This window comes from Vidua chalybeata, chromosome 4 (genome assembly GCF_026979565.1).
Source record: "Vidua chalybeata isolate OUT-0048 chromosome 4, bVidCha1 merged haplotype, whole genome shotgun sequence".
Taxonomy (NCBI): domain Eukaryota; kingdom Metazoa; phylum Chordata; class Aves; order Passeriformes; family Viduidae; genus Vidua; species Vidua chalybeata.
This window is the reverse complement of record NC_071533.1, coordinates 67961360-68033448: the sequence shown is the minus strand read 5'-3', so window position 1 is coordinate 68033448 and position 72089 is coordinate 67961360. Positions and strand designations below refer to the sequence as shown.

Below are 72089 nucleotides of genomic sequence, written 5' to 3'. Positions count from 1 at the left end.
TTTTATATAATATGGTCATTTACATTTGACAGTTGATAAATTTGAAGTGAATTTTTTGAGAATTTGACCCCTTATGACTTCCTGATTGGGCCATGTGTATTAAAACTGTGACAATTTGGGAAATTTTCAAATTTGAATTATTAAAAAAAAAACCCTACAAATCAAATTCAATGTTGAAAATGGCCTTTTCCCCCTGAAATCTTAGGGTCTACCTTCAGAACCTGCTCTAGAAACAGCTACTCACTATTTTTTCCTTAATGTTTCATTGATGTGAGCTAGCATACAAAAGAATCAGAGTATGATTAATGACTAATTTGAATTTGAAGGTGTTTTTTTTTTCTTAATCCAGTTAGTGGATCTGTGTTTAGCAGCTAAAAATATCTGCAGATGGAAACTCGTTAGAAAATTGACGAAAAGTCTAATGGAAGCTATTTTAATCTCTTCAACAACACCTTCCTCACAATGAACATCTGGAGAGCACTGTAACATATGCTGTGCTTAATAGTGAATTATCCCACACATTTCAAAAGAAGGGAGGAATTGTTAAAATTTTCTATTTGTTTCGCCAGGCTTTGCATACTTCAATAAAAGCAATTTTTTTATATATATCCTCTTAAGTAAAGTGGCATTTCCATCCTCCTTCCATCATGAACATATGATGTTTGCATGTGCCATGGTGAGGCATTCCACACCTTGGATTTATCCCATTGTTATTTTGTTGGTAAAAACAGCCTTTTAGTTCCATATGAGGCCAGAGCTGGGCTCCCAGGCATCTTTGCTTTCACTTTAATTTCATCTAACTTTAATTTAAGGACAGTCATTGCCATGCCTACTCATTGAGAGTATTGTGTGTTGTAGGGTGGGTTTTCCTATGCACAAAATACAAATCTGGATTTGTTCTGTAACCTTTGGCACAACTCTTACAAATACATGTGTGCATAACTGTTATAAAATTCTTGCTATTTGTCATTTTATGGATTTCTACTGACCTGGGTTTGATCTTCCTGAAGGAAAACACCCCATGGAGCACAGCAGTGGGTATTGGTATTGCTGGTGTTTTCTCCGAGTAGTTCAATCCCCAGCTGACACTCAGCTACAGCAAGACTCCTATTCAAAGGACATTTGGGGTGATTGGAGACTTGCCTCTTTTCCAGGAGCAGAAAAATCCTGCAGTTTGGATTTCAGCCTCCATTAAACCCATTCCTATTCAGAGTAATTTCATTTCCACTGGTGAAATCAAGAGCAGAATTATGCCCGGATTGTCTAGCAAAGAGCAGGATGTAATGAAGGCTGAATTTACTTTCAGAAATCCTCTTAGGGTATTGCCTTGGGAAAGATAAGGAAAATAATTTAATTTCATGAACAGTTCAGCAGTTGTAAAATCCCATGCTGTGAAACAGAAAGGAGACTTTTGGAGAAAGGCTTCCTTGGGGCAGCCAACTGCTGAGGAGCACCGGAGCAGCTCAAGTCTCACGTCCAGGCACATCTCAGAGCAGTGCTGCATCTCAGACTGTGCTCTTTTGAAATGAAACATGCTCTTCCTCTGACAAAAACATCACCTATACTTGAGAAATTAGTCCTTTCTTTCCCCATAGAAATGAAATATTTTTGTTACAAAGAGAGGAAAGATTTTTTTTTTCTATGTTTATTCAGCATCTGAACTTATAAATTGCAGGTAAACAATATAATTCTGCTTTTTTTCCCCTCCCATATCTCTTGAAGTATATATTTAAATTGCTAGAACACAATTTACTTCTATTTTAAGCCTGCTTTTGTATTCTCTACCTACTCAATTAATTTTCTGCTTTAAGGTGTTTTAAATGTATTTTAAAATTAGACAAAGGACTATGAAAAGCGACTATGAACCCTCAAACCAATTTGAGCTTGTATAATGAGCATAAATCATTCTAATAGAGCAATTTTAAATTAATTATGACACCATTATTTTTGAACTCATTACTGATTTTATAAATAAACCAGTAACCTTTCATCATTAGACCATGCAGATGGCTAGACTGCATTGTGTAGTGGGTGTCATCTTGCATCCTCAAGCCTGTACAGTTATTTCCTAGGTTATTACAGTATTTGACAACCCTGTGAAGTGCAATGCAGAATAAAAAAGTGTGTATCATTTCCTTCAAATCACAGGGAACAAGGAAGTTTTTCCACCATCCTCTGTTAAGTTGTCTTCCTCCTAATTAATGAGACACTCATTTCTTTATATTAAATTTTTCTGCCTTTCCAGTTAGAATTTTTTTACATCATCTCAAGCTTGAGTCTGTATAGGACATCCCAGCTGAAGACTCAGTTGTCTCATTTGAACTGTTTAGTTTTTAGGCATTAAATTTGTGCTTCGTTTAAGTCAGCACCTTGCACTGAGGAATGAACATGCACCTAGTGAGTGTCAGAGCTTTCCTGAAGGTGTAGATGGGGTGGATAAAGTGGTGAAGGTCCAGTTCAGTGTCTCAATATAAATCAGAGGCAGAGATTAAAACTGAAGACCCCACTCCCAGGCCAGTATGCCACTAATCTGCATCCTCTCACAGCTGTGCTTGCAAGGAAAAAAATCATTTACCAGGTAAATTTTTGTATAATTACAGTCATATTCTTCAAATGGCTTTTATATCTTGGTCTGAAAAAAATCAACTTTTCTACCTCTTTGGACCACCCCTATTCATGTAAAAGTGTTGACCCTGAAAACAGCTACTCAGATAACCAGTTAATTATTGAAAAAAATTGCTTTTATAAACAGACATGTGAGTTCAGGCTGGCAAAGGAAATGGGAATGTCATTGACACGAGGATGATGACGCATTTCTGAGCAGACATCTAAGGGCAAGGACAGGTTAGAAACGAGGAGACAGAGAATGTGAAACTGAGATCCTCCCTGCCAGAAAAGGAGAGTGAGGTGTTGTACAAGGGGAATTTTAGTCCAGTGGCCCCTCTTGAGATGTGGCGACCCTGCCATACTCTTCACCTCATCTCATCTACCCAGCATGTAATCACAGAGCTAGTCAAAGCACGTTATGGAAGAAATGCAGAAGTCAGGAGCTGCAAGCATGATAGCACCACATTCCCTGACCTCTGCAGTGCCTGTCTGCATCTGTGCCTGTGCTGTTAAATACCAGCCTGTCCTGTGTCCTTGAAACCCAGCGGTGTCTCACCATGGCTAAACTGTCTTCCCTCCTTTGAAAACAGTGTTGCCTCGTATGTTCTGAATATTGATAAATATCTCCAGCCACACTGTCCTGCAATTCATGTCTGGGAGAGCACTTGCAGACCCAGGCCAAAACCGTGCCAGGAAGCACACAAGTAATTAAGCATTAGGAGCTGCCTTGGGATGGTTTTGAAGGCAGCTCCCTGGCCATTGTCCTTCACCACTGTGAGTGACTTAAAATCTTCAGGGGCTCCAGAGCACAAACACAGGAGGTCAGGTCTGCACGATGGGCCATAAATCACAAATGAGCTGGAGGGCTCCATCTGTCCCCTTTTCAACAACTGACAGACAGCAACCCAAAAGAAGTGGTGGTTTATAAATATGACAGAAAGAAAGGAAAGCACAGAACAAAGGAGTGTGGGCTGGAGAGCCCTGGGAAGCTCTCAGCTCACCAACACATCCACAGAGGATTGCTGCTGGACTGGTAAAAGGCCAGGCTTTCAGCACCACCTTAACATGGCATTGGTGACACTGTAAGACAAGGAAGGGCTTCTTTTACACCTCTCTTTGGATTTCCAGGTGGCACAAAGACAAAGAAATCAGCTGTGCATTTGTCCTGAGTTTGGAAGCAGGCAGAGAAAGCCAGCTGCACCTCAGAAACCACATGGTGGGGGTTATGGCATCTTAACTCTGCCCTATGCCTGTCTTTGGGCAATCTTCCTCTTCAAAGAGCTCTAAATCAGGTGCAGAAACCCCATAACAGAGGGATTTTGCACTCATAAGTGCCAGGTGTTTGCCAAAGTACTGTGATACTGAATATCCATGGTGAGGCCATTGAGATCTGTGGAAGGAATTAAGTGATGGGCCGACGGAGCAGGCAGGACACTTGAACTTTATAAAAGGAAGCTAATTGTTAAGAAAGTCTCTAACAACACAGACTGTTTCAGGCTTCAAACCAAGGTTAGAAACCTTGAAATTTCTGCTTGCCATGTCTACAAAATAATATTAAAAAAAAATGCAGTAAATAAAAAAAGGAGGATGTGCTATTTGACCTGAACTACATATGTGATGGGGCTGAAGTAAAGATGACCCATCTGTAATGATTTGCACCACATGGCATAAGCCTGGTGTCCCATCTGCTCGCTCTCCTGCCCTTGAAACTTTTCTAATACAAGGCCCAGTATCATGAGATGTTGTTTTTAATCTCCAGGAAAATGGAGTGAAAAATAGCCCTGGTGAAATTCTTGGTCAACCTAAGACTGGGAGGGCAAGTGAGATTTTTAGTGAGGGTTGAGCTAAATGGCTGGGCTGTATGAATAATTAAGAAAATGTGTTGGAATCAGTAAAATCCAGCACACTAAAGATAAACAAAAACTCTGCATGGGCTGAGTTGATCACATGTCCAGGTATAGAAAGAGAGGAAAATGTCCAGGTATGAAAATGTCAATCAAATGTCCAGGTATGGAAAGAGAGGATTCCTTGCTGCTTAAGGAATATTTTAATGCATTGGTCATACTAGCACCTCCAAAGGAATTTACATCCACAAGGCAGAACTCAAGAGAATTTAAGATTCCTGACTGCATCTATCCTGTTTGCCAAATGACACAAATTCAATGGGGACTTGAATTCCAGTGGATATTTCAAGATATTTCTCTAAATAAATAAAAATACTATTGTTCCCACGTCTGTTCAACCATAAGCATACTAATTCCTATTGTCTTTCATCTGAAGGATTTCTCTTCTGTGACTGGTGAAGAGTGAAATGGAAACTTCAAGCAAAAAATGTGCTGAAGGCTGATCTTCATATCTATACCTTAATATAAGAATCTTTCATTATTGGCTTCGCTTTCTGTTTAGATTTAATTGGAACATTTCAATTAGGTTTTAGAAGTGCATTAAATATTTGAAGCATCAACACTTGAAAGACCCAGTTTGGAAGGGTGGAAGGGAATGTGTTTGTCCCTCCCTTTCCCCTAGTGCAGAAAATGCAGATGTGTTTGAAGTGTCCCAGGGCTCTAATACCACACACCAGCCCTTTTTACAGCTCTTCTGTCTTATGAGCTCAGCCTCATGGTGAAGGAGAGAGCACAATTTATGCTGAGACCTCCAGCTCTCTGCTGTGCCTTGCACTCTCAGAAATTTTCAGACAATTTCAGAAGAATTATGACACGCAAGACATGAAATTGGAAACAGGCACACCTAAATTGTTTGTAAAGTTACTGCTATGGAGATATAGATCCAAATCTTCTGAAGGCATAAACTGATGGAAGCCTTTTTGTCTTCAGTGGAGCAATAATCTCACTGGCTCACAGCAAATTATCCTCTCTCCAGCCGAAAGGTAGTGCAGCAGCATAATCAAGGCAGCCAAGGCTGCCTAAAATCTGGGATCCTTCTTCAAAGTTGAAGTGAGAGAGGTTCTGAATGCAGCTGTGTGTGGGGTAGCCTAAACTCCCTCACAAAACTATTTGAGTCATCTACAGCTCAGCATGGGGTACAAAGAAAGCAACTAGGACTGAATTTGGTAAGTATAAGAAGGAAAATTTTTAGATTTAAAAGAAAAGAAAATGTTATTCATAGCTCTTGGTAAGTTCCTAAAAGATAAAGTGCTTTGAAGTCTTACATTTCTTCATCTTTACCTCCTCCTCCTCCTCCTTCTCTTTTTATGTACATAGCAGGGTTTGGCTCTGAGGTGCAATGTCAAATGAATTTTAGTGCTTTGTAACCAAAGACAGGAGAAGGAAGTTTTTCCTCAGCCTTCTGCTATGCCTTAAACTATCTCCAACTTCCCCATTTCTTTTTAAGACTTACTAATCATAAAAAGAAGCATTTCTGTGTTTGAAGTATGCTTATAATGGGATGTTTCAATAGCACAAAGACACACCTCACCTGAAGGGTGTCTTCAAAAGGCACAGAGCCTTCTGTGAGTGCATCAGGCTCGATGGCCATGTGGAGACATCCAGTGGGGTGTGCATTATAAATTTGACAGTTGTTTTGAAACCACATTTAATGAAGCTTTTTTTGGCAATTCATTAAGCGTTATTGCCACAGAATGATTGCTAGTTATTTGTTGGCTGTAGTAGAAAAGTTTCCTTACCTAAAGATCAAGGATGGGATCATTGCTGTCCCCTGCATTCAGCTTGAAGGAGGGATTGGTTTTAATGGTAACAGTTGGGGTTGCTGGATACCATCTCCTTTCCATTTCCTTCAGGAGAGAAATATCCAAAGAAAAAAGTTCCTTTTTGAGGAAAAAACCCCATCCTGAATTAATCTATTTGATAACACTGTAATTTTAAACAATCTCAGAGACATGATAAGCTCTGACCTGGTGCTTTTTCCTCTGGTAATTCTCAGTGGTCCATCAGCCACCAGGCAGTGACATTCATTTCCACAGCCTGGCCATCCAAGGCTCATCCCTAACACACGTGCAGAGAGGAAAGCACCCAAGCCAAGATCCTGCTCCTCTGTTATGTGACACTGAATTTTTTCCTACATCTTCTAGACTTACCTGCTGCACAGAAATTGGGGTGAGGATTTTATACATGCAGGAGACACCCAACTTTCTTTGAGCCTCGAGCCTGCAAGCACAGAGGAGTTGAAGCCACATTAGTGAGGATTTAAAGGCAGTCTTTTCACAGATTTACATAGAGTCATAGAGTCCTGAGAGGTTTGTACAGTTTGTACTGAATACTTTTTTTTTTTTTTTTTGTCGCATTTAAGCTGCAACAGCTATGTCAAAGCCAACATGAAGAACTCAGCACAGATGGCCTTCACATCTGTGAGTGGAGTGGAAAAAAAATGCACCAAAGGCAGATATTTAATTACGGCAAATGGTGGGATTATTATTTTGCTGCTCTACAGACTCCCAGTACAATGACTTCGGCACTGACTGTGATCATTGTGAGGAGAGAGATCTAAAGGAATCGTGGGGAAAGTGTCTGAGCTCAAAATAACCCAAAATTAAAATTAAAGTAGGGAAAAAATGACAGCCTTCTCTGTGGAGTTTTTTTAATCGCAAAATTTTAAAGTGTCAAGGAAATGAAGAAATAACAGGTGTATAATTTCAAAATGTACTTCCCATTGTTCACATATTGTTCTCCTTTAATGAGAGGTGTATAATATTCAATTCCAGGCACAGAGGCAGTCTATCAGCATAACAGTAAAAAAAATAATAAATCCCAAACTCTGAGGGAAATATGTTTTAAAAATTATTTTAAATAGGCAAATATGCTATAAGTAACAAATTAATATAGAAATCACCTAAAATAATGATTTGTTTTGCTGCTCTTATTGAGTGGAACAAGCCCATGTTGTGAATAGAATATTGGTACTAGAATCATGCTGGCCAAGAATGGGCAGGTGTTATATGAAAGTATAAAGGGGCAATTCCTATTTACAGCCTAGATGGAAAAAAAAAAAATCAGTGGCAAATCCAGGAGAAGAACTCAAATTCCACAAATGCTAGAGAAGAACTCACATTTCCCAGACACTATAAATCTTTGTTGTGTGTTTACCTTGCTAGAGGTTCTCTTAAAAATTCAGCTCACAGAGGCAGTTATTCTCTTCCTTTTAGCCGTCTCTTTACATTCATCCTTTCATTAAGTGGTCTACACTTAATTCCATTATTTTCTATATTTTCTTACAAAACACTCTGATAATCTTTACATATACCCATTTAAGCTTTTGTGGGGGAGTAAAGCACTTTATCAATGCAGCAGCCTCATGGGCAGCAGCATATGAAAGGTACTTATCAGCAACCTCTCTCTCTGGCTTCATCCTTCATTTGCTTCTTACTGCATGAAAAGCTGCATTATATCGAGCATTTCCCCAGTGTAAAGCCTCACATGCCAAGAATGATTATAACACACCCATTAATGCAATATATTCCTCAGCATATCTTTTTCTTTTCCTCCCTCTTCTCTTTGATTTTCTTCTTTGCTGCTGTTTGACCTCCCACAAAGGCATTACACCACAGTAGCCTGGATGTCAAATGAAGATAACTTAAATACAACAAAATCAAGATCCTGCCTTAAAGAGTGGGGTGAGAAGGAAAGTTTACCTGTTTCAGTTAATTGACTCACAGAGCTGTGCAAATCAGTGCAGTGATGGCTGGACAGCAGACAGATAAATAAAACTGCTGCTCAGTCACTCAGAACCTCAGGTTAGGTCTTGAAACAGCTGGGAAACAGGACTTTGGCCACGTTCTTACTGAGTTTCCCATGGGCAAAATTTCCTATTAATTCTTTGAAAATAAAATGAGGGGAAGAGATGGAAGCTGTGTGTGGTTTTTTGGGGGGGAGAGGGTGGATGAGAAAGAGAAAGGAGAGGGGAGAAGTTGTAAACACCTAAATGGGGCAGGAGCAGCAAAGGCTGCTGCATTGCAGGCAGTTTTGGGAACTTGCTTTCTGAGTTCTGGCCTGGTGAAGGTTGATTATATGCAGTCATTCAAACTCCTTCACTTCTGTGTCAGGTAGATCCAGTGCAGACAACTTTAACCCACAGTAATTTACATCAATTACTTTCTATTAGTCACACATACAGATTTTTTTTTATATATTGATTCATCCTGTTTCACTATTTTAAATGAAGGAAAACTAAATGTTAAAATGGAAGGGCTAGATTGACAGAAATTTGAAATTTGTTTAGCAGTCTTAACAGGTTTGGTAGATCTAGAGTGATTTACTGCAGCCCTAAGTCTACTTCTGTCCTGTATTATAATGTCCTAACAGATGTGCTTAGCACTATATATACCAGAGTTTTAACAAGTGAGCATTGAAGATTTTACTACCAAAAACCAAAATGAGACCATGAATTGAGAAGGATCAAAGTGAAAAGTTGGGATGAAATGGAAAGAGAAAGGGAAATATGAGCTTGTCTGCATGGATTAGTTCCTTAATCTTGCACCATCTGCTTTGTTGGTTTCCTTATGTCTGTGTTAGAGCCTGCAACTTGTAGCATGACAATGACTGGCAATCGTGGTGGTAAATACCTTTCTAATGTTGCAGTTACAATTTCTATTCAGATGTAAATTAAGCAGCACAAACTCAGGTCTTTGAGTGTCATAAGTTTTAAAAAATAATTTTAAGCAAGTAGAAAAAGGTGTATTTTTGTAGCAGCTCTTTCTGTACCTGCCCTTTGCTTACTCAAATTGTGGTAATTTTTAAGTTATTCTAACAGTCTCCGTGCCTCTTTTGCATCAGACTAAAGTAAAGCCTTAACTTTCCTGAGGTGTGGCCTAACACTGAATTAAAAGAGAATGCAAAGTGGCTAATTCTCTGCAGGAGTTATATATATATATATATATATATATATTTTTTTTTTTTTTTTTTTTTTTTTTGCAAATACCAAATACCTGCACGTGAAACACTGTCTGTACTCAACCAGAGATGGGAGAGAGCTGCAAAAGCATCAAGAGCTGGTATTCAGTGACAGATGTGTAGGCAACTCCTTTAACTTTTTTGGCTTCTTTGCTTTAACCCAATTTTATCTCACAATTTGCAGCACATAACTGATATTCCCAGTAAGATTATTCAAGTGTTCTGTAGCTACAGATACTCAGTGACGCCTTCATGAGGACATAGCTGAAAATTGTCCAGGAGCATTCACTTCCTCAAGGCCTAAGTGCTACTCAGGGTAATTTGCTTTCAGTGGTGGAATTGGTGACAGTTGCTTATTCATAAAGAAAATCAAGCTGGAAGTTAAAGAGCAATTTCAAAGCTCAGCTGTCTCCATACAAAGCAGAAGATCAAACAACATTCAGGTTGTCATGTGAATTTATCAAGACTAAAGTAAAGAGAGATTTGTGTTATGTCTTTATAATTCCTCACTCCTGCTCCTCTGAAACTGAAATGAAAGGCGTGTGAAGGAGGAGGGTTCCTCCTGTTGCACTTGCCAGGCTCCCTGTATGAGGATCCCACTGGAATGGGTGGGATGTAGGAGTAGGAAGATCCATCAGAGAGGAGTTTCCACACAGAGTGCCCGTACTGCTGATGAGGAGCTGCCACACAGACCCTGGCAGAACCCCTCCTGCACTGCAGGAGTGGGCAGGATGAGGTGCAGGAGGAAAGGAGAGGAGCCAGCACAGTGTGGACAGAGCTGTGACAAAACTGATGGCTGGTCCTTCACTTCTCAGGGCCAATTTGGGCTGCTGGTGGTGGAGTGAAATCAGAGGATTCTTTAAATACACTCCAGACAGCACTTGGAATCTGATAGAGGATGTACATTTTATCTCACATCCTCTTGATCCCTAGGAAAGAAATTCTATAGCTCATTTTTTATCAATAGAGAACTTTTCCTGTCATTTTTCTTCACCTTGTTACTGTGAATGGGAGGAGTTTTGGTGAACATCTCTAAATGCAGCTCCAGAGTGAATGCAGGGGTAGGAGCAGGCCAGGCACTCCTCACTTGCACTCAGCAGGTGGTTCCCTGATGCAATCTCCAAAGCAACCCCAGCCACAAAATGCTGATAAACCCTTGCATGAATCAGGCTGAAGCCCATTTCATCTGCATGGGTGACAACCCCAACATCACTGAAAGCAATTCAGTTCTTTGCAATTCATTGAGTTTTCAGTGGAGGGAGAGACAAAGTTGCATTGTCTTTTCTTTGAGTAACCTGTTTGCTGCAATCAAATGCTTGCTAACACATGCTGGGTAGCAAAAAAAAAAAAAAAGATTTTTGTGGCCTAAATTCTAATTCTAAAATCACTGATATTTCCAGAGCTACCAGACCAGTGTGATAATGTGAGTGGTATTCTTGGCTTGTTGACAGAGGTGTTGTTCCTTTACTAGAAATGTATTTAGGAGCAGCATCAAAGGGAGAAAAGGTGCAGAAATGGCTTGAAACAACCAACAGGGCATTGCAGCAATGAATGCTCTCCAATAAGGGATTACTCTTTATTAACCATGGAAAGAGCAGAATCAGTGAGCAATGAACCAAGAAATGAGACAATCTGTGAAAAAAAATAGAGGAAGTATCACAAAGAGATGCCTGGACATTTCTATCAGCTCGGGGAAAAACAGACTCATGCCCATCTTGGGAAGAGATTTCTGCTTTTTCATACCAACACCTCTCCCAGCATCACAGAGCAGCCCCTGTGGGAAATCAGATTTCAGCCTCCCAAGGCTCTTTGCATGGTATTCAATGGATGTTTAGAAAACTGGGAACAATTAATCTGCTGAGAAAAATTTAAGACACCTTCCTTCCCATTCTTGCCCTTATCCTCTCATATCAAAACACATTTTCAAGGTTTTCCAACAAAATTTTAGCACCAGGTTTTATTTTAATGGATTTGTCCCTGAATTTAGATTGCAGGTAGCTGACACAAGAAATATGACCAGGAAACCTCTAAAAAGAAAAAAAAAAAAAAAAAAAAAAAAAAAAAAGAGAGAGAGATGGAGTTAAAGAAATAAGAAATTAGACCCTGAAGATTTTGTTATAGTATTCACCACTGCAATGTTCTTGGATTTGATGATTACTAACCACAGGAGCTGGCCAGAGAACCCACTGTATATTCATTTTTGTGAAAGCAGGTAATTGAGAGTTATATCAAAAAGCAAGGCAAGGAATTGCCATGAATTGTGTAATGGTCTCTCAACTGCTATATAAAGTAATGGAACAACAAATGCTTTTGTAAAGTACTGCTTCTGGAGGAGGGATTAAAAAAAAAAAAAGAACCTATTGCAAACATTGTCCATAGGAATATTTACTTAGAAGGAGAAATATTTCAATTTTCTTCTGCAAAAATTTTATTAAAATCTTCCACATGCTGTATATTGCACTGGAAAAAATAAATTTCACAGACACTTTTGACTCCTCAATATAAATCTTTGGTGTGAGAACTGAGATCATCTGCGTATATGACTACACAGCTTTATTTATATGTCATTTAGTAAAAAGAAAAGAAAGTACTTTGGCTGACTTCTTGGACTAATGCAGTGAGCAGCAACTGCAGCAAACAGGGCTGAATTGCAACAGTGTATAAATGAATGAGAGAAGTGGATGAATCCAATCAAAACAGAATGAGGTTAACTCAGATACATTTGGAGTATTTTGCTTGTGAGAGAAAAATTTTGAGCCATTAAGGGAAAGATTTGCTATAAAATTATAAAGACTCTACAGCATTTTAACTACATTTATAATGAGTAGCAAGGACAGATGACTGAGGCTAGATTAAGAACCAGCTCCTTTGGAGTCTTTAAATGTCTTCCTGAAAGAATTATTCTATCTGTTTCAAGAAGGGATGAACAAATCTCAGTGCACTGAAAAGGGGCACTGCAAAGAGAGCTGGTTACTCTCTGTTACAAAGAGAGCTCATTACTTAATCTTGGGAAAAAAAACTGAGAATTCCTCAATGCTGTGCAACAGAGAGAATTTGTCATTGCTGAGATGCACAAAATACACAGCAACACGTGCCCCAGAATGTGAGGGAAGGATTGTTCACCTGTGTGGATGCAGCGCAAATGGGATCTTTTCTGTTCAAATTCACCTGCAACCAAGTTTCCTTGCTACAATAAGGTATTGTTGTCCTCTGAGTGGAGGTAATTTCCTGTCTGCCCTCTCAAACCCTCTGAAGAGATGAGGTGCTATAGCTTAGCCAAGAAATGGCTGCAAATTTCATTTGTAATGAAAGATGCTTGCACTCAACCATGGGACTTTGTCCACATGAAAAGTCCACACAGTGGCTCAAATAAGCCAGAATTGCAACAGTTTATCTCTGAGAACATGAGAAATGTGTTTCTGACAGGAGCAGCAGCCCATCTGGTCCAGGACTATGCAATATGACAGATTCCTTAAGGTGGTCTGGGCTTTTCTCACATGTCCTTCTCCAGCTGGTTTGTGATGTTAGACACTATATCCAAGTCCATTTCATTCAGCCTCTGTTGCTCACAAAGCTTTCCTAAAAGCTAAAAACCTAAAAAGGCTGTTTTCACAACTTTCTGTGTCAAAGAAAAATTTAGAACCTGCTGAGTCAAGAAGTCCTAAAATCGATATCCTACTGATTTTACTGAAAGCCCATTTGTCTTCTTTTCACATTGTCCAGAAACAAGGACTTCTGCTTCTACCCTAAATGCCTCTCCACTTCTGAAGTTACCTTCTTTTCTAATGGACATAGCAGCAGTTGTAGGTTTTATTCTTGTCTCAAAATGATGATATTTAGGAAGGTACCAATAACAGGTGTGTCCACTCCTCAGAGGCTGTAGGATGGCACAATTCACTGACAAAACAGTCTGCCAACATTTTTATTAAAACCACACATGCACTCGCAAAAGCTGGGAACTGAGGTGAGACACCAAGGTGTGCTCCTGCTCTGCCTGTCCTGAGGACTCATCGCTTCCCATAAGGAGCAGCAAGAGGAGGTTTGGGCAGGAAGTTTCTTTTGGTGTTGAACCTCCTCCTGAAATAAACTGTGAAGCTTTCAAAATACTTAAATTAAAATTTCACTGTGCTCTGAGCCTCATTTTCTGGTGTCTGATTTGGTAACTATCTGATTTTCAGAAGAATTGTGCACTCTAAATCGTGGTTTGAGATAAAATAAATGCTATGCTTTAAGTTTCCAAACTGCTAATAACTTCAAAACTATGTTCCTTAAATTAGACTTCCCAAATGATCAATTATATTTTCATCTATTAGTACTTTAGATTTATAATTGAAAACCTGTCCTTTGCTTATTTCTTGGGGAAGTCACAAAAGTTTCTTCATGTTTTGCATGAGAAACACAGATGTAAGATTGCTGAAAAAACATGAACAGTCTAGTGAGTAATTAGTAGTTCTGTCTTCAAGGCCAAGCAGATAGAAAATGCACTTAAACAATGAAGAAGAAGGTGTCTGAAACAGCCACTTTCCAGTTTGCACCTTCAAAGGGACAGGGATTCTTCAAGAAAGCAAACAAACTCAGAAACCCGACCAGAGTTAGTGTGTGATCATACTGAAAGGCTCCTTCATAATGCAGTTTCTAATTTCAAATGACTGATTTAGCAATAGAGCCAGCATGAAATTCTTTGACAGAACCCTTTTGCTTTTTGAAGCCACAATTCCATCAAAATGGGAATGATTCAAAAATAAAAAGCTGATTTTTTCCTTTGACTTTTTGGGTAGGAGGAAAGAGAGCAATGTACTTTATCCCATTTTTACTTTTTCAAAGTCAAACTTTTATATGATTTTTTTTCTCTATCACGTGATAATATACAAGACAAAGTACAAGTGACAAAACTGATGGAACAACAAATGTACTTTCACAACAGAATTTCAAATTTATAGAGCATATCATAATTACATTTTAAAACCTGGTGCAGTTCCAGTTTTATTTATTTTACATTATTTTTAAACTTCTCTACGTAGATATGTTTCTATATATAAATGAGACAGGAAAAGGGACTAATTACAAATCTCAATAAGTTCTTTGTTTTGTTGTTTATTTTGTTTTTAATTCCATCAAGTGGCACTGGAAATGTTAAATTATTTGGAGATTTCACCCACGTGACTCTGTTTCAATTTTTTGTTAACAAGAATAGGTGGCAAACATTATTGTGGCCAGCCCAAGTAAAAGGCCATGGGCAGAAACATCTTCCACTTTCCCAGGCTGTTCTAAGCCCCTTCCAACCTGGCCTTGGACACTTCCAGGGATGGGGCAATCCCTCATTAGCTGCCAGCCCAAAAATTCAAACCTTTTGTTCAGTCAGATTATTCTTCCCAAGACTCTTTACATATATTCATTGTATAAAGCATATTTTTGGTGTGTGTAAAATGTCAGAATATGGAAAATACACCACCTTTCATACAGGGGATTCCACACTTTCATTTTATTTGTGTTCACCACTATTCTCACAGCAGCTGCTGCTCTCTGCAGGACATGGGGATTGTCAGGATTGCAATAGAAGCAGCTTCACTGCTGTTAATGCTGCTGTGTTGGGCTGTTCACTGGTGTCAGTGCTAATCTTATTTCACAGAAAATAAGCAAAATCTTATCTAATGCTAAAGACTCGATCATATTTATCACCTAAAAGACACAGCCCTAACATTTATCCCAAAAATGTGTGAACACATTGTCACAAAGCTACAGCTACAGGGATAATTTTATTGTTTAGCAAGGTTTATCTATATATGGGGGTTTTTGCTCTTTCTTTATAGAATGCTCAAAATAATACAAAACAATGACAAATCTCATCTGTATAAATATATTTAGACAAGTATGTCTGTCTGTTCATTTTTTCATTGCATCCACCATTATCAAGCTTCATCATTTCCTCTGTGTTGTCTGGTAGACCCAAATTAATTTGCAAGAGATTTTGCAAAATAAATATGCAAATATAGTTCACCAAAAAGGAAGGCAGCAGCCTTTAACTACTCGGTTACAACCTTTGACACTCTTTAGAAATGAGTGATACTAACTGCTCTAATATACATAAATGTGTACTTATCTCTTTAATATTCATAATATTTCATCTCATTCATCTGTCTCATCTCTATTCTGCATAGATCACCCATTTTAATGATAATACACCATGAATCATCTGTGGTGGTCCCCTTTCTGCTACTCCCCCAGGACCCTTCACTGACCCCATTTCTGTTTCTGAGAAAACTGATTTACATGTGGAGCAACTGCTGACCCCACTGGAGTTCAGGCTTTTAACACAACCCAAGTGCTGTTTTATCTTTATATCTGGGGCAGTCATTTCAAGCAGTGGCTTCACAAACAGCTGGCTCATCTCTGCAGGGCAGACAGCTGCAAATGGAAAGCATTAGTGCTGAGGGTGAAAGAGAAGCTATTCACATGCAGATAAAGCCCTCGAAATTTCAGCTCCTTGACTAAGACTCTCACCTAGCCTTGACCTTTCCTTCTGGAGGATCAATTCCATTTGGGTAACAAAGGGACCGACAGAAACCCTTAATGCCAAGTTTAACAGTTCCAATGTTCTTGATTTATTTAAATTAGTGAACATTTCTTCAAAGACCCAACTTTGCCCTATGAATTTCAGTAAGTTACAGCCAGCAGCCAGAATAAGAACCAAGTCCTTTGATTGAGAGGGGTTTTTTTGCATTAAATCTCAGAGTCCAGAAGAACATTTCATGACACTGTAGAGGATGTAGTGTCTAACAGAAGCAAATCAAAGAGTTCAAGGTTTTAATTGCCAAGAATAAACATTTTATTAAAGAAAAAGAAGATAAATGCATAAAAAGATGAAGATAGCCCACGGGATTTATATTCACTTTTATCACAGCAGAAGTGGTACTGCACTTTTTAGCTGGCCAAGCCCACCTTAGCAGCAGACTGGTTTAGGCACCATACTCCATTCTAGGTGCCTTTCCATCTTTCTGCCTCTCAGACAACACTTCAGTTCCTGGATGAATCAATTTGCCAGGCTATAAATATGTGAGTGGTCTACTAGGTAGGATGGCTCCCAGCTGAAAACACAAAGCCAAAGGAGTAAAGAGAGAAGGAAATGAGCACAAAAGGGGGACTGAACAATAAGGTACATTTTAGACTGCCAGGCGTGGGGGAAGATATATTTTTTTGTTGTTCATAAATGAAAAGGAAATACTATTTTTATTTGCTTTGCAGTGATAGCACAAAAATTACTCTTTTCTAATTTCTCCAGTATCCTCTCCTTCTGCTTTGCATGCACTTAATTACATTAACATCTTCTACTGAAAGCAGGCTGTCATCCAAAAATTAAAAATGGCCATTGAATATCATAATTTGCACTACTTAAAAAGAGATTATGTGGAAATAACTGTCTCAAATATGTTGCATGTGAAAGTCTGAATAAAAGGTCTAGAATTGGATGTGTGGATGTGCATGAACTTATATAAACTCACACACCCCAGCATATGTGTATCCATTATCTAAATAATGCCTCTAATGTTTTTCTTCAGATGGTTTGCACAAAAGATTCTCAGAGTGGACTTGATGCCTCCCAAGGGTCTTGAACGGCTTCACTTCTTTATAATTTAATTTTATTTCCCTTGGTACTGGTAAAGAAATAACATTGCCTTAGGTGAAATAGTGAGATTGTTGCTTTGGGCTCAAAGCACCTGTAGGTGCTTAAAACATGGTTCAGTGGTGGACCTGGCAGTGCTAGGTGATGGTTGGGCTGGATGATCTTAGAGCTCTTTTCCAACCTTAATTATTCCATGATTCTCTGGACACAGATTTGAGTAGGGGCAGTTTTGGAGATATCCATTCCTGCAGCACCACCCCCTTTATGCTGTGCCCTCTGAAACCACAGCTGTTCCTTTGATGTGGCAGCTTCCCAGAAACCTGTAAGAGCTGCAGGAAGGACCTCACAAACCAGGAAACCCAGGGGAGCAAAGCAGCATCACTGCTCCCATCCCACCAGGGAAGAGAGACATGCAGACAAGTGCTGGAGTAAATGGGAATACAGCCCCCAACAATTCCTTCTTCCCCTTCTCTCCTCGCTTTAACTGCAGTGGCTGCAGGGCTGCTTGTTCTCAGGGTTCTAATTTCTCCTCTGCCCTTAAAGCACAATTCTGGTTAATACAAAACATCTCAGCACAGTCTCCAAGCTGGTGCTGGCCTTTGTAGCCCATCTGCTGTGGTGTCTTTTTTCCCCTACTGATATTGGCTGGCCCAACTTCAAAGGTCAATGAGCAAATAGAGGAGCTTTCCTTACCTCAGGCAGGAGAGTTCTAAAATCCAGAGTTCTGGGGTTCAATGTCTGCTGTCTGGCAGTTCAGCCACCAGCACATCAGAACACCTGAACCACTTCCTCTGCAGAGATGGCTTTAAATAATGATATATTCCTGTCTTGAAAGTCTCAAGGCTTAAGCCTATTCCTCTTATATTCATGTCAAGGATCCTATTGATTTAAAGGGATTGGTTTTCAGCCATCAAACTAGAAATATACGCCTTTACTGGCAGGAAAAAATATAGGGTAAGATAGGAAGGGGAAGGATCCAGGATTTCAGTCATTCAGTAATATGTGCTGGATCCACCTTTGTTATTTGAATGTCAGAGAAATGTTGTTTGTTCCTTAAAGTGCAAACCCCCTCAAGGTGAAGTCCAAGCATGTCTATAATTGTAATTTCTCTTGACTGTAGGAAGCTTCTTCCTATTTCATTTTTTTCAATAACAAAGAAGATGATTGTAGTATTAGACTTACAAGGCACAAATTTATTTGTTGTGTTCCAAAACGTTGTCTAGGTGTTTTAAACAGAGAATAAAACAGAGGTGGAATTAAATAGAGATGGAATAAAAAATAGATTCAAGTGATACTTTTGAATACATATACAAAACTTTTTGTGTGCTTAAATGTATAGAAGAATTTTAACCCTGAGCTCAGTGAGACTGCTTGATTCAATAAATCCATGTGGGAATGATTTTTCAGAATCAAATTCTCAGTCTCAACTCCGTGAGGCAAGGACTTGTCCTCACAATCCTTGTCTGTGTAAAGGCTAACAGTATTTGAGTGTTATATAAATAGTAATTCACCACAAAGATTAACTGACTCCCCTTAAGGATCCCACTTGCTATTCAACAGGCAACTGACATTTAGTAGTGATGAATTTAAAACACTTGAGATAAAATCAATTTGTTACTTGTAAAATTTTAAATTCTATTGCCCCTCAGAAAGGTCCACTGAATTCTTGTAATGTGGCCAGCTATGTGGATTTCCATAAAGACTGCTTTGGTCAGTAATGTAATTTATAAATTACCTCTGATTTCAGTATACTTTGTTTGTGTATGTATGCATTGCATATTTGGTAACAATGCTGACATGGGAAAGGATGGAAACAGTTAAAATGATGGAGCAGGTTAAAAAGCTTTCACACCTAAAGATTAAGAATATAGGAAGACCAATTTCCTAACTGTTATGAAAAGCTCTTTCCTTTTTTTATAATTCTTCTGAGTTATACTCCAAGATTGAAGGTCTGAAGGAGTTGATCAGTCTGAGATCAGAAGCAGTTAGAAAGTTTTGCTTTGTGTTCATCTTTGTTTAGTCACAAGTCAGTTGATAAATCACAAATTTAGAGACAACCCTAAAATCTGATGTGGAAGCAGATATGACAAAAAAAATGCTTTGCGATTCTCTCTCAGGGTATCATTTTGTCTCTAGGTCAGTGTTTGAGCTGCTCTCCAACCTTACAGTGACAGTTCTGCTTTGTACAGAGAAAAAGGTTTCTTCATTTAAAGTGTCCTAAATTTAGCCCAAGTTAAGATTAAATATTGTTGAAACAGGGGAAAAAAGTGCTGAGTAACATTGTTAAAATATGACATAGAAGATAGATAAACTTCTTAAACAGAAAATAATGTCCATAACTTGAGGATTTCACCCTAAGGAGCATTGGGCTACAGTCCCACAGGGATGATTTGATAGAGGAGTTTGTCTTTCTCATTGTCAAGGACTAACCTATTTAATAAAATTTCTTTTCCTGTTATAATTCACATTATTTATTCTTAATTCAATTATTTCCTGCAAATATTTACTTCCTGTCCAGCTTGACTGAATGTGGACATCATCCATTCACTCCCTTGAGTCTTCTAGGTCCAACATGCAGACACCTGAACCATAAAACGTCCCCTCAAATTAACTCAGGAACACAATACAGGTGCTGAGACCCAAAGATAGACCCAAACTGATCATGTGTGATTACAGGCAATGCTCTGACACAAACCTTTCAAGTGTTGTACCAAGAAAGGCAAGCTGGAAATAGGAGGATAATTAGGCTCTTTCTTTAGCATGAGCACATTTCTGCAGCGCTGGAGTAATTGCAGCCTTGCTGTGATATGCAGAAACTTTCTCCGAAGGCAGAAAAAGGCTTTGGAAATTGTAGCCATTCAAGAGATCACTGGGTCTCTATTTCTGTTGAATTTTTAGGAATATAAGCAAATATAAGTTTTAGGCAAGCTTGCAAAAATTAATATCATCTCTGAGATTTGCAAATATTGCTCAGACTTAACTTATTTCCTCATCAGGGTTTTTTTACAAGCAGCTGCAGAGTGTTAAGACTTATGGTTTGCATAACAATTATGGCATGCTAGGAGTTTTCTCCCAGAAAATTACACAGGTACAAAAACAGAGTCTCTTAAATTCATGAGATTCAGCTAGACTCAAGTATTTATACACTTCTGTGTGTTTGGACATTACTGGTTGGCTTCATCTCACACAACTTTAGGGAGCTAAACATGAGAAATAAAAGTTGCTCATTCAGAGTGTGCTCAGATGACAAGATGAGAATTCCTACAAGAGCAAATGTCTCTCCTCATTGGTTACTGAGAGATTTAAGAATTCTTTGCCCAGAGAGGCTGTGGACATTCCATCCCTGGAAATGTTCCAGGCCAGGTTGGGTGGGGCTCTGAGCACCCTGGATAGTGGAAGGTGTCCCTGCCCGTGGCAGGGGTTTGAAACCAGATAATCTTTAAATTCCCTTCCAACCCAAATCCTTCTAGGATTCTATGATTCTAGATTTCTATTTTTAATTTAAAAATTTCCCACAAATAAAAGGCTACAAGGACCACACTTTTAATGTCCTAAAACTCCACTAGTCAATAATGAAGAAAGTATTTCAGTGTCCTAAATGAAAGAAAAAAAGGGTAAAAGTGTAACACATTTAAACTCTGGTGTTTGCAGATATCACAGGTAAAACTGAAGAATCCAGTTGTGTCTTAAAATTATATCTCTAGAGTTAATAACCTGAGTCTGATTCTTAAAACACTTGCTTTGATATAAGGAAATCAATGGAGTAATAGTGATCTGAATTTTTTCAGATCCAAATTAGAACTCCATATATTTACTAAATTATGCAAAAATATTCATTTGGAAAAAAAAAACTAGTAGACAAAACAATAGTCTTGAAACAAGGCCCTGAAAATAAGCAAATGTGGCCTGTGTGTACATATTAGTATAATTTTATGCTCCATTTCCAACATGGATATTACAATAATATTTCACACAAATTATAGGTCAATTTTCACAGAGATGCTGCCCTAAAGGTGCATGAAATTGCATTAGGAGGGGAAATTCACATCATACTTGGCAATCACAATTAAACAGAAAAGTAATGTTTTAGTAACCTCACAGCTTTGAAAGTGATGGTGGGTTTCATGTTGTAAAACTAATGTTCCACCAGAATGCACCAGCTGTAATTAAAATGGTTTGCATTGTTCCTCTCTCTCTGAAACCTTCTATGAATGCTAACACAGGCACCTGCCTTACCAGGGCTTATGCAGTTTTGTTATATTTTAATTTTCCATGCCAAAACAATTCTTCCTATGCTATTCCCCATGACCTTGTAGCTTTTTCTCATCAGTATAAAAACTTGAAGATAATTGCGCTTCATTCCTTTCTTGAGGTTTGGCTGTTATAGCTGGGGGAAAAAAAAAAATAAAGAGAAAACCATGAAGAACAGGTCAGGCCAAATTCCCAGATTGCTGGCCCATGGAATGGACAATCCTTCCAATGCCCAAATTCACCTGGCCAGAATCCCTGTGCTCCATATTTCTTATCCTCTGACTCTAGGACTCCAAATGGGCTTAATTAGTGAGAAACATTAGTCCCAAGGACTGAGATAGAATTAAAAGCTGATGACTTCTGGCTCAATTTCTTTGATTTTTTTAAACCCAGAATACAGATTTCTTGGCAGCTGATCTATAGACTCTTTATATTCCTTTTGTCAAGAAAATTTTCCCCCACACTTTGTTATTGTTTGGTAGATGCCATAAAGAGCAGCTAGCACCTGATTCTTTCCCTGGTAGATTCATCCTTTGTCTGCTTACTATGTTCCAACTGATTTCCAAAGGCCTGTTTAATTAAGATCTATATAATTAGCAGGGCAAACGAACAAAGAAGGGGAAATTTCTGGGTTTTGTGGCTCAATAGCTGATAGAATTTTTATCACTCACTTTTTTATGTGACTCAGTTTATCTAATAAAAATCTAATATTTAAAGAAAAAGAAAACCAAAACTTCCTTGCATTCCTCAGAGGGCAATTTGATTGTAATTCAGCTGTGCCTATAAAAAAAGAGCAATTTGCTCACCTCCATGGTCTCAGTGAAATGAGAGGTATGACTTTGTTCAAAAAGTAATTGCCTGATGTAAATGGACTTCCCAGTGAACGCCACCCACACCCCTAATTCTGTTTCAGAAAACTACTGGCATGCAAACCACAGGAAGTCTGACTAAGAGATTCAATGTCCCCAGATAACATCCACATGAACACAGTTAATCATTATTTAAGTACTCTCAGCCAGAACTTGGATTTTCAGATGGCACCATCCTCCCCTTCTATCCCGGGGGTGCTAGCATTACACATTTAAAGAGCAGATAACTAATGAAATGTTTTTATCAGTTTCAAGAGTGTGATTTATGCTCACCTGTACAGTCTTATCTCAACTGAAATCAATTTTTAATACACTGTGTGGGCCAGCTCTGAATTGCCATTCCAGGACTCACTGCTGTGAGATGTTGTGGACAGAAGGGGCTCTCCTTGGAATGTGACAATCTTTCCATTGGCCTCAGACTGCTGCTTTTGCTTCCTATGAAGAAATTAAATGTAAACATTTTCTTCAGGTCTCTTTAAGAGGCAAGTGATGTTAATCTTTTTTCTCCAGACATGGAAAATTATAGTTTTCTACTAAATGTTGTGTAGATGACTGGTAAAAGAACACAAATGAAGGAATTCATGCATCGGTATTTGAAATCTCATTATCTTCCCTTCTCTATAAAAGAGGTGCACCTTCACACCTACAAAATGTGCAACAGTCAGATACAGCACTACAAAAAAAAAAAGTTATTTGCATTTTGTTTCACTGGGTTTGGAGAAATTCTTGGATAACTGAAATAAATGTCTTTTTCTTTCTCATTAATTTTATCAAAGGAGTCCCACTATGTTTCACAATTGTCTTTATGCTCAGTGCTTGCCAAAACAATACCCGATTCCTCTGCTCTATAATTAAAAAAAAAAAAACCACAAATGGCTTTTTTGTTTGTTTTCTTTCTTATTTAATGAACACGCTATAGACTATGAGAGCTACTTCACATAAGAAAAATTCCCATGCTTTTAACTAAGACAAGTATAAAGCAAACCCTTCATTGCATGCCACTCAATATGGCTCACTTTGATTTTTCCTTTATAAGAGAACAGAATACAGCTTGGCAGGTCATCTATCCCTTCATCTGCACCGTGGCTAAATCACATTTGCCTTTTTTTTTTTTTTTTTTTGACAGATGTTTACAGATGTTTTGCTTGTAACAGCTCAATTAGTGACTTACTGGCAGATTCCACAGCCTGGGAGCTTCTGTCAGACCTGCTTCTTCACAGCTGATGAAAATGGTAGGAAAGCTTCTGGGCAGTATTGCTGTCCTAGTAGCTGAATGTCCTGAAGCACAGAAGTGGAGAACCTGCTCATGGCTGGATCCACAGGACAGCCTGGAATCACTTTTCTTTGTATGGATCTGCATTTTCTCTCACAGCAGAAGTCACTGTTGCTCCCCTGTGGGCTCTAAAATGGGAATTTGGACCTCATAACAAGGGCTGAGTTGTTCATGCTGATGGATAAATAAGAGAACTCTTAGCAAGCTGACTTGTGACACATTTAAAGAAGTGGAGCCTGTTGCCTGTTTACTCTGATCATGGTCTCTATATCAATAGTGTATTATTGTCTTTTCTTATTTGCCCAGAGAAGTTGTGGCTGCCCCATCCCTGGAGAGGTTCAAGGCCAGGTTGGATGGGGCTTGGAGCAACATGAATTAGTGGAGAAGAAATGAGATAATCTTAAAGTTCTCTTCCAACCCAGGCCATTCTGTGATTCTGTGATTCACTTCTCAGTAAGGCTTTTTTTAAAATGCATATCTTTGTGAGTATTCCTGAACTTTTTTTCTTAGACTGACAACCTTCTTTTTATTTTTATTTTAATTTTCCTCACCTTTTTATTTATACAGCTATATATATTCTAATATTTATGTGGCTGATGTTCTCAGATTTTCAAAGACACTAATACAGATCTCTAACAAAGCATGCCACCATGTCTGGAAAAAGAATCATAGGCTTGAATCATCTAAAATCAAGGGCTGGTTTAAGTAAACTGGGGAAACACAGACTTGAAAACGAGGCTTCCTAGAAGCATGGAATGGTTTGGGTTGGAAGGGACCTTAGAGATCACCTAACTCCATCTGTATATTGAAATTACCTGATGATTCCTACCTATTAGTGGTTGCTAGAAGTTTAGAACCATAGAATCGTAGAATAACTTCTGGCACTGCACAGGACAACCCCAAGAATCCCACCATGTGTGCAAGAACTTTGTCTAAATGCTTCTTGAACTCTCTCGTGTTGGTGCTGTGACCACTGCCCTGGGGTGCCTGTTCCAGTGCCCAGCCACCTCTGGGTAAACAACCTTTCCTGATATCTGTTCTAAACCTGCCCTGATCCAGTTTCATGCTAGTTAAGGGAGTGTGTCTCAGCTTGCAATCATGTGCTGAAATGAAGCCACAGTCTCACCTGAAGCACTCTTTGTAGGGTAGCTGAAGAAGTTTAACTGGGCGGTGTTCAGTCACAAGCAGTTCTTCCTGTATGCCAATTTCCTGCTCTGCACCAAACTTGTGGCTCACATTGGCGCTGATTTCACAATCTGAACTGCATTGCACTAGCCACTATAGGAACGCTGTGCTTGACAAATGATGAACTTCAGCTTCACAACGATGCTATTTTGGGTCTGACCAGAGCAGTAGGTATTGAAAATCTGTCTGCTGTGATTTGTTTCAGGAGATATCCTGCCCGGTATTCCAAAACCTGCACTGTGACTTTTATTGCAGAATTTCTGCAGGCATTTATATACTTTCAGACAGGCAGCTTGCTCCTCATGTAATGTAAGGACATTACATGAATGTTCCACTCTGTACTCACCATGAGTATGTAGATGTGCCAGTGCTGCCAGCAGGTGCAACCCCCTAACGCACTCTGCAAGGGCTGAGCTTTATTATTCTTTACAATGGATGAAATGATACATTAATTCACTTAGAGAAAAAAATAGATGCTTCATAGACAAGACTTCAACTGGGCAGTTGAGCCCCAGCTCAACTGCATTATGATGCAGCCCCAGCTGTATTATGATGCCTGTGGCAAAAGTCCTTTTGCCCATCAGCACAGAGGAAGAAATGCAGTCATCTCTCAGCATCCAGTCCTTCAGGCATGGATTATTCTGCTTATTGTTCAAGTCTGGACTAATATATGAAACATGTATTCAGTGATTTATGTGCTTTATTTGGGGTATTCCCTTATTCCTTATGTATGGGCAATATCACCTGAAAGTTCTTATGAAGTTAGGAAGTCAATAAAACAGAAGCTGGCAATATTATGACACTACAAAGCAGAATTCCATTTTTGTGCTGAACTGAAGGAAAATCTCAACCAGCACTTAACTGTTTGTTAATTAGTGGCTTATTTTGACAGTTATAAACTGGTTTTGTGCAGCAGAAATGTTCCATAAAATGTTCCATTAAATGTTCCATAAAAATGCTAAAACTCTTGCTTTTGTCAAAAGGAAAAAAAAAATCTTAAATTTTGCTCCTTTATTAGAATTTGGGCAGACCAGATCCACAGCCTTTCCCTCACTTCCTCGTGTGAGGCACCCTGTCACAGACCATCAGGGTGGCCAGCAGGACCTGTCTTTCCCAAGCCCATGCTGCCAAAGAGGCTTGTCCTGTACGAGCTGCGTGATGGCACTTGAGATGATCCATGAGGAAGCTGCTGCCTACTCCAGGACTACGAAGCTGCCTGTTCTGCCTTCATGCACTGCAAAGAACACCTCAGTGCAGCTCTGCTCCTCGGAGGGGCTGCTCACCAGGAACTTGCAGGAGCGGGAGCAGGGCAGCAGCGTCAGACGCCAGCGCGGCCACTGAGGCAAACGCAGCCAGGCTGCACACAGCAAGTTTTGCACCCAGATGGAGATTTGCTCCACATTTAGGTAGAAGCCCGTGCAGAGGGTTTCTAGGACCAGTGATTTGTGATCCCACAGCAGCTCCTTGCCCCAGCGATGGACAAAACATGAGGAATATCCCATCGCAGGCTCCATGGAGCACGTGCACTCCAGTACCACACGGATGTCAGAGCACCTCTCTGGGTGCTGCCTCAAAGTGTCCTGCTCCAGGATGAAAGCGTGACCAGGGGGTGGCCGCAGGAACACGAGCAGCTGGTAGAAGATTCTATTCTCGAAGATACTCCAGGATTCATGGCTGCCATCCATTCCTCTGCCTGGGTAAATCTGTGGCATGGAAGTCCTCCTGGAAAACTCTCGGCTGATACACAGGAGGTCATGCACGAGCTGCTTCAGATTCCTGTGTGGGTCAGGCAGCTCCTGCACTGGTAATGGGGTGGACTCAGCCAAAAGCCTGGCACCACTGCATGCTCTGTTGAGGTTTTGTTTCCCCTTGTTATCATCATTGCTGCTGGAGGCAAGCTTCCTTTGCCAGGCCAGCCATGAGACCTCCGCCAGCATGGCCGCTGCAGTGGCCCAAAACAGCCAGTTCTTAAACACATAATGGACAAGAGCTCCTTCCAGGGATCTCATCTGCTCAACCTCCTGCCACAGCCGTGTCATCTCCTCATGAAGGAGCTCCTTGCGCTGCTGCATCTGTTGTGCCGTGGCCACGTCGGCCTGCGGGTCGTGTGTCAGCCTGGGCAGCGCGGCCAGCACGGCCACCAGGAACGCGACTGCCACGGCCATGGCCTGTGACAGGTGGGGGAAAGGGGCCGGCAGGGAGAGGGAGCACGAGACAGGGGCAGCAGGACAGGAGCTGCCTGGTGTTGGCTCCCACTGTGACCTGTTCTCTGCGATGTCACAGCCACCAGGGCCACATGACGAGGTTGACAAGCCCCAGACTCCATCCCCACCCCCTGCTCAGTGAGTTCTGGGTATCACCACACTGAATGCCAAGAGACACACAGGAGCTCCCACAGGGTCCCTTGGCAAAGCAGACAAACCCCCAGTGCCACCACAGAGAGCCCTGAGCCCCTCTGACCCATCCCGAGTGCCTGGCCAAGAGGGATTAGATCTCTTGCTTTGGCTTAGAAAACCCCCATGGCATTTTCCCCAACCTTCATCCTGCCCAACCTAATCGTGGAACAGAGCAAAGTACTGAAAAAATCAGATAAAAAAAATTTCACAGGCTGACAGAATCAGAGGGGAGCCTTGAGATCATGCTAAACTTTGATTAAGTTGAGCCTGGGCTTATGTAGGATAAAATTTAGTGCGTGTTTCTGCAAAATCTAATAAATATCGACAATCAGCAGAGACACTGACTTGCCTGTTATCTTTATTACTAAGGCCAAGTTTCCCAGAACAAGGAAAGATTTTGTGTAAGAGCTAAGACAATGTATTAGTGATACTGTGGGATATGGATGAGATGTCCAGCTCTGTCTTGAGCTCCAAGAGTGAAGTTTAGCTGACGCCTGAAGAGGTCAGTGACAGACCCTGACTGTCCTGAGGGGACAGAGCAGGCCCACACAAGGTCTTTGGTGAATCTGAATTGTTCTGGCCAGATGTACAATAGAGCTTACAGACAAATGTCAGGGGTTTTCTGTGGTCCCACAGAGATGGGATTAGTAGAAATTTTTATTTTTGCTGATTGTTTTCAGTCAGAAAGAAGTAGCTCACACAGAGAGACACGTGCACATGACTGTGAATGCATCAGCCTGGAGATAACAACATTCACAGTATGTAGAGACATCACAGCTCAGGGACAGAGGATGTGACCTGAGTAAAATCAGTCCTGTGATTTACTGAAAGGTCCTCTGCAGATACAAAATCTGGGGGTGGGAGCTGGGCTCTGCTCCCTGACAATCAGTGATAGGATGACAGGACAGAGCCTTAAGCTGCAGCAGGGGAGGTTTAGGTTGGACATCAGGAGGAATTTCTTCACATTGGGATGGCCTGTCCAGGGAGGTAGTGGCATCACCGTTTGTGGAGAGGTTTAAGGAAAGACTGGATGTGGTGTTCAGTGCCATGGTGGTGTTAGGTGACCACCAGATCATCTAACATGATATCACCTAATGATCACCTAATGATCTCAGAGGTCTTTTCCAACCTGATTGCTTCTGTGATTCTGAGGGGATGTTTGGAATTGCAGCATTTGCATTAAGTGGAGGCTTAGGGTATTCCCTGTCCAATTTCCCCCACTGAAAGATGTCTGAGTGCTGTTTCACTGCTTAGCCCCTTAGACACAAAAACCTTACTATAATGATGTTTCTAGCAGGTGGTATTATGTGTCCTGTAGCTCTCTCAGACTTGGCACCATGAAAAATCCCCTCCTTTCATTCTTATTTTAATGCTTAATGTAGTTAAGTCTTTTTCCCCAGTAGACTCAATAAAATGCAAAACTCATTCCCTTTTTTATTTCTATTTGGTAGAGATATATACAAATATATTGATATTCATGAAATTGAATTTTATCTATTCTTACTCCACTCCCCTGTCTCTCCTCTTTCCTCCCTGTATTCATATTTATTGCATTAACTTTATCAGTCAAATTTGAATTTTATTGTGTCACCAAAGGAGAATATATTTCATCAGCAGAGGAATGCACCAATTCTTCTGAGGGTTTTTCCCCATTATGAAAAAACATTTCCCTGGTAAATGGTTCCTTTTGGAGTGTTTCCAACAAAGGTGTTTCCAGAGGCCTCATTTTCAGCTGCTGAGCACACAGTGTCAGCCTCAGTATTGATATTTACCGGGACATTTTATAGCTTCTGCAGGAAGGGATTTGGATGTGTCTGTTTAAAAAGATGTCATTTAACATATTTATCTAAAATGTCTCTATAGAACTGTATTCATCCTTCTAGGCTTGATATTAAGGTAACTGGCCAGTGGATCAAATTCATGAGATAAATTCATGAAAGATATAAACATGAAGAAGCAATTTGACTGACAGAAAATGTGTGTAAGCAGGTATAAGGGTAGGCAACAGGAAACACCCTCTGCTCTGCCTGAAGCCCTCACTGATTCTGTTGCCAAACTCCTTCTTTCCATTTTAAGGCAATATAAATTCACATTAGGGATGAAGTAACATCTGATTAGTTGGTATGAAAGTCAGCATTGACCTAACCTTACCCACAGAATGTGGGAGACTTGTCCCAGAGTTAGGCATCCTAATGTGGCAGTAAATGAAGCTCTCCTGATTTTCATGAAGTCCAGACCTAGACTGGAAGTTGTAATTTTTGCAAGTTCTTTTGCCTTTAGCCTTATTTCACTCATGCTTTATAATTTTGAGACTGCCCTATTATGGATTGGAAACATATTTTTTCAACTGCACAAGCATTGTTGGTGGAAAATAAGATGAAGGCTAACCCTCAGTTCATTCATAAAGAAGAATCAGAAAACATAAAGATACATTGCAAACCCTGGGGAGAGTATCCTCTAAGAGAGATAAAAAGAGAAATCCCCAAAGGGTTTAAAAGAATGAATAAAAACAGAATGTTTCTGTCTCTGCCACAACATGGTATGAAGGGTGATTTCTTCAGGCTCTCCCTCCTATCTCCTTCAGAACAGGACATCCTGTTTGCTTGCTTCAGTCCTTTTGGGGTAACTGCTCTTCTGGTGAGTTTTGCCTCATATATACCTGGTTTTACAAAACCCTGTCAAGACTTTGTCTCTTATTCCACTCCCCTCTTCAGCTTCACTTAAGGATCCATCTGTACAATTTCTTCATAAAGGCTTTTATTTAAGGGAACAGCTCCTACCCCAATGCACTTTTTTCAAACAGCAGCTGTGCAAGGCTGGCCTCATAATTTTATTCAGTTATCTTTATTTTGATGTGAAACATTAACTTAAATAACTCTGTTGGATTTTTTTGTGCATCCCCAGGCAACTACATGCAAAAAAAACCTCCAGCATTTAGCACTGCCTCCACTTCTTTCCTTTTCCTGGATTCTAAATTCAGACTTTTCCATTTTAATCTGCCTCAGGATATTTAATTACTGTATTTGTTCGTATCTAGGCCATAACTATTTCTAAGGTATTTCATCACATATATGCTAATGAAATGTGCCAAACCAATGCTTGTTCTTTGAATGGTGGATGTCTAGGATAGATGAAAAAAATTTCCTGATGGAAACTATCTTCATGGAATTTGAACATTCAAATCCAATCTTTTTTTTTAATGTATTCTTAGATATAACTTTAATCTATCTATCTATCTATCTATCTATCTATCTATCTATCTATCTATCTATCTATTTATCCATCCATCCATCCATCCATCCATCCATCCATCCATCCATCCACACACAAATGCAAACATTTAAATTGCTGATATAAAAAGAAATTATTATTTTGCTGCTGGTGCCAGTACTTGAGGAGTTTTTTTCTCTTTCCTAAGAGAAGTTGATTTGGTTTTAAATCTCATATTATATTCATGGCTGGAGTTGAACATAATTTCTAAAGATTGTCCAAGAAATCTGTGTCCAAACAAAAAAAAAAAAAAATCAGTTTATCTAATTCTGGACAACATATTCTGACATAGCCACAGAAAGGAAGGAAGAATTCATTAGTAAATAACATTTTTGCTCAATTTCTACCTTACAGGTTGTGAACAGCAAACCTCACAGCATTGATCAGTAGACTTTGAATTAATTTTCTTTTAGAGGAAAACTTGTGCTGTCCATGGTCATGAAGGAATGAAAGCAAACAGGCCCATTGTGGATGCAGGGGAAAAGGAAACCCTCTATTTCCCCTTGGAACAGTACAGAAATTATTTGGAAAAATAGTGCATCCTGAAGCTTGGAGGGAAATCTATTCCTATCAGCGACAGATTCTTAAAATGTTTGCATTCTTTCCTGCTTTCTGATATAGAGAACCATTACTCTTCTCTTTCTCTGCCTGTACAATTGTCTCCAGAATATGTGTCTTTCTACTTTCAGCTTTCCACAGGAGTTAAACTATGTCTGAAAACTTTTTACACTAGTGCAGTTTGGCTCCCCCAACTCTCTCCAGACTCTGCTTTCCCCACCACAGGCACACAGTAATTGCATAACATTGATGTTATTCTGCTGTTTTTCAATTCTAATTCTGTGCTGCCATACTTCAAAATACCAATTTGTTTCTCAGCATCTACAGTGTATATGAAACAAGACTGTACTGTTAGCCAAGCTGTCCAAACTGATTTGCTCCTTTTCAGGCATTTTTGGTGTTTTAATCAGTTTAGTTCCTTACAGTGGATACAAACATTTTTTTTTTTTTAATTTACAGCCTCCCTATTTACCACATTCCTTCTGCTCATTAAATTCTTCCTGTGTTTTTATAATTGAATCATTAATAGTATCCCTGTTGGATCATGACAGCTTTCCTTGTTGTAGTTGTCATTTTCAGTGTATCAGAGCTGACTCAGAATATGGCTGACAGTGACCCTGCTCTGAAATGAAAATTAAATGGGGGTGCTAACTCCTGCTGGATAGATAGTTTACTTGAGAATATATATGTTCAAAATAATTAGTGCTAAAATCATGATGAATGAGAATGGAAAATAGAAAGTCTTACAAAAGGAGATGGGTTGTTTAAACAGAGAATAAAGTAAAAAAGCTATCTGGAGATATAGAAATAGAGTGAAATAAGTGATATTAGCAATGCTGTTATTATTAATTCAAATTATTAGTCATAAGAACTGGTAATGCAGGATGGCACCATGAAGTACCATGTACAGGCAGAAATATTGCCCTGAAGAAATTCTAGTCTGGGTTTAATGATAATCTGTTGCTAAAGTTAAGTACTGCTGCACACAGAACAAGGTTGTTTTGTTAAAAAAAAAAATTGTTAATGAAGGAGGAAAAGCCTAAGGGAAGATATGGGAGATTGGAGACTGCCTGAGAGAAAGATGGGAGAAGAAGGGAAAGCCAAATGAAAGGAAGCCCAAGGGCTGGAAAGAGGACTAGGGACAAAAGTCCTGTTCCCTGATATCCCTCCTAGCACGAGAAAGAGCATTTGAGAGGAAAATCTGTCCTTAATTTATGTTAAAATATATTTCATGGTTAAAGATGTATTTTTCTGCATTCCCGGACTCTGTTTTCCCTGGGAGGAAACATCCTTTCTTCACATAGAAGAAAAATACACAGAAGCAAGAGGAAAGCTGCAGAATACTGCAAAGAAAACCACAAACAACACAGCTCCAAAAAGGATACCTGGTTCATCCAGACCTTTATAGTGCAGGTCAAGCACATGGGAAAAATAAACCATCACAGTTAAGTGCTCTGTGGAGGAGAGGAGGAAATGCTTTGGCAGCTGGATCCCATAACTTGGAGCCTACACCACAGTCAGCATCAATACTGACCTGGAGAGCTGAAAGGTTCCTTTCTAATCCCACATGAACCCAGTTAACTCTGTGTTGATTTCAGACCACAAACCAGTCCTTATTGAGATCAAAATCCAGGTCATGTTAAAAATCAAAACTTAAAGACTAAGTTAGTTTTTCAAATCCTGAAAAATTAAAAGGAAAATTTTAATTAAAAAAAATAGGGAAAATTACATGTCAGTAACTGCATGGAATGTCTTTGTTTTCTCTTTAGTCAGACTGAAGTTTTTATGGTTTATGAATTAAAAAGTATCATTTATTAGAGAGATACATATATGTGCAGATGTGTACACACTTTTAAACCATTAATTTTATCCTCTTGAGGGAGTTTTGTTAACAAGGGTCCAAATTTTACTTTCATGAAACAGCTCAACTGATAAGGATGGTTATGGGAAAATATTAATTAAGTAAAGGCAGGTCAAGTCTTCATACAAGCATATTTTCAGTGGAAGAATGATTATCCAGCTAGTGAAGATTCTTTCCATCACTTATCTCTATGAAACATCTTAAAATTTGTTTAACTTCAATGCACAAATATTTATTTTGATCTTAACAGGTTTTGCACACAGTAGAAGATAAGTATGAATGCTGCTGATTCCTATCCTGGTAACACAGCTCATTTTATAGAATGTTATTTTAACCAAATTTTGACTTTGAATCAGCATAGAGGGAGGGAGTTGTTTGGAGCCATGACCAAGGAGACCCTAATATCAAACTCACAATTTTTTCATTATTAAAAGAAAATTCATCAAGAAATCCTATCAGACACTCAAGTTTTGCAATAGGATTTTCCCTTGGTATTATTTTCACTGCAAATGCTGCAAAGAAACAAACTGAAACAAAGACCTACTGTGCTTTTTCAGGGGAGAGATGATGGCTTTTACCTCATCTCTTCTCTGGGTTCCCCTTCTTCCATATTCTCAATAATAAACTCCTATTTAGCAACAGAATTTGTTGTTAAGTGACAAGTATGATGTCACAGAACAGACAGACACCTGACAAACCATAGTTTAAGTAAACTAAAGACTGGGTGAACATAACCTTGATTCCCAGATGCTGCTTAAATAAAAGCACTGCTCATTTCAGGCAGAAAGGTGAGCAAAGCACAGCTGTTCAGGAGAAAGCACAAATACAAATTGTGCAAATCACTACAGTATGGCAAAAAGCACTGGGCTGCTGCTGCAGAGACATCAATGTGCACCAGCAGAAGATTTGATCTTTAACTCTGTCAGCAAAGGGAATAAATTCAAAAGAATCCTTATTTTCAGCATGTAAATTCTGCTCTCTGCAGCCTTAGCAAATAGTGTGCATTTCATTCCACTTTCATTTATTCCCATCATCAGGGAGAAGAACTTGCACATTTGTATCATCATCATATGGAAAATTATATAGATTTGTTCAATAATATCTATTTCCCCAAATCCTGCAGTGGTTACATTTTAAAAATATTATCCCACTCTTTTTTAACTTGCTTAGGAAATAAATTTAGGAGAAATGTGAAGTATTGGGATGTCAGCCTGGGGTCTGCAGAGTTAACACAGTGAACATGGTGGCTTTAGAGGCTCCTCCATTAACCCAGCTTTAAAAACTTTGAGCTTCTTCCTTTCTAAGGTTATATCTTGAGCTGTTATTTTCTACCTATCGACCATTAGAGAGTAACAACTTACATTTCCATTATATCAAAAAAGTTGATTTTCTATTTATTTGCTTAATTTGTTTTTAAAGATTTTTTTCCCTTTTCTTCATCCTATTTTTTTACCAGAATCTGGAGTTTGACTTTTCACCCAAAACAAAGCAAAAGTCCTTGATCCTTTACAGAAGTTAGTGGCACATGTCATTTAACAGCATCTGGGGTCCTGCTCATCTGCTGTGTGTGATCCAGATGCATCCACACCACTGAGTCAGCAGAGCCAGGTAGATTTCTGTCAGGTGAGTTTTCCTCTGATCCAATATTGTGTAGCCTGAGTCCATCTGAGTGCTGGAGGATACAGGTAAAACAAGCTGATCAGTTCCAACACAAACTGCCGTTCTCATGGTAGTTCTGCATGTTGTCAGGTGGATAAATAAATATATTTTTGTAATAACGTGGGAAGTGACTTTTCCTTTCAAAAAGGAAGGTGCTAAGAGAGTCTGTAACATAGTTACTGCTTAAAAGGTAAAATTGGTGCTCATGTGGCACTGGACAGAATATTTCCAGTCTGAGTGCCCTTCCCGTTCTCCAGGAACCACACCTCCCTTTGGAAGAGCAGTGGTCTCCCTTTGGCACCAGAGTGGCTCCCAGGGTTGTCTCAAAGCCAGGCAGGGATGGTGCCACCTCCACGGTGCCAGCCCCACGGTTAGAAATCCCAGGATGGGGAGCTGTGGATTTCCTTGAGGCAGTAAACAATTAAAAGCACAACTTCTCCCAGCAAGAAGAACGCACCAATTTCCTGCACAGGCAGCAGGCTGGACTAAAGACACTTTTCATCCCTCCTGTACCACACTGCTGCTAAAAAAAAAATCAAAACTGAAGGTGAAAAGATGAAGAGTTTCCAGACAAAACCAGACTGACTTTGGAAGCTCACAGTTAGTGCTTGCTCCCTTTCTGGGGATGGCAGTGTCAAACTCTTTTACCAACACTGAACTAAATAGTCTTTGAATAAAACATGTGAACAACATCAGGAACGACGAATAAACCCCATGGGAGTCGCTGCATCACTGGGCTACAAAATCAAGCTGCTTTTCCCCCGTATCTCCCACTGCCCTCATGAATCTTGCACTGCTGATCACAGCACTCAGCTCCTGTGTGTGCCTACACACACAGCCACACACTCTACAGGCAAGGCTGGGACAGACACCAGCACTGAAGGAAATATTGATTCCTTATAGAAGTGCTGCTGATTTTTCTGCTCTACAATAATCCTTCACACAGCTCCCCAATGTGTGTCCAGACTTTCCTCTTACATTGATTTACTTTTCACATTTCAGCTTCAATAAGGGGAAAGATTCATGTTTTCCATGTATTTCTTTCCAGTTTCATTAGATTGAATATTTCAATAATTTTTCTTAATTGACATTTTCAATTAATCTGTTTCTCAGAAGCATCATCCTCTCTCTATATGTGGCTTGAGTGCTTCATACTGAGAGAATATGCAATTAACTCATTTAATCTCGAGTCAATCCAGCAGAGGTGGACTGCACTCAATAGTTGATGTATTTAATAGTGGGTTTTGGTGCCTGCATTTCTTATGGAAAGGATCACAGGATGCTAAGTGGTGTGAGTAAATGTTTAAGAGAGTGATATTGTATTTGAATTATTCCATTCCATATTGTATTGGTCTATTGAATATCCAACCCAAGAAACAAGCCTTGGCTCCACTTTCAGTCTTTGTTTCCATATTGATGGGTTTTTAACTGTCTCATTCCTTTGTAATCTCAGAACAACCAGTTTATTTATTTAGTATTATTTTATATATCAATAATCAAGAGCAACCTGATTACTTATTTCTTTTATAATGCCACTCAGAGCATTACTCTCTTGTCCTTGACTTCATGGAACTGCAGGGAAATCTCTTGTTTCTAAAACTTAACTCCATTAGTGCTGGTCAAAACTTGCGTTTTCCAATAGGTTGGTGTTTTTTTAAACAGGTAAATTATGTAGACATACTAAGATATGCACATAAATATTTACATTAAAATAATTTTTTAAAATGCTCAGTGGTCATTGATTTAGAAATGTTGGATCAAAAATAAAAATAATCTACACACACACAAGCACTGTGAAGACATCAAAATCTAGAAGTAACTTTCCAAAATTAATACTATTCCCAGCACACATTCTAAATAAATATGCATTACCATTTTCTGAGTAGAGCAGCATATTTCTCCTGTAATACATTTTTCTATGCTGGCCCATAAGTTTCTGCAAGATGATGTTTTGTAAATAAACTAAAACTTATTTTTGACACAACTGTTTCTTAAACAAAACTTATGTGGTATACATTGCTGTATTAGAAAATATCTGTATGCTCTTAAATACCACAAGCAGTAGCCCATGAGTTAGAATGTTCATTAAATATTTCTTTCTATTGTCTTTCGACCTCCTTTTTCCTCCTGCCTTTTTAAAATACTGAATGCTTTTAAAACTTGAATACTGTAGAATTCCTCAAGCAAAGATAAGGAAAGTGAATGTTTATTTGGAAAAAAGGTGAATGTCAGTATTTATAAAGATAATAAAGGGAAGTAATCTCTCAGTTCAACTCAAAAGCAAACTTCAGCCTAACAAGTAGGTGTAGGAACATTTCCCCATGCTCCTTGTCATGGTCATCCTGTTTCCACAGCTGTTAATATGTTTTTCTCACAAGCATCTGGGACTGGCATCAGGAAGTGCCAGAACCATCTACCAAGGCATGTCCTGCAGATCTCATAGTATGAACCTGTCATATCACCTGCCAAGCAGCTCAATTTCCATGTATTCTTCTTCACATTAGTGGCAATAATTTTCAGCATAATATTCCCTTTGAACTCTCATATATCTGATAAGACTCAGAACAGGTAATTCTGCATTGCAGGACTTGGTTATCCAGCAGTTAACTTGGTTAACCAGCAGTTAAGGTGGAAGAGTGACAGAGGGGGTGGACAGGCAGGCACCAAGAAAAACACAGGCAAAAAGTAGAACTCTCCAAATCTGCTTTGCCATAAGATTCAAAAGCAGAAGCACCAAGTTCATCTCTGTAAGGATTCCTTAGCCTTTAATCCACATGTGTGGTTTAAACAGGTTTTGGCTTTTTGTTTAAACTGATCACATTCACATGGAAGGAATAGAATGGAAGTATCTGGTTTAACAACTTTAAAGTTTTTTTTGTTTTGTTTTGTTTTGTTTTTTAATACAACTCTCATGTTTACATGAACCATCCAAGCATTTTGACATTCATTCTTTCAAAAATGTGCTCCAAAGCCTTAATCCTACAAACGTGTAAATCATTTATTTATTCCTGAGGGTACAGTGCACACAGGGATAGACATTCTCTGCATCAGAAAGATACAAAGGGCCACAACCGTGCTTTGAATAAATTTTCAATGATTCATTTGTTTTAAAAAATTAAAGGAATGTACTCCCCTGAAAGAGTGAGCCACATCTATAATCCAGTAGGAGTGGGAAACCTTGGCTTAGTAAGTGATAGGTTCTCATCAGGTAAGCTGCAGTATCTCACCTTTCTGCATTTCTGTCTTTTCACAAATGCAAAATAAGATACAGAAGCTTAAATCCATGTCCCTAACCCTAAGGCTAATGCATTTTATTTGTGCAGGCTGTATGCAGGCGCTCAATTAGCACAGTCCAGCTGATGAGACCCAGCTCATTAAGTCATGCTAACTCAATTGTGCCCAAGTTGACGATGACTTGTGAGGTTCACTGGCATTGAGTTTCTGCTTGAGACAGAAACTCCTGGATAATAATAAACAGCAGTGAATAAAATGTTCACAGGTACATGGCCTTCATCTGATCTGACCTGTTTCTGATGCTCTGTGGAGTCTCCTTCTGAACCAGCCCCCTCAGATCCTCACTGCTATCAGGGAAGGTCCTGTCAGCTGAGTTGAAAGAGCTCAGTGTCTCAGTTCCATTCCCACACACAGGCACCTTCAGTGTTTGACATCTGGATGGATCCCACGTGCCTGTGCTTTCTGTAGCAGCAGTGAAGGGCCAAGCAGGAATCTTAAAAACCAAAGCACCTCTATGTGGGGGCAACTGAATGAAGGCCTGCATGCTGCTGTGTCACCAAGTGAAGGGGTCTGCTCCTCCTACACATCCAGTACTGTCTACTGCCAGAGACAGGACAGTGGATTTAGTGGATCTTTGATCTGACTGGATGGAACCCTTTTTCATTTTCTTCTTAAAGTGGAAATGAGACTTATTTTAAGGCTGAGTTGTTACACATCCCATAATTTTATACTAATTAATTCTCTGCTGCAATATGTTTATTGGGCAGAGTGTCTCAGGCGAAGGTTTAGTGTTCAGAAAAAAGTTTACAGCAGGAGCACAGACAGCAAAGCACCTGACTGGCAGGGTTTGGGTTGTGAACCAACCAGCCGAGACCATGGCCTGAACCTCCTCCTGAAACCTTCCTCCAGCCATTCTCCTTCCTGTGGCTTCTCTCCCCTCTTCTGGCACAGCATCCCCCATTCTTCACTTGTCCCCAGCAATCTGCTCCCTCAGCCTTGTCCACAAAGTCACAGTCCCTCTGTGTCCCTGTTCCTGTGTCCCTGTGGCTGTGTCCACTGTGAATCCCACTCTGGGTCCTTCCTGACACTCTGGGACCCACTTCCCAGAGCTCCTAACTCAGGAAGGGCTTCAAACTGCTGGGTTAGGAAGAATTCTCTTCAGCTCTGCCAGTTATACAAAATACAACATTTTCTGTTCCTCAGGTTTATTTTGTCCCATCTCCTGTGTGAAGCAAGCTCCCTGCACAGTTAATTCATCCTCTCTCTTTTCCTATCCTGGCAAACACCTTCCATATCCCCCCTCTTATTTTGACCCTGTTCCTCTTTATTCCAGGCATGGTTTGTTTTTTGATTTTTTTCCCCAGATACATGCACTCATATTTTTTCTGCTGATATTTTTTGTTTATAGCTGAAAACTGAAGTCTGAGTGCTGTCTCAAGATTTTTAACCACATTTCTAATTGTTGTTATCTACTCCTCATTTTCATTTTGCTGCTGCTAGAACTAAGGCCACATGCAGAGGGACTTTGTAGGAGAATTCAGCTAAGCTTTGTTTTCTCGGATGAGCAATGCTCTTGCTATAAGTGCCTGTCATCACAAGCCTTTAGAAAATATATCATGAAAACAGGGAGTGACTGGGGAAAACTAGAAACAAAATAAAAGAGTACAAGTACATGTGCCTCTAGTTTTAGAATTAGAAATTGAGGAAAAGCCCTTATATAATACATCAAAAGAGTTTTACATAAGTGATTTATTTGGTTTAGTATAAGTGATTTATTTGGTCTATTTTTGTTCTAGGTTTTCAGTGTTATAAATAACAGCAAGATCTCTTTCAAACAGAAATACAACGCACACCTTGCTAAGACAGAAACTTTCCCAATTCTCATATAGGAGAGATGAGGTGCTGCTGGATGTAAGTCATAATTCTGGCACACTGTCAAGTATTTCTCCAAAAATAAGACTTGGAAACATTAATTTACAGCTTTGGAAGTTAAAGGGTCATCACAAGTACAGAGAAGAGTTACTACTCTTCCAAAACTCATCCAAATTCCTGCTGTAGTCCTATCACAAGCCCCACAATGTCAGATTCTCACATAACATGTCCATTATCATCCAAGCTCCTCCCTGCTTCCTCACCCAGGAGTGGAAGCTGTGTTGGATTAGCCACAGCAAGGGGACAATGTGGGAGCACACAAAGGAGGAAATAGCAACATCTCTGATGTAAGAACAACTCCCTGTGCCAGCTGCTCCCTGATGGGTAATGACATTAATTATGCCCCTGTGGGGTATGCAAGGCTGCTTTTTGCTTCCCTGTCTCTCAAATGTGCCCACAGTGAGAGCTGCTGGCACAGGGTAACCTTGTTCTGTGAAGCCTCTTCTTAGAACCGGTTCCTGAACCAGTTCTTGCATCTATTCAAAATTATTCCTGCCTGGAAATAAAAAGTTTTTTCCCTCTCATCTCAGGTTATTAACAAAACACTTACAATCAATACTGCCCTAGAGCCTTTTTTTACTATTTCATTTGAAAATTTAGGAATTAAAAAAGATAATTTCAGAAGATGCTTCTGACCCATGCCTGGAAGTATTCAAGACCAGGCTGGATGGGGTTTGGAGCAACCTGGTCTAGTCCAAGTTGCCCCTGACCATGGAAGGGGTTTGGAACAAGATGATTTTTATGCTCCCTACCAACCCAAACCAGTCTGTGATTCTATGATTCTGTTCTCACTTTGGACAATCCCCAAACACACGAGTATTTAATGCCTTTTCCATGCTTTCATTTAACAGAAGAAGGGTTTTCAGTTGTTCCTAAGAAAACCAAACTTATTTTGCCTTCATGTTTCTGGATTATTTTGACATCACATTAGAGGGAAAACCTGAAGCTCAGCCACATTGCTGGACACAAGAAAATCTGCCAGGTGAGCTTCACAGAAAGAAAGAAAGAATCACAAGTACAGCTTCTCACAAGTCTGGTGGCTATTTTCTGCACTCCAAAGAGTTTTTCTGCACTTCAAGCCCGAAATGTGATGGTTGTTCTCTGGAAAAGTTTCTTTTTTTGTAGTTCATTAACAAGGTGAACTGGACCATGGGGACCAGGAGATGCCTTGGTGAAAGAAATAATCTAATGAGGTTGATGGTCTCAAAGAAGATTGTGTTGAGCTAAAGAGGAGCAGGCTGAGCCAGTTTCTCATTTTCTCAAGAAAATGACAAATGTGTATAGATTTTTTTTTACTAGTTGCCTTGAAAAAAATAAACAAAATAGGAGTTAAACTGATTTTTTTTTCTTTGTTTTCTTAGCAAATTTAAAGTATGTTTGAACAGTTTTTTTTCCCAGAAGTTAAATATTTTCTCTTTGAATGCCTTTTAAAAATGAATGTCAATGCATTTTCAAGTAAAACTATTTTTAAATACTAATGAAAACACTTCAGTTAAAAATGTCAAAATGAAGACATTTATTTTCCATTCTTTAGTTCTATGATGACTTTTGAAGAAAAAAGTAAAATGGGAAATGAACTGTGCTTTCTTAGCTTATTTTGTTATTGGCTGACACAAGAGTTTACACCTTTTTTCCACCAGTGGAAGGCCTCTGAGTATGATTTTCCACAAAGTAGATTATAGAGGAGAATCCAACCAGTGTATCTGAGAAAATATGTTTTGGTGGGAGCAGAATAGAGAAACTCAAAGAGAACAGAGACTTCCGCTATGTAGAAGGTTTCTAGATGATCACAAGCAAATATCATATAAATGTGATTAATTTCTTACAAACTGATACATTGTCAAAAATTTAACTCAAACTCTACACAAATGAAATCTCCTTAGTAGCTTTACCTGTTCAGTCTATTTGCTGGTGAGCTCAACTACAGATTAGGAGCATCAACATGCACTTCCCATGCTCAAAGGCCATGCTGAGGTGAAATAAGTATCTTCATAACCTGGTATTTAGATTTGAAGAGCGTGTGACAGGGAGAAAACAGAACCAAAAGCCTCAAAGGAACAATAGAGCTTGTTTCCAAAAATATTGATCGAAGCGTTGCTGTTTGAAGTCGGCTTGGCTCAGGCAGGTGGCTGATGAGCTGAAGGATCGTGCACTGTTTTGACAGGAAGGCAAACATATCAGTTTAAATTCAACAATCCCTCTACTCAAGTTGTCATTTCAAATCTTTCTTATGCCATCGACCTGACATTAGATCAATGCAATTATGACATTTTATGGCACATCAGTGACAAAGCAAAATATTGATTGAAAATCCTAGAGGATGGAAAAATACCAGAAAGCATATATTACATATGTGGGTTTTCTTTCAATTTTGGGGGTCTTTTTCTATAGAAATGACCTCTTTTACACCAAAGACATTAACTGGTTTCGTCTTTGCCCTATAACATTATTTATAGTTACTGACATTTTTTAGAGGATCGTTTCTGACTGAAGAAACTTTGACTAGTCCTAAAGGAGGCCAGTTAGCTGAACTCATTACTTTTTTGTCTGAATATACACATTGAAAAGTGTTTGATCTTCGTGGCTGTTTTACTTCAATCTTATTTTCATCTTTCCATTATTTCTGTATGTGAGAAAGCATTATTACAATTTTTCTTGAAGTGTAGCTTGATACTCACTGTAAGCATAAAACTAAATCTTTATGAATGATGCCAGAAGGTCTGTTAAAATGCTATATTTTTAACAGTAGTCTCAAAATCTAAATGGGAAAAAATAATCTTATTTGAAGACTGACCATAAAACTCCCTCTTCTCAAGACAGCCTAAACTATGGCAAGTTTAGAAAAGTACACTAAAAAACCAACTTTGTTAGACATAATATCTGGCACAATATAACAAAATGCAGAAACACTTTTTTATTTTTGCAAGGTTAAGAAGGTGCGACAGTAACAGTGGTTATATTTGGTGGAATCAAAAATTTGATTTCCATTACACTGGGCTTTTCTGTAATTGGAAAGAGTGCAGCAGTGTCCACGTTTTGGACACTGGGGGGTTCTGTCTATGGCAGCAACATTCCTATTATCTGTGTAATTACCTCATAAGTTACTCTCCCAAGAGCTGATGAGGAATGACGGGTGCTTAGTGGTGTGATTTGCATAACCTATTGTGGGCAGATGCATTAGAAAAAATTAAACATATCTATAGACAGCACTGGCAACTTCGTCCAGCCCCATAATTGCCAACCCTGGAGTGTCTAGCACAGCTCTAGCCATCTGGCCCAATGAATCCCTGCTTGGATCATTGTCCAAATAAAGCAATCTTCCACTTCACATTATTTCTAGGAGAGATATCTCCTTAGAGGGCAACATTCCCATCTGCACACTAAGGATCTTCTGAGTGAGGGAATAGTCATTGAAGAACTGATGTGCCAGATTAGATTGAGACTGAAATTATGGGTTTTAAAATTTTCCTACAGCTATGCAGAGCTTGACTTGAACCACTCAAGGTTAACCATGTGTTTCTCCATGGTAACTCTTCTTCTGACCACAAGAGCAGGTCATTTTCAGTATAAAAGCATCAACTGTGGCTCCACAAGAGGCTAAAGCCTAAAACATAGCAGATCAAGAGTGCATTCCAGAGAATACCACTTTTTCTCCTGCCCAGACTCCCAGGGTTTGCTACTGGCTAGTGCCAGAGACAGGAAGCATTGATATTGGATCTCACCAACCTCACCAATCTCAAGATAGATTCATCTAAATGGCTCCATGGAGGTCAAAAAGCAGAGACAGCTGAAACTAAATTGAACTCTTGATTTGAAAAAGTTGCAGGAGCTATTTCAATGTGTTCCTGTGATACGTGTGTGCATTATATGTGTCCCTGCATAGATGCATATTTGAATTATTCTTACTACACTTGAATTGCCCGATCCATGGTGCAGGACCTTGAACTTGTTGAACTTTACTGGGTTCTTGTAGTTCCACTTCTCAAGCTTGGCCAGGTCCCTCTGTATGGTCCTTTCTTTCACTTGTGTCACCGGTCCAGCTCAGCTTCCTGTCAGCTGTAAAGGTGCTGGGGGTGCACTCGATCCCACTCTCTGTGGCATTGATAACGACATTAAAGAGCCCCCATCCCATGGCAGAGTCCTAGGAGGACACGCCTCATCCCTGCCCTCCACCAGCACATGGAGTACTGACCACATCTGTGTCCATCGGGACAAGTGCTCGGCACCAAATCACCCGGCCTTCACAGCCAGAGCTCTCCAATGTGGAGATCAGGATGTCATGGGGGACTGTGCTGAGAGCCTCATAGGACCCTGGGCACCCCTACAAGTCTGGAAGTCCAGGGGCTGAGCCCTGTGGGCACAGCCCTTTCCAGGTGAATCAGAATGGTTCCACTCTTCCACGAGTGCTGGGTGTGACCCTTTGTGACAGAGACGCCTTCCAAGGGCCCTTGGTGATGTGGGGCTGCATCAGCCCCGAGAGGCCATTGTGACACTGCAGGGTGTCACTGCCCTGACCCGCAGGGATCTCCTCCCAGCAGAGCCACTCTGCTCCCTCACGAGGAAGCAGCTCCCTGGAGAGCTCTGCTGCAGAGCAGAACAGAGATGGCAATGGAGGAGAAGGTGAACCCCAACTCTTGGGGCAACAGCCTTAAGCAGGGCACAGCCAGCAGCTCTCAGAGCCTGAGGGCCCGGTGGAGGCCATGCAGGAGACTCACACAGAAATGTGGCTCCTGGATTCAGTGTGTGTCTCCTTGCACTGAAGCCCAAGGAGACACACAATGAATCCAGGAGCCACATTTCTGTGTGAGTCTCCTGCATGGCCTCCGCCGGGATGCAGAGACCCAGGCAGCGGCTGACAGCCCAGCAGGACTGGGAGCACAGCCTGCGTGTGCCAGCTGCTCTGGGACAGCAGGACCCAGCACTGCCATTGTTCCATGAGACAGAACCTTCTCAGGAGCTGGAGACAAGGAGCCCAGTAGGCAGCTGCACATCCCAGTAGACCTGTGTGGGGCACAGGAGCCACATCCTTGTACGTGTCCTGTGTGGGCTCCAGAGGCCCTGGCAGCAGCTGACAGAAGAGCAGGAGGGGGGCACATGGCAGGCCTGTGTCAGCTCCCCTGGGCTGGCCTCCAGGGACATGGTGCCCCAGGCAAGTGTCAGAGCAGGACCCAGCAGCGTCCTGTGTGCAAAGGGGGAGGCAAAACCTCCCCAGCACATCTCTGCCACTGCCTGCAAAGCCTGCAGAGAACCTGAGCACCCTGTCCCAGAGGGAGCCCCCACAGGAGCTGAACATGAGGTGCCTGGCCTGTGCAGAGCACACTCTGCCCCTGCTCAGGGAAGCCAGCCCAGTTCTCCAGAAACCGGAGAATAATCCCCAGTGACCAGAGAGTGCTGGACTGGCTGGAATCAAACTTTCCAACCCAATGAGGGGCCTTGGCCAAGGAAGAACAATAGGGGCAAGGCAACAGGCCCCAGGGGCTTGGCCAAGGGAAGAAATTCCATGACAATAAGCTGTCCCAAGAGGAAGACAAGAAACACCAAGAGCTGTCCCAAAGGGAAGATGACAATGTTGAAGTGTTGTCCTGAGGAGAAGAGGACAACAGTGAAGCGTTGTCCCAAGGAGAAAACAACAACGACAAAGAGCTGTCCCAGGGGGAAAAGCACATCAGCTACAACCTCTGGGTCAAGCCCTTAGGCCCAGTGAATGAGCAGCACCCTGACGCTGCTGCCCAGGAGGTGTGTGGCTGTCTCGGCACTCTGGGCCCTGAGACAGCAGCAGAGACCGTCGCTGCTATGCCCAGCACAGTGAAATGCAGATGAAAAATCAAAACCCCATGATTCCAATGAAGATTTGTAGGGACGGTATGTTTATTACAGCGCTGGGCACATGTGGGAATTGTTTCCCTTCAAAGGACATTGTGCACCCCTGAGAACTCCCGATCCTTTTTTATTACTCTTACTAATTTACATGTGCATAGCATTTCACAATACGTTCATGCATATTCATTCTGCTGATTTCACGTTACACTTACAGCTAGTTACACTTGTACTCAGTTTTCGTCAGAAAGTACAGAAAGAACTCCTGGGTCACTCTGCACTGTCTGTTTCAAGGTCCGAGGAGTCTTTCTTATCTCTTATCTCTTTAGCTTGGAAATTCGCATTCTTTCTCCTCAGCTGGGGCAGTTTTGCTAGTGCTGCAGTTACCAGACTAAACAACATATTTGACTTATGTTAGCAAGCTCAAAGCGGCACATTTCACCTAAATCCAAATGGATTTCTACCCTGTTAAATTTTCACTCTGTCTCATTAGCTCCTGCCACAGTCGGTGCCACTGGCTCAGAGCCAGCAGGTACTGCCCTCCAAGAGGAAGCCATGGCAGCTTCTCCTGCCTTTGGGGAGCAGGTGAGAGCTGCAGGGGCAGACAGGCAGGCAGCTGCCCCACACAGCCCCTGCAGCCAGGCCAGCCCTTCGCTGGCTGGCCAGAATCCCATGGCCTCAGCAGGCAGAAGCTGTGGGCAGTGGTGGGGTCAGTCCGCCAGTGCCAGAGACCGACCCTTGGCTAAGGAAGAGTGGAAAGAATCTCTCAATCAAGAGCAAACCCAAGGGCAAGGTGACAGTGAGGAAGTACTGTCCCAAAGGGAAGACAAGAGAGACCAAGACCGGTCCCAGGGGAAAAGGGACAGTGACCAAAGCCTGAGCAGCGCTGCAGGAGCGCAGGCACAGGCCTCGCTCAGGCACACACAAGGCGATGGCCTCCGCAGGCTGCAGGCTGTGCACCGGCCACATCCCTCCCACTGCGAATACTGACAGCCTGGTCAGAGAGAGAAACAGATAAACTTTCCTAGGAATTGTTCTGGGGAGTTTTGAGAAGGCTGAGAGAAAGAATTAAAACAATCTTGCAGCTGGTGTTTTGAACAGTTGTTTTCTCATAAGGTGTTTACCAAAGGGTGTTTTCTTAATTAGCCAATGGTGATGGTGTGTTGATTGAATGACCAATCAGGCCCACCTGTATCGGGACAGTATATAAAAAGGAATAGATTCCTAATAAAATTATTATTAGCCTCCTGAAGAGATCTGGAGTGTGTCACTTATTGACCCATTCCTGACTCAAGGGTGACATTCCCACTTCAGGGAGGCTCTCTGGGCTCTGAGCAGGCTGTGCCGGTGTCCCTGCATGGGGGGACAGCCTGAGGATTAGGACAGGCCGGGTCCCAGGCAGGCTGGGTGGCCCTTAGCCTGCTCAGCATCCCATGGCAGCAGCACAGGTGGAGAGTCCCAGGAGATGGGAGGCCGGTGTGAGTGTCTCAAACAGCCACAGCTGCACGGCCGTGGAGTCAGCCTTGGTAATAACACACAAGAGCTGCTGGGAGTAACCCAGCACTGCTGGGAACAACATAACGAGAGAAATTGTGACTGGAGAAGGGGTTCATGCAGAGGGAGAACAGCATTTTTCAGGGACAAACATACAAGAACACTCAAGAGCCCTGACGCCTCTGACTTATTTCCAGAAAGGTCTGAAAACGCAGACAGTGTGTGACAACAAATTTGCACAGAAAGCAAGAAAGCTGTCTCCAGGACAGGGAAAACCCTCCATGCAAAGGACCCCCCTCGAGCCCAGGCAGTGCTCCCAGGACCCTGGAAATCCCATCTGGATGAAGGCTTGAACCAGGAATGAGACCACCATCAGCAGGATCGACACTGGAACCATGGCTGCTAATCTCTTTTGCTCTCTCTCTCTTTTTCTCTTGCTTTCTTTCTCTCCCTCCCTTTAACTCATCTCTTCTTGTCTCCCTTCCCTTTCCTCCTACCCCTTTATCTTAAACCCCTTGACATGTATAGATAGGCTAGCTTAGAGACTAACATAGCCGTAGCCATGCCAATTATGTAATTACTAAAACTTGGGGAGTTTTTGCAGATCAGACCCGTGACTTTTGTTGTTCCTTTAGATCATGAGCATTTGCAAGTCTTGGGTGCTTCCTTCCCTCTGAGGGTGGATTCACAAGGCAGTGGCTTTACCATGGACACACAAATCAAAGTTCTGTCTCAAGCAGTTTTCCTTGGGGTGTATTTGGGAACCTCCCAGACCAGTTTGTCCCAGCTGGCTGGTAATGCCAGTTCATATCCTGCAAGCTGCATTTCCCCCTAAGGACAGGGGGCTAACTGGTTCAGGAATGGTTAAGCTCTGTTCACATCAGTGTTCTTCCTTGATGGATTTTCCATTCCTGTGACAATCTCTTAATGCAGAAAAATTGCTTTTGTGCTGCTTCTGGGAGTTTTATTTTTCTTTCCTAGCTCAGGCTCTCCCACCCTATGCTATTGGTTCTTTGTTTTTAATCTGTAGCCTGGCATGGCTAATAATGGCTGAATTGCACGTAAGTAAAATCCATGCAAAATGGAATGGGTTATTGGTTATGGCTGTATGAAACAGTGGTCTGAGAACACCAAGTTAACATGGAAATTCCTCATTGCAGAACTCTTCATATCTTTTTCAGATTTTTTTTTTCAGAAGAAATTTGGTTTGACTCCTATGATGGAAGGAGACATGAACTAACATGGGGGTCAGAAGAAGGGGATGAGAGAACCCAGACCTAGAGAGTGCTAGTGGAGACTTCTAATATGAAATTATTCCTTATTTGCCTACACAGAAGATGAGATGAAGTGAGTGAAGTTATGCAAAACTGTGCTGTCTACCCATGAGAATTTTAAGACTTTCATGTCCCTGTCCAAACAGATTTTTTTCTGTAGTGATGCCACCTGCCTACATTTGCCTTTGCACTTTTGATATCTTCTTCCATGAAATGCTTTTCTCCATATTTGGCTGAGTTTCAGTTGCTGTTTCTCCTCTCTGGGAGTTTGATCAGTGACACTGACAATGAGTGGAGCTCAGCCAGTAAACAGGCACATGATTAAAAAACCCTGAGAAAGGACATGATGAGCTGTGCCACATCAAGAGTTTGTAATTCCACCCAGGAGATTTGAGAGTAAGAGGAGAAGCTGAGAGTGACCAGAATTAGGATCACCAGGTGTGCTGCCAGTAACCCAAGGGAACACAGAGGATTCTGTACCTTCCACTTGCCAGTTCCATTTCTTTTGCAAAACCAACAGATTCACCTTTAACTATTGAACCATAAAGAAAATGTCACTGAAGTGCTACCATGGCTGTGATTTCTGTGTGATTATTTACTTAATGCATGAAAAAAGGAAGCTAAATTTTTAACCCATATTCATCAGTCACTTTTCTAACCCAGGGTATAATTTCATAAAACTGTCCTTCTCCTAGTTGACTCAATTGTGAAAGACTCCTAAGGTCCTTCAATAGCTAAGCACTTAGTCAAATGGATTTGTAAAATTATACACAGGCAAAACCAAAAGTTGTGTCCAAGGATTCAAAGAACAGGAGCAACACACAGAGTGTGCCGAACCTTGTGATCCTGTTAGGGAACTCAACACTGTTTATGGAGAGGAAAATGAAGAGACTCCTGATGCTCACTCAATTCCAGGCTTTCCTCAGCCAGACTCAAACTCAGGTATAACAAGCAGGAGCCAAGCTTTACATTTTCATATAGGCTTGACATAGACGCAAGCTCTGCCAAAAAAGTAGGGTGAAATTCAGTCACTAAGTTAGTGGTGAAACTCCCACTGATTCCTCTAGATCACAATTTCTTCCCTGAACTTTACTGCTTTATCCCAGTGATATGATTAGGTCAAAGAGAGCAGAATGCCAATGCCTGGTTTTATAACCAGAACCAACTTTGGCTGCCACAGCAGCTGCTTTTTACCTGGCCATCAAGCACAGGGCAGATAGAGGAGTCAGCAGACTCAGGGAAGTGACCTGTGTCTTATCCTTGTCCCTGCTGGTGAGCAGACTCAGTGACCAGGCATGATTTAGCTCACAGCCTTTCTGTCCCTTTCTTTACAGTCTATATTAAACAAAATATGAGCCACACAGTAAAGCTGGAGTGGATTTGAAATTGGGCTGTACAAGTTCACCCACCACTTATAAACCATCTGAAAGGGTGCCATTTTTCCTCAGCACTTGACTGTACATTTATCCAGAAAATAAATGCACTAACCTCAGGTCAGTTAGAACAAAAATTGCCCTTTTAGAAAGCATATCTCACATTGAACTCTCATTCACAGTTTGTATGTAAAAGCAAGGAATCCTACTTTTATGTGGCTGCCTGGACAAGGGAGTACATTTAAATGGATCATGAGGATATTTTCTCACAAAACATTTGACTGAAATACTAGTGGAGGGATTTTGAGGAACTGGATGATGAAGCTACTCCTATGGCCATGCAAGAGAATATTCTCTGATGTACTGAAACATTTAGCAGTGTGAGGACAACATCACTTATTTCCCTGTTATACCATTCCTTTGGCATCTGATTTTGAGCACAGAGACACAATATGGATCCAAAGATGAGACTTGTGCCTGACTCATTAGCACAGCCATTTTCATGTTCTGAAAATATATTGTCTCCTGTTTCTTATGGCAGCTGGATGGCTGCCACTGACAAGCAGTTGCTTATGAAAATCATTTCTCCACATGTTCTTAAAATAGAAAAATCAAAGTGTATGCTGGCAGAGTTTTAATTTCAGACATTCAAATCTCAGGGCAATACTGCAGCTTAGTGAACAAGCCAAGGCACATGTGTGATATACTATAGCCCACATTCTGTCCCACTGGCAATTCATTTTCTACCATGATGCCTTTTCCATTCCAGTTAGTGGTGTGAACAAATAGGAAAAGGGCATCAAGTTATTTACTGGATGTGACTCAGAAAGCAGAATCAAATTTCACAGCCAAGGAAGGACAAATGGGAAGCTGATAAGGAACAATTTTCTTGGGACTTTGTGCTGAATGATGGTTTCTTCCAGACCTGTCCCTCCTCTGGTCTCACAGATCCATTTATTTCCTCTGATTTACCTTACTCTTTTCACTTCTTACCTTGTCTCTTCAATTTGCACTAAATTCAAGCCTGTGAGATATATTACAGCAGCTGATTCCTTTGTTATTCTTTCACTTGAATGGAGAGACAAATGCTGAGCATAGAGGGGGCAAAAGGAGAGAGGTTCTGCTGTGCACACACTATCAGAGTCTGCTACAGCAGAGACAAATCACTTCCCAAATTAATTAAAACCCTTCTTACTCCATCACCACCCAAAAAAAGGTAAAACTCAGGAATAATGCAGACCATCCATCCAGAATGTTTAAGGATTTCCTGGTCCTCGTCCTAGCACAGTCTCAATAATTCAGTTTTTAACTTGTTGGACACCATGAGATTGGTTATTCCTTAGGCACAAGAATAATAAATATTATTAATAATAATTAATGCTGGCAAAGCCTTCTGCAAAAAGATAGTTGCTATAGAAACATTAAGCTGTTCATATATATACAATCATTATTGCAACTTATTTAATTTGAAATGAAAATAAGAATTATTTAATATTTAATATTTAATTTTAAATGAAAATAAGAAAATAAGAAAATCCATACATGGCAGGGGTTAATTTTACAAGTGTTAGTTGTTTTGTTGGGGTTTTGTTGTTGTTGGTGGTGGTGTTTTTTTGGTTTTGGTTTTGGTTTTTTTTGTTTGTTTGTTTTTTTTTTTTCTAATAAAACAGACACCTGAACATATTTTATTTACTTATTAACTTACAGATAACAGGTTACATTTAGGACTGATTTTTTTCAGTCTCATACAGCTATTAAATCAGCCTGGGTTTGCAGCAGAATATGGCTGGAGCAGCACAAAGTGAATCACATTCATAATTTGTATGTTTCCTTAAGGAATCCTTGTTGCATTTCAAGGCCATTGGCAAAGCAATGGTGTAGGGAGTATTAAATGCTTTGCTGGTCATTATTTCAATCTGTCAGCCTGTTAACAGATAATTTTGGTGGGAAAATTCATTCTGGAAAATCCTCAGAAGAGGTTTATGTATCTTTGTCTATGTTCAAGAAATGGGTTTGCACTTTTAAGTACAGCAACATCTGAAAAAGAAAATGCATATGGATGGGTACTTCATTCCTTCCTCCACCTCCGTATTTGAAACAAGAGTGACACACTAGCAGAAAATAAACTGAAATTCTCTGGTGGAGTGGGCTGTTGCTGTTGGAGAATAATGAATGTGGTGAGCCATGACTGAAAATACTACACTGAAAGAATTAAAATGCATCAAAGACAAGATTTCTTCTATTTCCCCTACCACTATTTCTAGCACAAGAAATTAAATCTTAGTAAAGTTTTTAGGTAATCCTAAATTCTAATATTTAATTTTGTTTCCCCTGTTTTATTTTGGTTTTAATACTAGATTTCAATTAACAAAAAAAAAAAAGTCTGAAGATATCTCAACCCATCTCAAGGTCATCTGTAACACTGCTATCACAATTCACAGAGCCTTTGGAAAGACTTCTTTTTGGGCTGAACAAATCATAATTTGTCATCTCAAGTTTTAGAGCCATCTGTTTGAAGAAGCATTAAATCTACACTATTTTTATCCAGCAACTACAGCATCTATTTTTATTTTGTTATGTTTTACAGGAGCTCTATTGTTAGCTTTTTCAAAGCCTTCTCAAGAGGTTTAAACTTCAGATGACTTTTTATTTTTAACTTTCTGAATTGCTACCTGTTCTTAATTTCCCTTCATTTCTCTATTATGAGGTAGCTCAATATGCTCAGACTGTCTGGTTTCTTTAAATCTTAGAGATGACCTGTTTCCATTTGATACATATTTATGACTATATTTACATATAAAGTTTGAAATGAAAATTTAGAACCCAAAATTACATTTCTCTATCACATCATAGTGTGCAGCAGATGCAATGATGGATTAGTACATATTCCAGAATATCCCAGTTTGTTTTGACTCTGTGGGTTGGCACTAAGAAACAAGGAATTTACATCAACCTTCCACAAAATGAATTTTTGTTTTTTCATGACATAAACATCAGAAGGAACAATTTCTTTTAAAGAAGCAGATGTCTGCACCAAAGATGAGAGCTGGTTTGGTTTGTAGGAGAGAAGGAGAAGGACAGTCTTCCTTGAAGAGAAGGAGGAAAAAAAGATAACAGGAAAATGAATCAAATAAATGAATCCCAAATAAACTCACCAGATGTTGGAAGGATTATGTCTAAAGTATATTAAATATATTACTTATAAGTACTCCTTTCTATTCCTTTCCTATTTTAATTTGACTGGATAAAAACTGTCTTAAGACTGATGATAAAATGTACTGGCCCTGAAAAACAGAAAGCAGCTAAACATAAAACTCTGGGACTTCTGGTGCATACCAGGTTTTTAAACAAAATCATAAATAAAATATACGGAATAGATCAACCAGTAAATTAGCAAAGAGGGGGGCAGCTGGGTATAGTGAAAACTCCAGTGCCAATAAAGCCAATGACAGTTTTGACATTGATTTCACAGGGACCAATAACTCACCTTAGAGTACACATATTTCAGACAGTACATTTTGAGAAAAAATGGATGAATTTAAATGAAAAACTTCTGTTTTGAATTCCAACTCAGCCAAAATTGACTTATGATATGATGAAATAATTCAGATTTTAATTCTAACATTTTTCTTTCTGAACATTTACAAATGTACAAAGGGGGATATAAAATGTAAATTATAAATATAAATTATGAAATAAAAATAAATTATAAAATATAAATGTACAAAGGGCCAGCAAGGGTTGCTGGCCTGGGCTTTTACTGATTAAATAGTAGATCTGAATTCTTTTACTAGATTGCTCATCTTAGGTCCTGTGCAGGAGTAACAGTTGGACTCAATCCTTGTGGGTCACTTCCAACTGAGCATACTCTGTAATTCTCTGCAACCATGTCTAAAAAAAGCTTTTTATTTAGTCTAAACATAAAATTAAGTAGAGAAAGATCCCCAAAAGAGATGAGCTGGTTGGACATTTCATTTTGTAGGCCAGTGGCTAAACTCCTGGTAAATAATTCTTCTCAGCAGGATGACATTGAGTTCAGCCTCAGTTTCTGGAGATCAGCTTGGGCCAGTGTCTACTGAATGTGAAGACCCAGCCACTCACCTGGCGTAGGAAATTCTACTGAGGACGCAAAAAGAGGCAGAAACTTTCTTCTGGTGCAATCCAGTGCTCCACTGGACTCTCCTTCTTGACCTGATACAAGCAATAAGGGATAATCTGTATGAGATTGGCTGGGCCAATCTTAGATTACAGTGTCAGGGTTATTATATTAAGAACTGGTTTATTTATGAAAAATTGATTATAGTTCTATTATGTTGTGTTATGTTCTATATTCAGCCAACAGCCATGTTTTGGATGTAAAATACATGTTTATGTGAGTAGTACAAATCTAATAAACACTTCCTTCTCATTATTAGCCACCACTTTATCACCCTTTTAAATCAAGGTTCTCAGAACACAGAAGGAAAGAGCTCTGTTATAATGTCTCAATTTGTTTTATTTTTTAATAAAAGGTAAATTGTTGTTTTCCTTTTCTTGTTAAAGGTTGGCTTTTTTTTTGGTACTTTTTCTGGATTTAATTTGCCACTGCAGTGCTGTCAAATGTTTCACTCTTAAAATAAATAAAAGAGAGAAAAAGGCCAATAGATAGACACATCCTGAGTTGTCTACCTTGATATAATTTGCCGTCCACAGAAATAGAAAATAAGTAAAACCTGTAGTTTGGCTGTGAAGGAAAAAAAAAACTAACAGAAAACACTCTAAAGTCTCACCTGAATTATTCTGTTCATAAAAACACTATTGATAGAAGCTACAAGTACTCAAAGCAAATGTCCTATCACCATCTTGTTTGAAAAGCTGTGCTGGATAATGTCTTAGAAAAGAAGAGAAAAGAAATAATGACAACTTCCACTTCAAGAATTAAAAAGAGGCTTGGGATTTTTTTCACTTTTAAGAGTTCAGACTCTCTTCCTCTGCAAAGCAAATAATGCAAAACCTCCAAGAAGCACGAGATTAAATCAGAGCTCTGCTCTTCTGTATCCTGGGTAAACACAAGCTTAAATTTAGAATCTTAACTCTGCACTGCTGAATGGAGGCAAAGCCAGAAGGGTAGAAATAAGATAAGATCAGAAAGCAGATCAGGAATAAAAAACGCAGGTGCTAAATCCATGTATGGGCTCAGGCACAGCAATGCCAAACCACACGTGCTGATGTGACAGTACCCAGGACTAGACTTTAAGTTCAAACAAGAGGGGGAGATGTTGGAGTTCTGGATGCTGAGAATTTTAGACTTTCTGTACTGGCAGACTCTGAGTCCCAGGAGAGCACTGCATTTGACCCAAGGCTGTGGAGTAGTCTTCCAAAATTGATTGATAGCACTGGGATTATGGGTGTGTAATTTGATTAGAAGTGTGTAATGTCACAGGATGGAAAACTTAAGAGTTTGGGGTTTTAGAATATACTAATATATATGAAGCAAGATGGAGGTTTTAGGGCAGAGGCTGATCCTTCTTCTTTACCTTCATCTTCCTTCTTCTCCGTGGGTTTGGGTGGTATTTTGTAATTGGACAGAAAAATTCACATTGTGGGCGCTGAGTGATTAGTTAGTGGGTTAAAAGGAAAAGTGTAATTTCTTAATTGGACAGTTTAGCCTTAAAAGACCTTTTAACAAGAGATAGTGAGCCATTTTGTACCTTGTTAATGAAAGACTGCAGAACTCACTGCTGTGAGACTGTAACGTAGATAAGAAAAAACAAACATCTAAGCCTGAACACGAACTATTGTCTCAAGTGCCTTCAATCCCGACCTCAGCAGAGGTAGAAAAAAGAAGCCAAAAACCAGCATTTAAGGAGCTAGAGGAAGGGTTTTGTGACAGCTGAGTTGCTCCAAGATATTGTGGAGGGAATGTTAATCTTTAGCCCTGGACACTAAGGAGGATTGGATCCTTTCCAGTGCTGCTTGCTGAACTTTTACTTCCACCTGTGATTGTCACGCTGTATATTAGAGGGTCTCATCCTAAGGTCTGACTGGAGCTTCCTTTTGATATTATACCCTAACAGTATTTTTTTTAATTGCAGTATGGGGGAAAAATTCACGTCTCTCTCTTTAACCGCAAAAAGTAGCTTTTTCATCACAAAGATGTCTTTCCAGAACTGAAGGTAGTAAGGGGAAAACTTAATTGAAAAAGCCCCTGACTGTCAAATTCTAAAGTGCCAGCTACAGGCAGCTTTGTTCATACAATTCTGTCATCCTGCTAAGCACTTTGCAATCTTTATTTCTTTCTTCTCACCTTCTGCAGGCTCATATTAAATCCATTCTCTGTCTCATGGACTATTGAAAGCCTCTTGGGATGAATTGCAGCATCTCAAAGAGGATGGATGACAAGTTTTACCTCATGGCTCAGCTCACTCTGAACACAAACATGGACACTGGCAAAGGAGGTATCCAGGCCATGTCTACCCGTGGCTGCCCTTTGACAGCCCTGTCTCCCAAACACCTGCCAGTGCCCAAAGCCTGTGGAAAGGGGAAATTCTAATTTCAGATGTTCATGAGTAGTTACATGCTGTGCCAGCATTTCTTATTAGTGTAATTCCACCTCTAACTTGGAATAAGAAACACGTGAGGTGTGTCCTAATGTGCCTTATAAGGCTGGCTGTGGTGACAAGGCACAGTGCAGTGGCATGTGGGAAGTTGCTGTCAAAGTCAGACATTAGGAGTAAACACAAGGGCTACCTTTGGGGCATCAGCCATCCCAAATCAGAGTCTCTGTGGATAAAGGAAAGATTTGAGCACAGCAAACCACTGCAGAGCTGAGGACATCCTTTTTCCTCACATAAACATTCATTCAGTATTCGTGCATTCATGCTTCAGTGAGTAGGGACAGAACAAACAGAAAGGTAAAGTCTGCAGGCTCAGGAAATAAAGTTCTAAGCTTTATGTTCTTCTTATTTTCTTACAATTTTCTCTTTCCCTGAACTGAGACAGAAAGCTTTCCCCTCTCCTGAGAGGAGGCGGCCCTGCAAGGGGCAGGACATGCAGGAGGTACATTTTGGGGAGAGGTTACAGAATCAGCAGCAATTTCAACAACCTGATACAGACCAAACCTCCCACTGAGCAGCTCTAGCCAGGGAATATAAAAGAATTTTTGAAGGCAGAGTGAGTGCATGGCTATCAAAGGAGATCATAAAGCCAGTGCAGAGAGCCAATATGAGCCAGGATGCAGGTTCAGAACTGGGTAAGAAACAAAGAAACTTCAGTCAATAAAGCACGAGTGCTGGAGTTGCAGGCACCCTCAGGGTTATATTTTAGGAAAAAGCAATTGCAGAGATTGAAGAGAAAATAAACTCTGATTTCTAAACACTCACAGATAGCTGATAGCTTGGAGTTTTAGCAGTTGCTTCCATTACAGCCATCCCATGCAAATACTGCAGGTGAATCATTATCATAATCGCCCAGTTTGGAATACAATCATCTGTGTGGTGTTCCACGTGAGAAAATATTAATTCTGTTTGCCTGTCTCTCTCAGTGGTGCCAGATGAAAAACTCCACACTATTTTCTTTATGCGTGACAATAAAATCAATTGGATTCCACGATTGTTCAGAAATAAGGAAGTTAAATATTTTAAGAGAAGTTGGTCTAAAATAAGGCCAGGAAAACAATTCTCTCCAACTGTAATTTCCTGCCTGACTGCACAATAATTTTCTACAAACTATCTTCTTCTGTAAATTCAACTGGCATTCAACCAGGATGGATTCTGTTAGAAAAACACATCCATCTCTGAAACACTTGACATCAGCCCTATTCACACAACTCTTGTCCGTTTGGATCAGGCAGGTTGGAGGAATTCCAGGGAGCACCTTGTGTTCCCCTAAACAAAGGGAACATGGAAGGAAAACTGACTGTGGTGGATGTAGAAGTGACGAAACAAACAGGCAAAACAAACCAGCAGAAATAAGTCTCTCCACTCAGATTCTTGTTTCACCCCACAGGCTGGAATCTTTCATGGAAGTAGTTCTCCATCTTAATTATTTTTCCTGTGATAAATTTTAGTCTTTCACTACTTTTCCAGTTTTCAATCTCTCCTTCTTTTTCTTGGGAAACCTTAAGGGATGAGGCTTTGAGGACTCCAGTCTTCCTCTTAAAAAAAAAAAAAAATGAAAGAAAAATATATTGACTTAGTAGCTCTTTTTTCTTTTTCCCACTAGGAATCTTGACAGGACAGATCAATTGAGCCTACTTAAAACCTTTTTAGTTCTAACCATATTATTTTCTGTTCAACTTAACAGAGACAGGTCTCTGGGCTGCAATCTAAAAACATCAATATGCGTTTCTGACCTACACAGGTGAAAAAAGCACCATTTTTCTTAAATAAGACATATTCTCTGTCACAGTGCCTAAAAAATTACATAGTTCAAACTGCTTCTTCTAAATTATTGAATAGACACCAAGCAGTAAAGTTGTACAATGTGGAAGAGTTTTCAGCTGTGTTGGTCAAACAGTTCATTGAATTTTACATAAATGTAACTTCTGCAAAAAGAGTATTGACAAGAAAATATGAGATAGTTTTGGACACAAACTTCCTCCATCTGGATGTATTGTGAAGAAACAGAGCTGAAAAACATTGAGGAAAATGTGTTTCCATGTGCATTTGGTTAAACTTGAACCAGAACTGTGGTTAAAGTTTACTAAGTGCTGAATATGTCAAAGATTAGTATAGTCTTATGGGAAGTCTATAAATATACATAAATTTGTCTTATAAAACAAATATATATATAAAGAAAGCAAAAATTTTTATACATCTATATACATATAAAAGAATAAAAAGTATTTATTTCTTCTTTTGAACATTGACACAATCTGTCTGGTTTTTTGTTGGTCATGTTGTTTGGATTTTGTGATTTTTTTGGTTGGTTGGTGTTTTTCTGTTTGGGTTTGATGTTTTTTTTGATTATTGGTTAGTTAGTTTTTGGGTTTTTTTTTACATTAGAAATTTTTAAAATGCAAAATATTCCAAATATTTGCTATTATCAAAATAGAACACAGGGAAGGAGGCAAAACAAAATAGTTGAGATTTGTTTCTAGATCTGTCAGTACACTTTTCAAATAAGTATAAGTCATTATACTTTTGAATATGCATAAGTCAAAATTGTTCATAGCTATTTTAAAGAGTTATGCACATATCTGCATAGTAAAATATAAAATAAACTTTTTTTTCCTAACTACTGTTACAATGTTTACATATACAATTCAAGTACTTCCATGTTCAAATAAGCAAGGGCTTGTTCTCTGGGCTTCAAGAACACACTTAATGATTCACAGGGCAGTCTCCAGTTGGAATATGTTTTTTACACATCAACAAGTTTTTAAAAAGCAAAAAAGGATCATTGAATATATTTGTGAAAAATGAGTGACCATTTCAGGCAAGACTTTTCCATACACATGCAGGACTTCAAGAATTTAAATTAAGTGTAAGTTTTTTTGACTAGGGAAGCATTTTTTTTTTTCTTCTTAGTGATAACAAGATTATCAAGGTAATAATTACTAGATCTACAATACAATCTTTGATTGACAGTCTAGTCCAATGATTTCCTTGAAAAGTGTTCCATGATGAGAATTTACATAGGAAACTCAAATATATCATGCAGCATTTCCCTACCTGCAGCATAAGCAGTAAATACAATTATACCACTTCTGGAAATAAAATTGTTTGGGAGGCAGTGAAGTTAGAAGATGGAAATTTAAAATTCCACTTAGATAAACAGAGAACCAAAAAGAAATACAGGAAATAATCGTGGCAATGGCAATTCCTGAAAAGCCTCAATTAAAAGAATTTTAATCACTTCTTCTTTTAAATTGCAATTGCTTTAATGTGTTTTTGTGTTGTTTTCAAGATGCTATGAGCTCAAGCTAATTGAGAGGCTCCACAAAAGGGGGAAGATTTGGAAGGATACTCTTGAAAAGAGGCCACTCAAATGAAGAGAAAATAAATGCTTTCAAAATTAATCTGGTATATGAAACACCAGACAAATGGATACTGCTTTGTGTTTTTCCTACTCAGCCCTGTGCACTTGCTGAGTGTCTGTCAGCAACCTTCAATGGATATGATTTCCAGGAAAAAACAGCTGATAATGTTATGAAAATAGGGGACCTTTCATGTGCCTTAATGCTGACAATCAAGATCAACAATGCTGAAAACTTTAAAAAGCAAAGCGTAGCTTGGATTTCTTTATCTAAATGAAATTTTGGGGACTCACATCTCTTTGAGACTTTTTCTCACCTTTGGATCTCAAAGACCTCCCATATCATGGGGAAAATGACACACAACTTATCCCACAATAGATATTGAAACATGAGGGTTGCTTGAAAACTGTGGTGATGGTTTACAGGTAGTGAGGGGTGGTGGGAGCTGAACTCCTCCTCAGCTGAACTGCTCCTCATCTGCCTGGCCAGGAGGATATAAGGTCCTCAAAGGCAGTTTGCTTGCTATGAGAAATCTCCATCTGAAACATGAGCTTTGTGCTTCTTACTTTCACTTCCTGAGACCTCTCCTCTGTTCTCCTGGTCTGGAGATCCATCTTTCCCTCCTCTCTGTGACGGGGAGATGGTGATGCAGAGGGAAGGCTGATGTGGGAAACTTCACAGCCCCCGACTTTGTAGAACGGTGGTGTTTGTCTGTTTATTGCCATGTGACATTTTGCTAATGCCATTCTATTCACATCATTCTAAAAGTCAAAATTCTTCAAAATTCAATAGCTAGATGCTTTGGACTTCCTTTTACTTCTTTTTTATTTTATTTTACTTGGGGATTGTTTCTCATTGCTATTAGATTAAAGACAGAATGAGTCCTGGTGCTCCTAAAACACAAAGCTATATAAGGCACAGAGCATCTGCTTGAGTCAAAACCTGAAGCTGTGTAATTTTTCTCACAAGGCAGTAAGATGCCAAAACCACTCATATCAAAGCTATATTTTGGTCAAACAGAACAAGCATTCACCATTTATTAGGAGTTGAGACTAGTAAATTATTTGTCACTCTCCCCAGTGCTCCCTAAGCACTGTCAACTTTCCATACTTTGCTGTAAAACCTTTCCTTTCTTAAATGATGTTTAAAGGGTGGTAAAGGCAGCCTTTTCTTTTTGATATATAATTGCATATTGTTAATATATGGTGCATCATCCCAAGCAGATGAAAAAGTACAGAGTCCCACTGCTTGCACAGTGAGTAAGGGGGAAAACAGAGGGGGAAAAAAAAAAGAAAGAGTTGTTAACTGCTGTTGTGAACAGATAATTTATTCTCTACTTCAAGAATAGGTGATAGTTGTATACAGCAGATACACACCTAAGCTGTACAGAGTGTGAAAGTTTACATACCTATTCAGTCTCACCATGGGAATTGAGGTTACACCACCCACATTCCAGAAAAGTATTTGGATTATTGAGTTATTTTTACATCACTGTAATTTGATCTCATCCCAGCTTATGCTAAGAGCCCAATTTTGGAGAAATCAGTACATTCTAAAACATTTAGGCTTTTGTGACTGACATTTTCAGAGAAGAAAAAGTCCTTTCATCAAAAAGCTCCTCGGCTGGAAAACAAGAGCAAGAAGAGCTGTTGCTTTCAAGGCTCCAAACTACACAATATTGAAAATCTCCTACTTGAATCAAGTAAAACCTGTACCAACTCCAGCTGCAACATCTGCTATTAAATTACAATCTCCCTGAGGATGGAAAGTCCATTTCTGGGGAGAATGTGTGAAATACAGGGTTCTCTGAGGTCATTAAGAATGTTTCTCTGATGACTGTTAACTTCCAACAGTTACAACTTCTTCAAACCATTGCTGGAATAAAGTTCACAGTGAATTTGGGGGAAATCCTTCAGCTATACAACAATAAAGCATGTATTTAAAAACTAGGAGTGAATGTTGTCCCCTGTGATGACACTGAAGGATCATTTTTATTGGAAATCACAGCATCAATTTAAAATGGATTACTTTTTTTTTTGAGAAGGATGAATCATAGCCAATTTCACTGTTCCATCTACAGCTCCTTGTGATTCATCCTGCCCAAATTTAAAAAGCACTGTATGTCTGTTTTTGAAGCAGTCAGTCAGCCTTCCTTTGTGATCAAAAGAGAAATATACATACTTTCAGAGCACAGTTTATCTGACCTATTTCAGATGTTCACTTCTGATTGAGATGAATCTAACCCCAGTTTCCATTAACCACCCTGAATATCAGAGTTCTGTTGCCTGCAACAGGAACACGAGTGAATTTCTCTGATGTTGGTATTCACCAATAAGATGAAGATAAATATATAACCTAAGTTTGGAGAAGAATCTCTGTGAAACCCAGGTGATCTGCAGAGCAGGTCCTAAGGAATTGTAGTCCAAAATTAGGCATCAATCTAACACACTGCCAGGAGTTCTCTCCAAGGATTTTAGGTTCTTGTACACTGAACTGTAAAGAATTGCTTGTAAAACCGTAACACTCTGATTGAATCAGAAAGGAAATAAGGATATTTTTTACTCCCTTCAGTCTTATTCATCTAACATCATAAAGATCAGGGGAATTGACAAAACTTTTTGCTTTTCCTTTACTCCTCCTCCCTGCATCACAATTTGCAGAAGAAGGAAATTCCCGGAAGGGAGATGTGCTGTGCTTTGATTAAGTTCACCATGCAAACAATTGAGGAATTAAATCTTTGTTTTGTCACTAAGTCATCCAGTGACCTCTTGCAGGGGCAGGTGTTAACCAAAGTTGGTTTGGTGACATCAGGACAGTGAGCAAAGAACCTGCCGTTTGAAGCTCTGTAAATAACTGTGCTAATGAGTTTTAGTCAGATGTAGCACAAGTTTCAACCACAATACGCTTTTGCTGCATTTATACTGAATGAAAAATTAATGCAAAAGCACAGTTTCTCTACACAAATATAAAATACAATGTACATGGGTGAGTGAGAAAATTTAATCATGTCTAAGGGTTAGGTCAATATTATTGAGAAAGTAAAATATATTTCATTGTACAGATTTAAAAGACTTCCTTGTTGCATGATGTATATACACAGCTTGAAGGTGACAGGAATATTGTCCTAAGAAATAATTAGAGCAAAAAACCAAGCAATCTCTAAGGGTCTAGCAATTAACTAGGTGATCATATCACAGTGGCAATGCACCACTAATTTGGACTACTTCCATCCTAATAGGGCAACCAAGGGATTTAAGGGCCAGGGAAAAAACACTAACCAGGGAGTATGATCAAGAAGGTTGTTAGGTGTATTTTTTTCCCAAGACATATAGCACAATTAACAGTGTTAAAAACATTAGTTCTGCACAGGACCTGCATCTTCAAAAGAAAATTAGAGGAGAGTTAAAATGAAATTTCAATGGGGACAACTTCAGATATCAGAGCCCATAAGGGTGAGAAATAATGAGATGTTTACAAGGAAGAGAAAAGTACTAAAAACACTTGTAGGCTTATGGGCAATCTAAAGACCTAAAGAATGTAAAGTGTGATGCTGCACGAAGTGACTGAGCCAGAGGCATGACTGTGACTGCAGCAAGCACAAAAATGGACTGAATCAGACCGTAAACATTCCCAGAGAATAGAAAATCTTTTACTGAGGGAATCAAATGGATTATTAACTTAAATACTGAAGTCACTCATGCAGTGGTGCTGTCCAATTTAAACCCATAATAATCCAGAAATCAGAAAATTGTGGTAAATAAACAATTTAGAGCTGATCTGACTGGAGTGGAGGAGTTGTTTTGACAGCAGTTGGAGTAGTGACTGAGGTTAGTGCTCGCAATGGAGGAGTTGCTTCTCAGCTGTGAATTTCTCCCCCAAAACAAGTAACTGGCTCATAGACATAAACAGATTTCATGCAGAGAAACACTGCTCCCTCTTTGAGTAATAAAAAGCTCCTGTTCAACCAATGTAAATGATTTCAACACCAAAACATAACCTACACAGACTTGAGGGTTTGAACCCACATCAAGTGGACATTGAGGCTTGATTTGTTTGTCATTGACAGGTCTCCTTTCCATGAAAAGTCACAGGCTGCATCTGCAGACACCAAACTAGTGCTGCTGGAGGAGCACAAGGACATTGCTGATTACCCCTGAAATCCCATCTCTGCCATGTAGATATTCTTCTTGCTCATCACCAGGCTTCTCTGTGTGGAGTGGTCACCCGATTTTCCCTTTGCAGTCAGGAGACAAAAATAACATAAAATACACATCTCCTGGGTGCATTTCACCTGAGAAAATCCCCATGTCTGGTACTAGCAGGGTCTGTTTCCTTCCACTGTGAAATTGTGTTGACTTGACCACATGGAGCCTTCCCATTGTGTAGAAACTGACTTTTGTTGTGGGAGTGACCACAGAAGGAACAGAACAGTCCATGGGGCTCCCTGGAGTATGAAATTTCAATGGGGCTCCCCTACAGGGGCAAGGAGGACTTACAGGCAGCCCAAACTCAGGGTGAAGCTGCATTGCGCACAAATATGTTGTGGATACAAGTTCCTCATAGGATATTCTATCAGCCCTGGGAACAGGGGAAGAAAAAAATGTTTGTCTTTGGTAATTTCCATTAAATTTGCATTTCTTTGCTATGCAAAGGAATTGTATAGCCATTCTAAGATTTGTCTGATAAAGCCACTATATTATGTTCATTAACAAAATTGACTTCAAGATTGATTTTTTATACCACTTTCTTGTTGGGAATTGGGATCTGTTGGTAATTTACCTCCTTCATCTTTTGTGTGCGAGTGGCTGGGGGTAAAAAAAAAAAAAAGACCATATTTCTCTTTATCTGGTCATTTTAGTTCTTCCTAGTGAAGCTTTCAGCTTCATCAGATAATGTCCACATGCTCTCTCCATTGTGCTTCCTTTATTTACCTGAAGTCCAAACTGTCTCTTGCAGTCAGTCTTGCTTTTTCTTCCACCCACAGGATTCATTTTTCTTCTAATAAAAATAACTACGGCTTATTTTTCTAGCAGTAAAAATAACTAACTAAATAAAAAGAAGAGAAGAAACAGTAGAAGCCAAATGATCACAAAAGCCAAGTGTTTCCTGTCTTGCTGAAAGGAAGGGAGGAAGAGTGAGTGTTCTTTAATCCAAACTTCATGATACTCTGTTATCATTCAAGCTGTGAGGCAAATGTTCCCTGATGAGCAATTAGCAAAAAATCTGAGACTTGAAATCTTAAATCGTACTTGTCTCTGATCTGCAGGGTTGAGAAGTGTGTCAGGGCATCAGAAGCCACAGACATCACCTTAATGAGATCTCCTGGTTAACCGTAAAACTTCTTTGAAGAGCGAGTTTGATCTCAGAGTGTGCTGGGAGCCACCTGAGCAAGCTTCATTCCCATCAAGCCAGCACTCCTCAAGGATCTTCAACCCTCTTCACAGACAGAAAACTGGCTGATGGAAAGGTCCTTCCTTTACCCACGACAGGAGCAAATGCAATGATGACATTTTTGTCAGATTTCTGTCTACAGTGTTCTGAAAGTATGAGAGTCTCTTGCTCATTCTGGGCAACCCACACTGGTGACCAACTGAATTTTTCATCAGCAAAAATTCCGTATTAAATTCAGTATTCCTTTTAACAAGGAACCTAAGCTGATTGTTTTTCATCCAAGGTGCTCTCTATCCTCTTTGCAATGATTTTGTTGTGTGTAGATTGCACAACAAATAGTACAAAGACTCCTGGGGTTATACATGTTGAGAGACTAATGAATGGAAAGAAGAAATTGAAGAATACAACTACACTGCAGCATCCCAAAACTAGTACAGAACATTGCTTTAAAAAAAAGAAAAAAAAGAAAATTAAGAATCAAGTTGATTGGATCACTGCAGAGATGCCATGAAGACATTAACCCAAGCAAGTAATAAGTTAATTGCTTGAAATTAATGGACTAGTTTCTATCTAAGCATTCCTTTCTGAAAAAAAAAAAAAAAAGTAATAAGAAGAAAACACCCAAATGAAATCATCAAGCTAGATATGAAATAGGAAAATTAGAATTAAGAGATTCAGGGAAAATTAAAGGATGATTCAAAGCTGACCTAGGTGTATGCACTGTCTTTATGCCAACACTAAAGTGGTTTTAAACAGCTGTAAACTCAATCATGTATTTAGAAAACAGAGTTGCTTGTGCAACAGCTGCCTTCCAAAAACGTGTTCCAAGGACTTACAGAGCTAGAGCTAAATAAATTCACAGGCTGCACAAATGGATTGAATTTTGAACTCTAATTGATGTCTCATGTCATTTGGATCTCTTTGAGATAGAAAGAACCCAATATATATAGACCAAGGTGCCATGGGAGCGTTTCTACAAACTACACTTTAGGATGGAAACTCAAAGCAGCTCAGCCATTAGACAGCAACTAGAAATTAGGCACAGAAAAGAAGTCAGATTATTCAGCTTCCCTTTTGCTTAAACCTCACACCTGTTTTCTTTTTTAGGAAAAAAAAAAACAATCCACAAATCAATGTTACCCTGATTTAAAAGTACAACTTCCATTGATTGCAGAATACAAATATCTGTATTGATTATTCTACCTCCCAATCCTCCTTGCATTTCAAACCTTTTCTGGCTCTGTGTACCTTTCAAACCTGAATACATGTTGCCTAATTAGTTGGTCAGAGAAGTAAGTTGCATCTGATCAAAATTTTATCCTTCTTCTTCCGTGCCATTTACCTTTGACCTGACACCTGAATTTTGTTCCACTTTGAGGGAGGGAACAAGTTGGGGACCAGAAGAAATCTGACATTCCAAACCATCTTCAAGAAACAGCAATGTAGGTATAGATTTGGTGTGTTTCTTTCCTTCAAATCAAGTGGAAATCAGGGTGAAAAAGTTGCTGTCAATTTAAAACATAAACATAACATATAGTATCTGAGACACTATAAAGTGGAATATAGTATCTCTACATACCAGAAAAGTTATAGACTGTCATCTTTGTAGACTGGACAAAAGTCATAGAATCATAGAATGATTTCAGTTAGAAGACACCTTAAAGGTCATCTAGTTCCAACTAGATTATGAGAGTGAGAAGGTACCTTTATAAATTTGAACATCAAACAACAGTTTAAAGCCATTCTCACTTGAACTGTCACTCCATGCCCTTGTCCAAAGTCAATCTCCAGCCTCTTGGAGCACCTTAAGGCACTGGAAAGTGCCAGAATGTCCCCTTGGAACCTTCTCCAGGTGAACACCCCCAGCTCTCCTAGCCTGTGTCCATAGCAGAGGGACTCCAGCCCTCTGAGCATCTTCATGTTCTCCTCTGGACTTGCTCCAACAGCTCCATGTCCTCCTTGTGTGGGGGACCCCAGATCTGGACACAGCTCTGCAGGTGGGATCTCACCTGAGCAGAGCAGAGAGGCAAAATCCCCTTCCTTGACCTGCCCACACTGCCTTGGCTGCAGCCCAGGGCACGGTTGGTTTCTGGGCTGCCTTTGCACTTTCCTGGGTCATGTTGAGCTTCTTGTCAACCGATTTCCATCAAATGTCAATCATTCTGATTTAAGTGGCACCTTGCAATTTATTCATTATATTGTTTTGCTTATACTCAATAAATTATAGCAGCTAATTAAGTCATCAATTTCAGCATTGCTACCTGTCCCTTGTTGCCCTTAGGGTCCTGATGAGGAAATGTTCTGTTATTTAGGGGAAGTGGAGAGTGGAGGGGGAAAGATGTAGAGAAACAGCATGTCCAGGTTTTTGTTCAGCAGCACTTTATGGGTACTGTAAAAAAAAAACTAAATACTGCATTCAATCTCTCCTCTATCTTTTCTCTCTAGCAGTTAGTCCCTTCTTTCATTATTTAGACTTAGAGCATCCTGAAAATCACTAGAAATTGAAACTGTGTATAAAACTCTTTTTACAATTTTTTTCATGAGAGAAAAAATGCCATCCTGTTGTACAGAGTTTTCATGGGCAAACCATTTTTACAGGAAGCAAATAGAATTTTTCAGTTTAAAAATACCCACATGAAGTGATTCCATCTGCATCAGCTCCACTCAGGATGTGAGATCAGAATTAATATCTACCTTAAAAAGGGGGTTGAATCTGGGCACAAATACTGGGGGATTCCAAGTCCAAAATATGGACTTTCACACAAGTCAGCCTGATGGAAGGTGGCCAACTCCTTTAAAATAACAAGTCACACAGGGAGCTAAATACTGATACCAACATCTTCAATATATCCCCTTCCAGTGCTCCAGCCACCTAAACCCTAAATGGGGAAGGAGCCTCTGCCTGGCTGGAATGTAACTCAGAGGACCAAGCACATCCCAAGCACACCCAGCAGCTTCAAAGGCCACCAGTTCAGTGTCAGAAAGCCCAGAGACTTCTCATCAGTGCAAAATAATTTGTTAATTCTGGAGCCTTTGTAAAGGCTCCAGAATGGTTGGAAGGAAACAACCATGGGAGCTTGTGGAGCTTTTGTCTGGTGGCTCTTGATTCATGCAAAGTCAGATCCCAAGTTTTCGGAAAAAGACTAAATGTGAAAGTCAAAGTGTGTGAAAAAAATATACACATAGAGTTTATGCCACATTATTCAGCCAAGCAGCTAAGTACAGGTTTATGCCTCAGTAGAAATAATTCCATTTGCTGGACTTGGAGGCAAAGGAAGGCTTTTTATTAGAAAATGATATTGTCTGTAATCCAACATTCTTGTACTGAGAGAAGACAACATGCCATAAATCTAAATGTGTTTAAGTGTTTTAAAGTAGCAAAAAAAAGTATACATTTTTCTATTTATCACAGCCACAAAAATACATCAGCCACTTGACTCCCACCAAACAAGAATGAAATTGCTTTTCCTTTTTTTTTTTTTTTTTTGCATAAGAATTCTGTACATCCCTTCATCCCACACCCATGTGATTATCTGTTGCTTTTTTATTCCTTTATTCATTTCTTTTTCTATCCACATAGGCAAATATTCCTTACTTTGAAACATACGTTTCTACTACTACTAGGCATATAGACCATTACTTAAATTTTATCTTGAAGCTGTTTTTTTTCAAACTATTGGGCATCTCTCTATACTCAATATGCAACTTATTTTTCCTCAGGAGAATATGCATCTTATTTGCAGTGCAAGAAAAGAATATAGTACACTCCATTCTTCTCACAGCTCTTCTAAGAGTACAAAACCATCTTCCAATTATTTTCCTGGGTTGAACTTGGTCTTATTTAATCTCCTTCTCTCCCAAGAGAGCTGCAACCACACTTTTGTACTGATTCCTTTATTTGTTGTCTACCCTGTTGTAAAGATGATTGTTTTTCGAGGCACAGTGAGAAAAGGAGAAAATTCAGATTTAGATAGCCCTGAAAACTTTTTTTTTTTTGTCTGAAGGGACTTGGGTTTGACTTTTTTTCCTCAGTGACCAACACTCCTCACTCTAACTTGGGTCTACTGTTCCCTAATTTCCCCTGTTGTGCTAAGAAACAGAGAACTGCAAAGCAAGAATTTGCCCACCTAAAGAAATATTTGTCTTTGTAGGTCCCTTGGTCAGTTGTGCAGGAAAAGACATTTCCCCAGCAGAGAGCCTACGTGAGGTGTTTAATACAGGATGGACACAGCCCAGTGTCCCAGTCCAGCAAAGAACTGGGAACCATGGAAGTGGTGTCAGATAACTCAGCAACACCATTGAGAAGGGCAGGGAAACTGTTGGAAAGGGCTTATTTTGAGTATGCTGGGCATTTGGGTACACCAGTCTGTTTTACCCCTATTTCTTGAACCTAAACTCTTGTGGAGAACATCTGTGCTCAGGCTGTTGTGTTTAAAAAAAAAGTATCTGAGATGGTTCAATGCCTTACACTGAGCAAATATTTTTCTTAATGAAAAGTCTGGCAAAAGTGGCCATGTTTCTGCTGGAAAGAAAGCTCAGTTTTAAAGAATAGTTGCACTCAAAAGTCAGTAAAAGATTTTATGATTCTTTGACAGAAATGTGACTACTTTAGAAAGTATTTTCATTTCTTTGCTTTGAAATATCTTCATTGTCTGCTGTTGAAAGTAGGGATCAAAAGTTTTCAGCCTCCTACAGTCACAAACAAGAGGATTTTCTGTGTATGAGCTCTGTGAAGATTTCAGATTTCTGCATCCAAATTTGAAATGATCAAGGGTTATCCTTTGGTCATGAGAAATAAGCAATGCATTAGTCAGCTCAGTGGAGGACTTGACTGCCTTTATAACCCCCATTTCCTTTGTGCCATCCCAGAAAAGGTTATTTGTGCAGCCCCCACAGTAATGGCTCTGCCTGACATTTCAAGGCACATCTAACAAACACCAGCACAGAGACACAAGCCTCTCAGCACAGTTTCAGGCCATTGATTTGTCTCCATCCACAAAAATACAACTGCAATAACTAACTTCGATGTCTCAAGGATGAATTAATCAATGTTGGTAAAGTGGTTGTAGGGTGAAATTCTGTTTAGAATGTTTTAGTCATTTTGGTTTGTTTCTATGCCTGGTTTCTTAATTTGTTTGTTTGATTGGTTTTTGGTTTTGTTGTGTTTTTGTTTGTTTGTTTGTTGGTTTTTGTTTGTTTGTTTGTTGAGTTTTTTTGTTAAAAGCAGGATAGTTTTTGTGCTGCATTTGAAAAGGAAAAAAAAAATAAAATAGGGTCTTAATGCTGTTCTAGCACTAAAAAATCAGTGAAACATTTGTCTTACCCAAGGAGAAGTCCTTTAGGAAGTCATACTGAAGTAGAAATGTCCAGATCATTTTGGGATGAAAAATGTGTGGTGGAAGGGACTATGAGCTATTATGACACGAAATAGAACTATCAGGGCATTGGACTCTGAAACGCTGTTTCTTATAATTGTACAGGGGAAAAAAAAAACCCAAAACAACTTAAATTGGCAAATGATTCTTTCCATTGCAAATATATTATAACTGACGAAATTCTCACAATGATTTTTGATGATCCCTTAAAGAAAAGTTTAGGGTGCCAAATTTGCAGTGTACCATCAGATTATTTTTTTTTTAAGTTAGTTACTATCTCAACAGAAGCAGAGCATTGGATCACAGTAAGATTTTAGTTTCTCCGTTCAGACAAAAGTGTAAGGTTTTTTCCCCTCTTGTGCCTCTGTAATGTAGCATGTATCTGACAAAGGTACAAAGTGCTATTGAGAGAGACCAGAATTTTCCACTTATTTTGTTGTAGGTTGTAAGGAGTCCACTAAGGACAGGATCATCAACTTTGAGTACAGTAGTAAAGAGAAAAGAGAAAGGGAGGGAAATCAATGTTTTCAGGCTTTATTGTGACAAACTGGAAAAATATCAACGCAGGAGATGATAAGGCCAGGCTGGATGAGTCTCTGAAGAGCCTGGTCTAGTAGAAGATGTCCCTGCTTAAGGTCTTTCAGACCCAAACCATTATGTGATTCTGTGATAAAATTCCAGGCCAGAGAAGGCCAGGCAGAGTTTTACTATTCACTTCAGTGAGGTTAAGTATGTACCCAGTGCCCTCTAATATCTGATGCTGAAACATCTTATAAGACATGTTCGTGTAGGGGCCATCACAGAAAATAACCTTTGCAGCAGAAAAAGCATCACAATCAAAAGGGCAAAGATATTTTGTATTCCTGGAGAGCTCTCTCATGCTTCCTTCTTTGTACCAAAGCCAACAAATAAAATTTTGTGAGGAAAAAAAAAAAAAAAAATTTCAAAACTACAGCAACTAAATACTCTTGAAGGGAAGGAAGCTGCATCACCTTTAGAACAAAAACCCCAGGAAACCTGCATTCCAAAGTGAATGACTTAGGAATTCAGACATTTCATAATTTCAGATGGACTGTTGTCCCACCTACCCCATGCTCCTCAATTCGTTTCAGTATTTGTTTCAAAAGCCCAGTGTGTAGCTCAAAACAATAAACTACTGCAAATTTTCTGTAAATGGATGTCTTAAAGAGTGTGCTACAGACAGTGTGATGAGAGGAGGGTGACACCATTCCTAATTAATTTAAGTTTATTTAATTGAGAATCAAGTTCAGTCAGGTACCATGAGGCAGCTCTTGGACAGCCACTGGCTCTGGGGCAGCCAAACTTTGGGCTCAATAAAAGTGAATCAATGCCAAGCAATCAATTAAGAAGTTTTATTTATGGCAGCAATGATTTAAACTTTATGACAAGTTGAACAGCAGAAAGGCTTTAAACATTTCTGAACAAACCATGAATTAAACTCTGAACAGCCCACGGCAGCAAAGGATTCAACTTCTAACCTCATGACAGACAGGCTGAAAGATGGTTTAAACTTTTAGGAAGAGGAAGAAAGGAAGAAGGGAACATAGGAAAATAGAAATAAAGAGAACAGATCGGGGTCAGCACCCAGGGGCCCAACACCATCACGGGTCTGGTCCCTGTGATGACAGGAGCACTCCTGGCCCCTCAGCTGTGCTATTTTCCCTCACAAAAGCACATTTTGATATTCTCAAACTTCTCAGAAAGGGGTTCTATCTCCAACTTGTTTTTAGAGATAAGGAAGTTTGTCTCAGACAATCACGGCCCTGCCTCCACAAGACCCTCTTTTCAAACCACACCTTGTCTGGTT

General features: G+C 39.7%; 1 protein-coding gene and 2 long non-coding RNA genes across 6 annotated transcripts; all 3 read right to left on the bottom strand.

Moving 5' to 3' along the window:
* Positions 1 to 19570: 19570 nt before the first annotated feature.
* On the bottom strand, positions 19571 to 25276 carry LOC128787291 (uncharacterized). Of its 3 annotated transcripts, XR_008430657.1 has the most exons (7): positions 25016 to 25276; positions 24611 to 24773; positions 23383 to 23489; positions 22485 to 22646; positions 21328 to 21478; positions 19787 to 19974; positions 19571 to 19673 (listed from the first exon to the last, which is right to left on the bottom strand). It is a non-coding gene; the product is annotated as an uncharacterized LOC128787291 (long non-coding RNA). The 3 variants fall into 3 exon arrangements; XR_008430655.1 differs by lacking the exon at positions 25016 to 25276 and having other exon boundaries at positions 19572 to 19673; positions 24611 to 24999; XR_008430656.1 differs by lacking the exons at positions 19787 to 19974; positions 25016 to 25276 and having other exon boundaries at positions 19580 to 19673; positions 24611 to 24991.
* Positions 25277 to 25665: 389 nt separating this feature from the next.
* Positions 25666 to 27342, bottom strand: LOC128787176 (inositol 1,4,5-trisphosphate receptor-interacting protein-like 1). Its single transcript, XM_053941149.1, has one exon. The coding sequence runs from the start codon at positions 26832 to 26834 to the stop codon at positions 25863 to 25865; it is 972 nt and encodes a 323-aa protein (XP_053797124.1). The 5' UTR covers positions 26835 to 27342; the 3' UTR covers positions 25666 to 25862.
* Positions 27343 to 34189: 6847 nt separating this feature from the next.
* LOC128787054 (uncharacterized) lies at positions 34190 to 43960 on the bottom strand. Of its 2 annotated transcripts, XR_008430552.1 has the most exons (5): positions 43772 to 43960; positions 43486 to 43671; positions 42673 to 42738; positions 41472 to 41731; positions 34190 to 34426 (listed from the first exon to the last, which is right to left on the bottom strand). It is a non-coding gene; the product is annotated as an uncharacterized LOC128787054 (long non-coding RNA). The 2 variants fall into 2 exon arrangements; XR_008430551.1 differs by lacking the exon at positions 34190 to 34426 and having other exon boundaries at positions 41081 to 41731.
* Positions 43961 to 72089: the final 28129 nt, after the last annotated feature.

What these genes read in the sequence shown, in the direction of transcription:
- LOC128787176 (XM_053941149.1), bottom strand. Translation starts at nt 26,834, where the DNA reads ATGGCCGTGGCAGTCGCGTTCCTGGTGGCCGTGCTGGCCGCGCTGCCC.